This window comes from Eucalyptus grandis, chromosome 2, assembly GCF_016545825.1.
Source record: "Eucalyptus grandis isolate ANBG69807.140 chromosome 2, ASM1654582v1, whole genome shotgun sequence".
NCBI lineage: Eukaryota > Viridiplantae > Streptophyta > Magnoliopsida > Myrtales > Myrtaceae > Eucalyptus > Eucalyptus grandis.
In genome coordinates this window covers 41,098,945-41,167,313 of record NC_052613.1, presented here as the reverse complement: position 1 = coordinate 41,167,313, position 68,369 = coordinate 41,098,945, and the positions used below count along the sequence as shown (strand labels likewise).

General features: G+C 39.6%; 7 protein-coding genes across 21 annotated transcripts; 4 read left to right on the top strand and 3 right to left on the bottom strand.

Annotated features, from left to right (window-relative positions):
• The first annotated feature begins 11,447 nt into the window (after positions 1 to 11,447).
• LOC104432837 (V-type proton ATPase subunit a1) lies at positions 11,448 to 22,032 on the top strand. The gene is made up of 18 exons (XM_010045389.3): positions 11,448 to 11,774; positions 12,821 to 12,865; positions 12,993 to 13,115; positions 13,203 to 13,310; positions 14,335 to 14,448; positions 14,576 to 14,749; positions 14,910 to 15,047; positions 15,134 to 15,241; positions 15,393 to 15,500; positions 15,635 to 15,783; positions 16,530 to 16,683; positions 16,841 to 17,001; positions 18,579 to 18,785; positions 18,879 to 19,062; positions 19,147 to 19,230; positions 20,471 to 20,670; positions 20,747 to 20,806; positions 21,231 to 22,032. The coding sequence occupies exons 1-18, from the start codon at positions 11,634 to 11,636 to the stop codon at positions 21,433 to 21,435; spliced, it is 2,463 nt and encodes an 820-aa protein (XP_010043691.2). The 5' UTR covers positions 11,448 to 11,633; the 3' UTR covers positions 21,436 to 22,032.
• Positions 22,033 to 22,672: 640 nt separating this feature from the next.
• On the top strand, positions 22,673 to 25,048 carry LOC104432836. Of its 2 annotated transcripts, none has more exons than XM_010045387.3 (8): positions 22,673 to 22,942; positions 23,035 to 23,184; positions 23,285 to 23,532; positions 23,733 to 23,818; positions 23,932 to 24,092; positions 24,252 to 24,388; positions 24,569 to 24,802; positions 24,915 to 25,048. In XM_010045387.3, exons 1-8 carry the CDS (start codon positions 22,777 to 22,779, stop codon positions 24,942 to 24,944), a joined length of 1,212 nt encoding a protein of 403 aa, XP_010043689.2. In that variant the 5' UTR covers positions 22,673 to 22,776; the 3' UTR covers positions 24,945 to 25,048. The 2 variants fall into 2 exon arrangements, with proteins under 2 accessions (XP_010043689.2, XP_010043690.2); XM_010045388.3 differs by having other exon boundaries at positions 24,918 to 25,038.
• On the top strand, positions 25,029 to 29,436 carry LOC120289422. Its single transcript, XM_039304291.1, has 4 exons — positions 25,029 to 27,555; positions 27,685 to 27,793; positions 28,114 to 28,194; positions 29,114 to 29,436. The coding sequence occupies exons 1-4, from the start codon at positions 25,064 to 25,066 to the stop codon at positions 29,204 to 29,206; spliced, it is 2,775 nt and encodes a 924-aa protein (XP_039160225.1). The 5' UTR covers positions 25,029 to 25,063; the 3' UTR covers positions 29,207 to 29,436.
• Positions 29,437 to 30,864: 1,428 nt separating this feature from the next.
• LOC104432832 (L-ascorbate peroxidase, cytosolic) lies at positions 30,865 to 33,697 on the bottom strand. 2 transcript variants are annotated; one of them, XM_010045376.3, is made up of 10 exons: positions 33,458 to 33,697; positions 33,031 to 33,168; positions 32,755 to 32,929; positions 32,532 to 32,597; positions 32,011 to 32,059; positions 31,847 to 31,929; positions 31,658 to 31,737; positions 31,427 to 31,529; positions 31,269 to 31,327; positions 30,865 to 31,105 (listed from the first exon to the last, which is right to left on the bottom strand). In XM_010045376.3, exons 2-10 carry the CDS (start codon positions 33,147 to 33,149, stop codon positions 31,090 to 31,092), a joined length of 750 nt encoding a protein of 249 aa, XP_010043678.1. In that variant the 5' UTR covers positions 33,150 to 33,168; positions 33,458 to 33,697; the 3' UTR covers positions 30,865 to 31,089. The 2 variants fall into 2 exon arrangements, with proteins under 2 accessions (XP_010043678.1, XP_010043679.1); XM_010045377.3 differs by having other exon boundaries at positions 33,311 to 33,631.
• A 3,914-nt stretch (positions 33,698 to 37,611) lies between these two features.
• LOC104432833 lies at positions 37,612 to 47,581 on the top strand. Of its 5 annotated transcripts, none has more exons than XM_039307809.1 (15): positions 37,614 to 37,782; positions 38,599 to 38,698; positions 39,025 to 39,152; positions 39,229 to 39,382; positions 39,562 to 39,671; positions 40,020 to 40,103; positions 40,190 to 40,238; positions 40,351 to 40,442; positions 41,062 to 41,200; positions 41,504 to 41,583; positions 41,844 to 43,276; positions 45,816 to 45,926; positions 46,004 to 46,716; positions 47,002 to 47,076; positions 47,178 to 47,581. In XM_039307809.1, exons 1-13 carry the CDS (start codon positions 37,649 to 37,651, stop codon positions 46,552 to 46,554), a joined length of 3,165 nt encoding a protein of 1,054 aa, XP_039163743.1. In that variant the 5' UTR covers positions 37,614 to 37,648; the 3' UTR covers positions 46,555 to 46,716; positions 47,002 to 47,076; positions 47,178 to 47,581. The 5 variants fall into 5 exon arrangements, with proteins under 5 accessions (XP_039163744.1, XP_039163743.1, XP_039163742.1 ...); XM_039307808.1 differs by having other exon boundaries at positions 46,004 to 46,806; XM_039307810.1 differs by having other exon boundaries at positions 37,612 to 37,782; positions 41,068 to 41,200; positions 47,002 to 47,581.
• A 1,371-nt stretch (positions 47,582 to 48,952) lies between these two features.
• LOC104432834 (AP2-like ethylene-responsive transcription factor TOE3) lies at positions 48,953 to 52,840 on the bottom strand. 4 transcript variants are annotated; one of them, XM_039307579.1, is made up of 10 exons: positions 51,911 to 52,840; positions 51,492 to 51,517; positions 51,341 to 51,371; positions 51,157 to 51,244; positions 50,884 to 51,059; positions 50,611 to 50,655; positions 50,394 to 50,497; positions 50,176 to 50,285; positions 49,817 to 49,930; positions 48,953 to 49,416 (listed from the first exon to the last, which is right to left on the bottom strand). In XM_039307579.1, exons 1-10 carry the CDS (start codon positions 52,369 to 52,371, stop codon positions 49,165 to 49,167), a joined length of 1,407 nt encoding a protein of 468 aa, XP_039163513.1. In that variant the 5' UTR covers positions 52,372 to 52,840; the 3' UTR covers positions 48,953 to 49,164. The 4 variants fall into 4 exon arrangements, with proteins under 4 accessions (XP_039163513.1, XP_010043686.2, XP_039163514.1 ...); XM_010045384.2 differs by having other exon boundaries at positions 50,884 to 51,029; XM_039307580.1 differs by lacking the exon at positions 50,611 to 50,655.
• A 10,634-nt stretch (positions 52,841 to 63,474) lies between these two features.
• LOC104432830 (DNA repair protein RAD51 homolog 2) lies at positions 63,475 to 67,883 on the bottom strand. 6 transcript variants are annotated; one of them, XM_010045370.3, is made up of 12 exons: positions 67,767 to 67,883; positions 67,386 to 67,499; positions 67,119 to 67,271; positions 66,638 to 66,741; positions 66,475 to 66,538; positions 66,316 to 66,374; positions 65,666 to 65,746; positions 65,140 to 65,199; positions 64,962 to 65,053; positions 64,766 to 64,885; positions 64,311 to 64,454; positions 63,475 to 63,914 (listed from the first exon to the last, which is right to left on the bottom strand). In XM_010045370.3, the coding sequence occupies exons 1-12, from the start codon at positions 67,848 to 67,850 to the stop codon at positions 63,865 to 63,867; spliced, it is 1,125 nt and encodes a 374-aa protein (XP_010043672.2). In that variant the 5' UTR covers positions 67,851 to 67,883; the 3' UTR covers positions 63,475 to 63,864. The 6 variants fall into 6 exon arrangements, with proteins under 6 accessions (XP_010043672.2, XP_010043674.2, XP_010043673.2 ...); XM_010045372.3 differs by having other exon boundaries at positions 64,311 to 64,412; XM_010045371.3 differs by having other exon boundaries at positions 66,316 to 66,371.
• Between the last annotated feature and the right edge of the window lie 486 nt (positions 67,884 to 68,369).

The window sequence follows — 68,369 nt, the reverse complement described above, 5'->3', positions numbered from 1 at the left end:
ATAGGAAAGTGTCATCGAATGAAGAAGTTGTCAATGGTGAAGTGTTATAACTGTGACAAGAAAGGTTACTATGCTCGCAATTGTCGCAAGCCAAAGAAGGTAAACACCTCTTATATTTGTGAGAATTTTGCTTATGTATCATGTTTTGTATTCTTAACTGAATCTAATCTTTTGTGGGTTGTAGATTTGAGGGCAACATACCATGTAGTAAATGATAGAGAATCTTTCGTGGAATTCCAACAAGTACTAACTAAAAGGAAATGGATCTATATAAGATGTTGACTATGGTAATGTCAATATTTGTTATTCTATTTTCATGTCTTTTAATTCATATGATAAAGATGTGAATGTGTGTCATGTTAGATTTGGTCATATTGGCCAATAACGTATAAATAGACTAGTCAAATAGGGCTTGTTGGACAATATTAAAAAAGTCGATTTGCCTATATGTAGGCATTGCCTAATAAGGAAAATAATAAAGAAACCATTTAGAAAATGTAAAATAACTTAATTTCATTTGCAATTTATCCATTTTAACATTTGTGGTTCAATGAATGTGAGAGGAATGTATGTGACTATTAATTTCAATACATTTATAAATGATTATACTTGATCCAAACATGTTTATTTGATTTTTCTTAAATTCGAAGCATTAAGTTATTTAAAAAAGTTTAAAAATTTGGTAGAAAATCAACTAAATAAGAAAATAAAAGCATTAAGATCCGATCGAGATTGAGAATATCTATCTGATGAGTTTAGAAATTTATGTGATAAAAAAGAATAGAAAAACAATTGTCTATTGCAGAAAAGAGAAACATAGGGGGTGTTTGGTTGGGCATTCCCAAGGAGCTTTGGGCCCTCAAAGCCATTTGGGAGAAATTTTGAGTGTTTGGCAAAATATTTGAAAGCCCCTTTGCCCAAATATGAGCATTCCGAAGGCTAAATGCTGAAAGCTGGGGAGGGGCGGCATTCAGCATTCGGCATTCCAGAAATGCAAAACACTGTTCATTAATCTTCCACCTTCGTCTTCCTTCTTCACAGCGTCTTCTTCCTCCTAGCGTCATCTTCTTCTTCCCGGCGTCTTCTTCTTCGCTGCCCATCGGGCTTCTCTAGCAGCCGCCACCGCCGCCTGAGGGTCGCGCTTCCCTGGTGACCACCGCCTGGGGGTGGCGCGACCCGCGACCTAGGCGGCGCGTGCGTGCGCTTTGTGCGTGCGAAGCCGCGGGCGTGCAGGTGGCATTCAGCATTCGGCATTCCTGGCGTTCATTAATCTTCCAAGTCTTCTTCTCCGCGACCTCGGGCCGCCCATCGGGCCTCAAGTGCCATCGCGAGGTCGCGCCTGACCACCGCCCTGGGGGTGGCGACGGTGTCGCCCGAGGTCGCACCGCCCGGGTCCGTGCGACCTCGGCCGCCGTGGCGACATTTGGCCTTTGCGCCTCCGGCCGCCTCGAGGCCGGTCGTGCCCCAAGTCGTGGCGGCGATGGCGTCGCCTGAGGTTGCGACCTCAAGTGGCCGGACGACCAGATCTGGCCGCCGGAGTTGGCCGGCGGTTAGCCAATCGTCGGATTTGATTTTTAATTTTTTTAAAAAATAAAATAAAAGCAAAAGCCCATTTGTAATGTAAAATTTGCCAAACGGTATTTATGCTAAAGTTGCATTTCAATTTCATTTGAGACTACAAATTACCAAACGGTGTAGCATTTCGGAAAACGACTTTATCTCAAGGATATTTGCATTCTCTTAAGGGCATTTCCCCAAAGTCGAACCAAACGGGCCTATAATCCTATTAAAAATGGTTAGATCTATGATGGCGTATGCTAGTTTAATTATCACTTTTTGGGGTGATGGTTTATTAACTACTACCTATATACTTAACCGTATACATTCCAAATCAATTATTTTTACTTCATATAAGTTATTGATAGGTAGAACACATGCCTTAAGTTTTCTTAACTGTGGGGTTGTGTTGCCTATACTCTTGAACCCTCTCATAAATATGTGAAATTGGGTCTCCGAGGTAAAAATAGTATTTTCATAAAATATTCAGAACACTCAAAAAAGTCTTTGTTCATAGATGGGTAGAAAAGTGAGAGTATAACTTAATTTGAATCATGTGATATCACATGCTTAGTAGAGTTTGTCCAAGTAGGAGTAACATGAGAAGTGAGAAATTAAATTCGACTCATTTTCAATTATAACCACTTGATGAGACAATATCGTCATTATCTAATCCAAGTGGGAGCATAATGGAGAATAAAGTGCAAAGTGTACAATCTCTTAACGTGCAAAGTGTACATTCTCCGTTGACGTTTTGACATTGAAGGAAATATTTATGGTTGCTCCACAAGATGAAGATGAGCCAAGAAATGTAAATGATGCTCTAAATTGCCCAAATAAGAAAAAATGGATGCATGCAATTGAAGAGAAAATAGAGGCCATGGAATCTAATCATGTTTGGGAACTAGTTAATCTTCCAAAATGATGCAAAGCCATTAAAAATAAAATGTAAAACTGACGGCTCAATAGAGAGCCATGAGGCTCATCTTATGGTGAAATGGTATAATCAATATGAATGAATTGATTATGAAGAAAAATTTTCTCCTATAATGAGATTCACCTTAATTTGTATTATTATGGTAATAGTAGTTAGTATAGATCTCGAGTTATATTAAATGGATGTAAAGACTGATTTTCTTAATAGAGAATTAGAAAAAGAAATTTATATAAAATAACTGTTGGTTTCATTTTGAAAAGTCAATAATAAAAGATATGTCGACTTTTTAGATCAATATATGGCCTTAAGCAGTTGTCGAGACAATAGTATATATATTTTCATAATGCCATAATGGCATATGATTTTGCAATGATTGATAATGATCATTATGTATATATTAAAAGATCCAAAGATCAATTTGTGATTATATCATTATATGTTAATGATATACTAATTGCCGGAAGTGATATAGAGTTTGTTACTATCGTCAAAAGTTGATAATCTTTTAACTTTGAGATGAAATACATGGATGATGTTGCATACATTCTTGAAATTAAGATTTCAATGAATCGTTTGAAAAGATTATTGTCTCTTTCGCAAGAAATGTACATAAGTAAGGTTTTTGAACGATTTCGTATGCAAAATTGTAAACCCATATATACTCTTATTGCATAAGGTGAATGATTGAGTCATAAAATGTGTCCAAAGACTCCACAAGAGAATGAACAAATGTAACATGTTCCTTATGCTAATGTTGTTAAAAGCTTAATGTATGTTATGATATGTACAAGACCTGACATATGCTTTGTAGTTGGAATAGTAAATAGATATCAATTCAATTAAGGTCAAGTACATTGGAAAGCTGTCAAAAGTATACTGAGGTATTTGAAGGGAACTGTTAATTATACACTTAATTATTAAGGAAATGATTTGCGATTTGAAGGCTATTTAGATACTGATTGGGTAGGAGATTTATATGAAAAGAAATCTATCTCTGGATTTGTTTTCTTACTAAATAATGACATCATATCTTGGAGCAGTAAGAAACAAACATATATAGCATTTTCCATAATTGAAGCTGAGTTCGTGGCATTATTAACAGCAATACAAGGTGTTTGACTTAAGAGATTTTTGGATCATTTATGTGTTATTAAGAATGCTGCAAACTCTTTGTTGGTTAATTGTGATGGTCAAGCAGCAATAACGTATAACAAAGATCCAAAATATCATGTCAAGCCCAAACACACACACACACACACACACACACACACACACACACACACACACACACACACAGATATATATATGTATATATATATATATATATATATATCAAGTGTAAAAATATATATATATATATATATATATCAAGTATAATTTTATTAAAGATATGGTTGTACGAAAATATGTGAACTTACAGTATATATCTACGCATAAAATAGTAGATTCTATAACGAAGCTAATATCTAAAGATGTTTTTTGTGGTGATGTAAAATCTTTAGGACTACGTAGAGGCTTATATATTGAATATTGTAATTTCCCTTAAGTGTTTACATTTAATGAATTTGTGCTTCATTATTTAATGCCTATGAGTCTTTATTTGACGTTTATGCATCTTAATACTTAATGTATCATATAAAATTGAGAAAGTATGTTGAACAAATAAGAAATTAGCCCACTCATATGGATAATTGCCTCTATTTACTATGTGATAAATAGAGATGAAACGGTTTTTAAGCTTATTATCTAGGTGATAATCGAGAGCTCAAGCTTAAATTATAGATGTCGACTTAATTAAGTGTTAAGATGAATGCATAATGTTTACTATATCCGAAAGTAAAATAACCCATGTGACGCCCAAAAATTTTATTAGTAGATTAAGCGTATTAAAGACTTTATATATATATGTAAATAATAAAATAAAATAGTAATAACCTAGAAAAATAAATTAAAACTCAAGAAGGAATATTTTGTCAAAAGACTTTTCTCAGTAAAGCAAGAGTATACAAAACCCCACCACTTCTCCCCCACGTGTTAGTTAAAAAAAAAAAAGTTAAAAAAAATTAAATTGAAACGTTTGTTTTGCTCTACCCACGTCGCGTACAGATGTTGTCGAAGAGAGGGGGATTACACTCATCATTTCTCTCTCTCTCTCTCAAACGAACCCACCCCATCCGTGTTTTCTCTACCGAGACACATCGCTTTCTTTTCCTCTCGCCTCTGTTCGTCTCCACCGAGCTCAACCCATCTCAGCCCCTCACGACCGGCGCCATCATCAAGTAGCAGATCGTTGCTGCTCAGTTTTGATTAAAGATTCGACGCCGGCTGTGAAGCTTAGCCGCCCGACGCCTCCTTTCCCTTCCATTGATGAAGGATCCAGGCAAGTGGGCTGTTCTTGTAGTCTTGTGTCCCTGATTTGGCTCGTTTGGTGCTGCATGTGAGTTTAGGGTTAGGTAGCTACGATTTGGGGTGCAGGGGATGGCTAGTAAAGCCCTGTCCTTGGTCGAGATTGGTGGATGGGGAAGCTAGTTGCTGTATGATGGGTGAACCAGAGGGAGCCATTTGTGTGTGCATTCTCTATTCCTGTTTTTGTTACACGATTTCTTCAACTCCTCTTTCTGGGTTCAACCTTCCTCGAGCAGCGGGTCCCTGTACCCAAAGAGTTGTGATGTTTCTGGAGCTGTTAATTCGTTAGCGTTGAGGAGTTTTGTGTAGTGCTGTTGCTGTCTTAGAAAGTGTATTGATAGGCTGGATTGTTGGATTTTGAAGCTGAATGATGATTTATTGAGTGATTGAGACTGTTTTGAGGCTAAAGGGTTGAGGAAATGTTCGGATTTTTCATATCTGGTTTTGATTTCTTTGGACTTCATCCAAAACAGATTTTATGATTATGAAATCTTGAAGAATTCGGCCATTGATTCGATTTGAGAAAGAAAAATCTCAATCCGTATTTGAAGTTTTACTTACTAAGGCACCGGCCTCATTTGTTTTAAGAAAATGTACGGTGCTTTCATATTTGAAATTCTGTATCAATTCTTTTAAAACCATTAGAGATCGGGTTGACATTTCGGACTTGCTCTACAAGCTTTAAACTCATTTATTTTCTTTGAACAAAAAAAAAAAAAAAACTTGGCCGTAGTCCAATTTGGAAAACCTTCCGACTTTTGCTGAAATTTTACTTACCGAGGCACCCTTAACAATGATTCAAAAAGGAAAAGAAAATAGTTTTGGTACCTTCAAAATTACAAATCCTTGTACAAACCAATCTTTGAAAATCTTGAAGTCGGGAGTGTAGCTTCAAATTACCAATGCGCTGAATTCAATTTAATTAATAGGAGGAGTTTTGTGAACTAGTGAACTGTTTTTGTGAAAATCAGTGTGACCTCAGCCGACATTTCAAATTCTCTGTAATTATCTTATCACAATTTGATTTCAAACCCTTGATGAAAATTTTAGAGCACATCTTCATGAATAACATATCCAAAATTTAGAGAGAATGAACAAAGTATGACCCTCGAAATAATTTTCCTACAAAAATATGAAATCTGGAATTTTACAGAATGTTGGGTAGGAAGAAAATCGAAGTTTTACCCTTGGTTCCTATGGAATCTGACTTAGTGTTCTTCTTGAGATTTTTCCCTCTAGGTCTTATCAATAATGTGTCAAAATTTCGTAATATTCTGATAAGGATTGATGTACTTTTTATGTCTGCGAACAAAACTGCTCCTTTTTGTTCATAAATTGCTTGATCCGAGTATATGTGTTAGTTGTTGTCTTTTGTATTGGATTCTTAATTGGCTGAGATTGTTGGTGTTGCAATAAGGTGGAACTATGAAAGTATGATTGGCTAATGAGCCAATGTGAGATCCCGGGTGTCGGGATGCCTGGACAGGGATGAAAAGCAGTAGTGTTCTCTCCAGAGGTCTGAGAAGGGTTGAACAGCTTCTCAGGGGACCTCGTGATGCCAGGTTGGGTGCGAGGGGGTTCAGGGTGGAGTGTTGTCTCCCCCTGGGTGATTGTTGCAGCTAGGTTTCTGTGGATTCAATAACTTGATGATTTTGTTTACTTATTTGCACTGTTTTTGGCCAATTCAAGTTAGGACTAACCGCCTACTTGCTGAGTTTTTGTTTTAAAAACTCACACTTGTTATTATGTTGTTTCTTCAGAGTAAAAGATGTCTACTGCGCTGCCTACCCCACCTGCTCCCACGACGACCACCCTTTATGGCTCCCCCGCCGACTTTGTTTGGTGGCAAGAGGACTTCCAGGACCGCCATTTCCAGGAGTCGTATTTGTCAAATGCACCTCTTGTTTGACAATAGATACAGGGGTACCTACGGGACCGGCTTATATGATCTTCGTTGCCCTTTACGCTCGGGTGGATGGACGGCTGGTGGGACCCTTGACGCTTTATGATGATGGATCGGGGACAGGGTGGTAATCCTGCGGAGTAGGAGGTGCAGAGAGGTGCTGGACGTGTGGGAGGACTTTTTGTTTTTGGTTGTTTAACAACATGTATATAACCAATGAGAGGCGGGATAGTTAGTGTTTGTGGTTTATAGTGTTTTTTTGTAGAAATTCCCCTCTCAATTTCGTCTTCCCCACGTGTAAAGAAACCAAGTATATGATAATAGAGCCAAGTAGCTCAGTTTTCTTATGACTCAGTTTATCTTAAATTTATTTTCTTACAATTCTTGAAGTATAAACGAGTTGAGAGAAATCAATGTATATGAGATCCAGGGATGTCACAACCCACATATTTTTGCTTTATCTATCCGATGCTAGATGTAAGTTTCGATGGATTTTTTACTGGAGTAGATATGTAAACTCAAGTTAGACATTAGGTATGTTTGAATTATCATCTATACGGTATTGAAAGTGTAGATATACGCTCAATGGAAAATGAGTTAATACTGTAATACGTATTTCATACTACGTATGTATGAGATGATTAATAAGAGTGACAAAAGTTTTGATCTCAATTTTTATGCCATATGAGACTCTTGAAGAAAATAGTTCCTTAATTAATTATCCTTATGATTCTTACTTATTCTCAAGATTTCTATTTAATGTTTGTTATTTTAAAATATTGCCAATGATTATGAATTAATTTGATCTAATTGAACATCTCTAGAAAGGCAAGTTAAATTGAAATTAAGAGTTTCAAGGAAAGAGAAAGATTGAATTTGCAGAATTATATTCTAGTTTTGTATTCACGAGTCAACCGATTATAATTGTTTTGAGATAATCATAATTGTGAATACAATATATCGTCATTAAAAAGAGATTAATAGAGATATAAATGTAATTGATCGATCCAGAGTACTGCATACTATATCTACTTAAAAAATGTGATGCCCATTATGAACTGTTATATATTCTTAATATATGTATGGCAATGAGCTGTTGAAGTATGCTGATCACACGGATTATTTATTAGTATGAATGTTGTTGAGAGATGAAGAAAGAGTTATGTTCAGATTACCATATGCGAGTAAGAGATGATGTGTTTTTTATTTAATGGGCTAAGTTAAGCCTGTTACCAAAACCCAACCCGTAAATAAAGGGCGTATAAGAGAGAGTGCAGTTACTATTACATAAATATGAAAAAGGAGAACGTTGAATTAGAGACCGTGAAGAAAAAACATAACGTATTTTTTTATCTCCTTGGACACTAGTTTTTTCTCTATTGACGAACGCATTCTCAAGGCCTCGATCAATTCTTCTCAAATTGCAACAATACTTAATCTGTGGAAAATAAAGTATATCTATCTTCGTGGTATATCTTTCAACTGGTGTTACATGTTTTTTGGCACATTTCCGCATTTATTTTCGATATTCAATTGTTCGACTATCGTTTTGTTTTTTTTTTTTTTTTTCAGGAATTTGTTTCCAACAAGGCGGATGGCCCGGATTAGTCCATCTAGTCCAAGTTATTTGTAATTATTCTTTTCGGTTTTGGCTCGTAATGAACAAATTACGTTGTTTGGAATCTGGTTTAGGCCTTCACTACTGTTCACTAGACGAGCTCCAGCCTCTTCTCCGGGGAAGTGGCAATTTAGTCCTCTAATTTATGTAGCCTTAGTAGTCAAGTCCTCAAACTTCCTTTTGGTGCAAATCAAGTCCTCTAACTTGCTCGATCTTTTCATTTGTCATTTTTCTCGGTCATCACATTCAATTATGTTAACATGCTTGCTTGACTTTGATGCGCTCATAAAAAGTTCTTTTTTTTTCCCTTTTTTCCTTGATGAGACTAAAACTTTGGAATTATAGCGGTATTATTCTTAAATAGACATATCAAACGGTCACATTAACATAAGAGGATTTGATTAGAAATATTGAGTAAGAGAATTTGATTTTATTTGATTTGGATAGACAAGATCAAAACTTGGATTGCAAAAATATTTCAAGTTAGAGGATTAAATTTACACTCATCTCTTCTTCTTTTTTTTTTTTTTTTGCTGGAATCACAATTTGCACATTTTTTTTTTGGGTCGTATCACAATTTGCACGTTCATAACTTCATTACCGTGTGCTTTCATTTAACGGTATTTTTTCCTTTTTTTGCCATTTTTTTTTTTTGGTAAAGGTAATAATATTAATGAGGAGAACAAAAGTACAAAAAATCGGATCCAAACAAGCACTCTTAACAAAGGAGCAAGAGTGACGGGGATCCGATAAAAAGCCTGAGGGCGCTAGCAAGAACACAAAAGCTATGAAGCGAACAAACAAGCCGTAATAACAGGAACCCGTAGCCTCCCCATCCCTCAAGCCCTCAAAGCTGAAAGCGGAGAATGGAGGAGGAAGGAAGCTGTAACTACAAGAACAAGAGCAGATCGAATCACCAGCAACCTAAGGAGGAATAGCTACAGATGAAAAGATCATGGGGTGGAATCCCCACCCCTTTGCAGTCTTCTGTTCCTCGGAGAAGGAAGAACTTCCGTGAATGTGAGTGCTTTGTCCTTAACCACCTTTATTAGGTGATTTTTAAGGGCAGGGACCACCAAGGATTCACCCCCGAAGATAATCGCATTCCTCTTCTTCCAAATGAGATGGCACAAAGTACCGAAGGAGAATCGAACTATCCCGTGGTAAAAATCCTTCCCCATGAGGAATTTCTGGCCCAAGTGAGCGCCTCACTCCAACATCTATTCCTCCATGGCAAGTTACATCTGGCCGCCCAAAAAAAGGCCAACGAGGCGGAGATGCGACACCGGAAGAATAGGTGTTCGATTGAGTCCGGTTCTTCACTACAAAATGCACATAGATTAAAATCAATTCGACCCTGATTTAACAACATCACCTGAGTGGGAAGACGATTTCTAGATATAAGCCATAGAATAAACTGATGGCGCGGGACTATATCAATATCCCAAATCAAAGAAGCCCAATCCACCCGATCTCTCTTGGTTCTAATGACATTCCATGCGGATGCAACCGAGAAGGAGGCTGATGGATCGCCACACCAAATAAACTTATCATTATAAGCCTCCAGAGTTGGTAAAGCTACACCCCATCTGATTAATATCCGAGAGAACAAGTCACCTAACGGGTGTATAAGTCAGCAACTACTGCATTATAAGGGAGCCACATATTGTCCCTAAACAAGGGCGGAACGAATCCATCAAGAGGGCCACATGGAAGCCAGTAATCATGCCATAAGGATACCGATAGGCCATTACCATATAAACAGTTGTTTCTTTTTCAAACTAATGTTGTTTTTTTTTGCCATTTTTAATAACTCGTTTCTCGATGAAGAAATGTTTACCTAAATGAAATCACTTTAAGTCGCTTCTTTTTCCATATAAACAGTTGTTTCCTTCACTATAATAAAGGCAAGAAAGCCATGCTGTTTAAAAGGGCTGATGCCATTTAAAATCCCAAATTAAGATCCTCGCCATACATTTGCTCAAAATATATGTTTGCGACCCAAAAATTCGAACACACATTCAATTCAAACTAATGTTGTTTTATAATAATCGTAAACTTATAACCGGCGACAAATCTATTTTAAATTATGAAGTCTTACAAATTCTCCTTCATCTTATCTCCATCAACCATTTCTTGATGGCCCTAGATAACAACTCCTCTCTATTCTCTCGCCATCTTTAGCTGTTCCCCTTCAAGACAAGTCGCTCCCCTCGAATTTCAAAATCTATTGAAATCCCTAATTTTACTCTAAGTTCAATTTTGCCCGAATAATCTTAGTTCATTTTCTTTGGGACGGCTTCCCCACAACAACAGCGTTTAAAGAGCCATTCATTGCGAAGATTTCATATCGAGTCTAGGTCGGACTAGTTATTCATCACGTGTCATCCCACATCACCAAATTGACAGGTATATTGGAATGAATATAATGAATGGTAGTGCCATAGATATCTAGTTTAAAATTTTTTGCAACATGGAAATTAGCCTTGAGATTATGTGCCACAGGTGTATGAGTCTTGGGCCTTTGGTGACATGAGATTAATTCAAAATAAATACATCTTGGTGTACTAGTTTGAGACTCTTTGTGGTAGTATTTTCAATGAAAAATCCTCACAAATCTTTACCGAATCGTCTAGTCTCCTAATCACGCGTTTTACAAATCGATTCGATGGTTTCAATATATATTTGTCGACATTGTTATTTCATCATGGCGTCCGTGCAAATTTAAAGACCCTGAGACTGAAAAGGTAATTTTAGCAATTTCCAAGCTAATATCTTCACTTCAATTTAGCTGACAATGTATACATAGAACGTGCAAGTAAATGAGATAGAATTAAAATATTGCCTTCGTCAGGTTCAGGAAAAGGCGACGTTGGCAATAATCCCAGTGATTTATTAATAATATCCGATCTCTGGGAAGGAAAGTAAGTGGAAGCAAATCTGTCAAAACGGCAAAGCAAATAAATCCAAAATTGAACGAGTAAAATAAATCGTCGTCTCGGAAAAAAAGAAACAACCTAATTAGCCCCACTAAAACGCGGGCCACGGAGCTTTCGTTCTACGCCAAAGCGCATTTCACTTTCTCATTCCCGTGTCGCGAATGGCGATGTCGACGGTTCCGTTCCGTCAGATCTGAAAAGTAGCGCGGCGAGCTTCGACGCCCATCGCCGGATTCGAGCCAGCGCGGCGGAGCGAGGAGGAGGGGAGGGACAATGGAGTTCTTCGACAACTTGCCCGCCATGGATCTGATGCGTTCCGAGAGGATGACCTTCGTGCAGCTCATCATGCCCTTCGAGTCCGCCCACCGGGCCATCACTTATCTCGGCGAGCTCGGCCTCCTCCAATTCCGCGACGTAAGCATTCCGACTCCGTCGTCCCTTGATCTCGAGTCCTAGATCGAATCGCGATTCGATGAATTTGCTTTCGAGTGGAATAGGAGTTACTGATCAGCGATCCGGTCGGGGTGGAATGACTGTTTTATTCGCGTGAAGTCGCGAAGCGTCGTGGTAGGATTGGCTTTTGCCATTGGATCGCGTGGTTATTGATTTCGCTTTTCGAGCCATGGTATGGTGCAAAAAGGGAAATTCTGTAAGGCGGAGGTGAGTGAGAGCTGTTCAGATTAAATTGAGGAGGTTGATAACCTAGAAGGGCTTGGGATAATGCATGAAGAATCTCATTGGCAGGATTCGAGATATCCTGAATGGGAGATGCCCTTGTTTTAGTGCAATGCATTGGGAGGTCTCACCAAGCACGAGCTAGGGAATAGGATAGGGGGGTTAGGGACTCTCAAGCGGCATCGAACTTCTTATGTAATTTGTTGAGGATGCAGTTGCTCGCTCTTGGTCACCTAGGTGCATGGACATTTGGAAGAAACCACGGACTTAACATTAAATTGAGAAGGAACAGAAGACCATGAGATCACTAGCATTTTAGGCAATAGCTTCCGTGGGAAAGAAAATGAGAGACTAAGAGGGAAATGGTGAAATGGGGGCTCTGTAGCTTGAGAAAACTTTTGCTCGGTGAAGATCTCCGGCAAAAGTGAAGTCACTGATCGAACCGTAGTTAGTTTCCTTCCTTAGCTCATTTCTGTAGAGTGTCATGTTGTTTGATGTCAAATATATGTTTTGTTGCCAGATATAGAATCTTTTCATGTAAGAAGCAGATTAATGCGAGGCGATGCTATGATATATCATTCTTCCACAGAGTATTGTCAAATCAAACTATCAATCTAATTGTGCCTTTTCTCCCCACATATTGATTTCGTTTTTGTATATACCGTAACAGACTGATGAAGAAAAAGAAACAGAAATCAAAGTTTTGTGGCTATATAGGAGTTAAGATAATTATACTGGTAAGCAATATGAACCTGCTACTGCCCAATGATGTTTCCGTGTTGCAGCTTAATGCAGATAGAAGTCCTTTCCAAAGAACGTTTGTTAATCAGGTACTTTCTCAGCTGTAGTTGATGTACTTTTGTAATGCAGAAAGGGCTTCAGATTTTGCCAAAATATATCATTGCCATCCAGAGAACACATCTCTGATTCTTCTTTTTTTTGGAATGCCTTTGGCAGGTGAAGCGATGCGGAGAGATGTCAAGAAAATTGCGTTTTTTCAAAGATCAGATCAGTAAGGCTGGTCTAATATCTTCCCTGCACTCGGCAACACAACCAGATGTTGAGTTGGAGGAATTAGAGGTTTGTTTTTTGTACTGTTGCCTTGAGATTTTGCATTCACAATTTGGATAATTCGATTGATACGCTACATGTAATGTTTGGCCATAGATCCAACTCGCTGAACATGAACATGAGCTAAATGAGATGAATGCAAATAGCGAGAAACTTCGACAGGCCTATAATGAGCTTCTGGAGTTTAAAATGGTTTTGCAAAAGGTATTTTCCTTTCTCCTTCCTCACCCTGGCTTTGTTTCAAGGACCAACTAGCTACCATCATTTCCATATTGACTTTCTTCCTTTTGCATTGTAGAATTGATTAAAAATTTAAGTTAATCTTCTAAACCTAGCTTCCTTGATGAACTGTGGGCTTGAGATGGTAAATGGATTATGATATTAACTATGATGATGGCATGTCCTCCTTGGTACATTTCTTGCTTGCCAAGTTGTGTAGGCTGGAGTTAAGTGCTGGAATCTTCTCTTCTGGATTTCTCATATGGATGCTATATTCGAGCTTCAATGGAGTGTATTGTTTCTTTTGATGGACAGGGGCCACAGGCTGTTCCAGTTGATTGTCAAGCTATTTTTGCCTCATGATTGTTGCTTTACTGGCCAATTTCACGAGTAGGTTAGAGTTTTAGCATGGATATAAAGAGCATTTAGGACCCATTGTCAAGTGTGGTGGGACAATATTTCAACACCTTCTCTCACGTGCAAGCTAGATTATAAGCGGCACGTAGAATTTTGACTACACACATTCATGTGGAATTTTAACTGTGCACATTTGTGAAATGGATGACATTGCTCTGATACTATGTTAGAAAGTCTTGGCCAAAAGTTTTAAGCTGATAAGTGGAGGGAGACCACATGAATATATAGAGCATTTAGGACTTGTTGTCAAGTGATGTAGGACAATATTTCAACACTTTGGGTGAAAGGTTTAAACCTCTCTCCGATTAGACTATGTTTCGGAGTCTGCTGGTTACTATTGGATAGGCATTGAAAACTTTTGCTTTCTAAAATCATTATGAAAATGAAGGGATGAAGAGAGGCGGTAGATGACCCAAGTCCAGATCCAGTGGACCTTGAGCTTAAGAATCTTCTGCAGTTAATATAGCACAGTGCTGGAATGATTCTAGCTTAACAACATTGTAGGAAAAAAGGCTTAGTTTTGGTTGTCACTGTTTTAATCTCCTTGAAGGGATATTCATTGTTTCATTTTGTCCTGTGGGGCCACTGCCAGGCAGGTGGTTTTCTTGTCTCAGGAAAGAGTCCTGTGGCTGTGGAGGATAGAGAGTTGGATGAAAATATTCACTCAAATGGTGACTATGTTGAGACGGCATCCTTACTTGAGAAGGTATTCTATGCATTGTCTTGTTGAACTTTATGTGCGCTTAATTGACACTACTGTTGTCTTATTGTGGATGATACTAGCGTTTTTTCTTAACTTAAATTTTCTTATGTGGAGTACCATTGGCTTTCAGGAAATGAGACCTGAAACAATGGAGCAGTCTCGTGTAAGATTTATCAGTGGCATTATATGTAAGTCAAAAGTGCAAATATTTGAGAGGATGCTTTTCCGTGCCACAAGAGGAAACATGCTATTTAATCAGGGGCCGGCTGATGAAGATATAGTTGATCCTGTAACATCTGAAATGGTACCTACTTTTTTCATCAAAATCAAATCTACTGTTAAAACTCTTCTGATAAAAGTTTATATCGAAATTTGTCGTCAAAATTCATCTATTGTTTTGTAGTTTTCTGGAAGCTTGTTCTTGAACAGTCTCTTGACCATTTCTTTTGTATTTACTCTTGCAGGTTGAGAAGATAGTGTTTGTGGTCTTTTTCTCTGGGGAGCAGGCTAGAATGAAGATTTTAAAAATCTGTGAGGCATTTAGTGCTAACTGCTATCCTGTTCCTGAAGACATAACCAAGCAAAGACAAATAAGTCAAGAAGTATGTGGATTTCAGGAAACTTGGCAGACTTATATCCTCATTCAATTGAAGAGAGTAGTTGGATGAAGTGGTTTTCTTGGTTTCAGGTTCTGTCTCGGCTTTCTGAAATAGAAACAACCTTGGGTGCTGGTTACAATCACCGAAACAGAGCTCTTAGTTCCATTCAGTTTCACTTAAACAAATGGATGAACATGGTAAGTTGCAATTTAGTAGTGCTAAGAGATAAACATTGGTACTGCGTCTCTATTTTTGCCAGTGGAACAGACTTGAGAGTATGGCTCAAATATTTTCTGTTTCATTAAACTTTCTGGTGAAAGAAATGACTATGTTTCCCATTCTTTTCAGGTAAGGAGGGAGAAAGCTATCTATGACACATTGAATATGCTGAACTTCGACGTCACAAAAAAATGTCTTGTTGGAGAGGGTTGGTGTCCAATATTTGCAAAGGCTAAGGTTAATTGCTATGCAGTTCTCTTTAAGTCTCTTCATTTTGGTCTTATCTGGTGACCCCAGTTCATTAATTCATCATTGTATTTCAAGTGTAGTCTTATTCTGCTTTCTAAAATCAAATATTTTCCCTTTTACAGATTCAGGAGGCTCTGCAACGTGCAACATACGATAGCAACTCGCAAGTTGGAATAATATTTCATGAGATGGATGCTCCAGAATCCCCTCCCACATTTTTCAGAACAAATCGTTTTACAAGTGCATTTCAGGAAATTGTTGATGCTTATGGGTGAGCTCAAATTGCTGCTATATGTGATGCTTATTGCAACTTGCATGTCATCCTTCTTTGTTTCTTCTAGGGGAAGCTGATCTTGCAGAAGTTAGTATTTAGCTTTGGTTATGATAGACTCCTATTGACAGTAACTTGTGAGGGCTTTGGAAATGAGTTTTTCCTTTGTGGTCTGGATGTACATAACATAATGCTTCCCTCTGTGATGCAAATAAAAATGAACAGTTGGACTTATGTTATTCTGAAACAATCTTTCATTGTCTTTATTCTTTGAATAACACCCCATACGATGATAGTTTCTGGAAATGTGTTCAGTATGAAGATAGCCGCTTCTTTAAATTTTTAACTTATTCTGCTCTATGCAGTCATGGAAACTCTAAAATCAGCAGTAGTTCTGAGGCCACTCCAATTAAAGGATATTGCCAGCAAATACTTCAGGATGCTTTTTTTATTGGATACAGTTCTTATGCTTTTTGAACTGTACGATCAGTTGTTAGGCATAATTTTTTGCATGGTTCTAAAAATATTTTAACTATTGATTCTTAGGCATTGTGACTTTTCACAGTGCAATTGTTTTTTTCATTCTATGAGTGCATTTGCCTTTTGTTTTTATGTACAAGAGTTTGTCTGTCAAAGAGTGGACGTGTTTGAATTTACATGATTCTGAAACATCATCAACAAAAGAGTGGATGTTTTTGATACTTCAGTCGATCGTCATATTCTGATGTGATAATGCATTTGACCAGTGTTGCTAGGTATCAAGAAGCAAATCCTGCAGTCTACACCGTCGTTACATTTCCTTTCCTTTTTGCTGTTATGTTTGGAGATTGGGGCCATGGAATATGCTTACTGCTGGGAGCTTTAGTCCTTATTGCGCAGGAAAGGAAGCTCACTGGTCAGGTTCGTTGTTCATTGAGCAATTGATTTATATGAAGCACTTTTGCAACTGATTGAAGCAGCATAGTCAAGAGTTTATCTTTCAAAGTTTTCCTTTATGTCAACGTTATATGCTTTGATATGCGTTTCTATATTTAATGAGCATATTTACTGGTGCCAGAAACTTGGGAGCTTTATGGAGATGCTCTTTGGAGGGCGTTATGTACTCCTTTTGATGTCTCTCTTTTCAATTTACTGTGGACTGATATACAATGAATTCTTCTCTGTTCCGTTCAATATATTTGGTGAGTCGGCTTACAAATGCCGAGACACTTCTTGCAGGTTTGTCCTTTCGTTTCCCCTTTTTTGGTAGCATCCAAAGCTTCTGAGCTGATTAATATATCAATGTTTTACTCTTAATTTCAAAATATTCTTATCTGAACATGGTGCTGAGCTTTTTTCTGGAGAGAAGTGTTAGTTACGGAAGTTGGTTGTGATACCAATATGTTGAGTCGAGAAAGCTCTGACACTACTTGTTGAGTATGAAGATTGATGGGCACTCAAGCAAACAACTTAACTTAATTTCTCAACGAAACGAAGTACATGTAAATAACATAACACTTCTCATGTCACCCACAAATACATGATATCAAGCTCACACCTCTCTTGCACACACAACCCACTTAACTCATGCTTCACACAGCTCAGAAAGAGCACCTCACTCTCCAGATGCCATTCTTCTTGTGTGCTGAAACAAAACAAGAGTGAACATGCCTATTTATACTAATCGCCATATAACAATACATGAATATAAGGAGTCCACAAGAATTTGCAAATTTGTGGCTGCAAATCATCTTAAGAAGCTAACTTCTTAGGGAGGTTAAAAGGAATGGCTGAAAATGATTTCAACATTTCAAGAAAGGCCATCTTCATTGAGAGGTTAACTTCTTGGGGAGTTTAAAAGGAAAATTCTAGACTTCCTAGCTTCTTTGAGAAGCTAAATTGGTGTAGTAACTTTAGCAAAAAGTTCAGGTAAATATTTATATCTCCATGACTTTTTCAACGAGTCTACTATCAAATCCTTTTCTGTTTTCCTACCCACCATGCCTTTTAGTTGAGAATAAAAGGAGGCTTTAGTGAAAGGAAGCACTACCTGAGATCATCATCTCCTTCCACTTATATTGAAACTAATCTCTAGTAAAAAGGAAGTTCATCAAATTTATTCATGGAATCACTTAGAAGTCACTTGAGCCTGTATGATGTTGCCCTCATCGTCGACATAATCTGGTGTTCACATGTCACTGCAAAAATCACTACAGTGATTAGGAGAGCCTAATCTGACAAAATTTGTAATATGTAAAGTAACTGATGTCAAGGCTATGTAAAATGTTACTCTGACTTCTCGTGATGTTAACATTACTTCCACATAATCAATCTCTCCGACTCATGAAAATCAATCACTAGATTCAACATTCACAAAGAAGCCCATAGTCCATTTCAGATTATCAGGTGAGAGTCTCCAGTAAATGTTTGCGTAGGATATGTGGTTAGGATTATCATTGTCTTAAATAGCATTTGCTAGTAGAGATAGGCTGTTGTTTAATAGCTAGTTTCCACTTTCAAGTCAGGTTGCATTTTTTTTTTTTGGCCTAAACTCAGGTTGCAATTATTGGTATGGTCCCGTGGAAATCTGACGTTTATAGTTTCTACTTTTCTCAACTTTACTGTTCAGATTGGATCTGAAAATTTACTATTTGTTGTACTTTAGCCCTTTCGTGCTTAATTTGCAATTACTTCACTTAAAATTCTGTTATTTAAGTTTCATTGAGTAATTCCATCCTACATTATTGTGCCTTTATTATGCTTGAAATTGTTTATTCATGCAATTTTTTTATTTAATTTTTTTTTTTTTTGGTTAGTGATGCCCGTTCAGTTGGTCTGATCAAATACCAGGATCCTTACCCATTTGGGGTAGATCCTAGTTGGCGAGGAAGTCGTTCAGAGCTTCCTTTCTTGAATTCTCTCAAAATGAAGATGTCGATTCTATTGGGTGTGGTGCAGATGAATCTGGGTATCCTACTAAGTTACTTCAATGCACGCTTTTTCAAGAGCACTTTGGACATCAGGTTCTCTCTCACAATGAATAGAGTGACTGCTATTCTATATTTATTTGGTATAATGTGAGAGAAGTATCAACTTAAGCCTTTTTCATATGTTAGGTTCCAGTTTGTGCCACAAGTGATCTTTCTTAACAGCCTGTTTGGGTATCTTTCACTACTCATTATCATCAAATGGTGCACTGGTTCTCAAGCAGACCTTTACCATGTGATGATTTACATGTTTTTGAGTCCCACCGATGATCTTGGCGAAAACCAACTGTTCTGGGGTCAGAAACCACTTCAGGTGATTGTTTTAAATGTTCTCAATTGAGAAGTTGTATACATTGAATTTAAATCTCACTTTCACCGCAACTGATTGTCATTGCAGATCATTTTACTGCTTTTGGCTTTGATTGCTGTTCCATGGATGCTCTTCCCAAAACCTTTTATTTTGAAGAAGCTTCACTCTGAGGTTTGTCCAAACCTAGAATTTTTAACCCACCCAAGGCGCATAATCTATTAACTTTGTTGGATGCTTCCATTATGGTTTTCCTGTTTTCTTCGTTCTTTTCTAGTGTAAGTTTATATCGATTTGCAACATCTCTCCCTTGAGGAATATAGAGTCTTATCTAACTCATGTTGTCACATGTAAGATTCATCTACATTAATGTCCTATTTTCTTGTGTACCGGTCAGGTGGTATCCCTAACTTTGGGGGCCCAGACTGGAGTAAATCCACCTCAGTGGTCAGGTCAAAGGCAGACTGTCCATTTCATTCCTAAGGAATAAAATCCTTGTGTTCTGGCTCACTTTGTGAGGCACAATGTCTTAGCTGTTTTACCTAGTTGGCAAACCCCTTTAGTGAAATTTAATCACTACATAATTTTTATCTAGAAAGGGAGGCAGCTGAATCAATATGAAGGATTTAGATTAAGTAGGAACAGGACAAAGTGGATCGAAATTTAGTTTGAGAACAAGAAAAGGGCCTTGTAGGAAGTGCTGAATAGGAGTTAGATACCTGAATCTCTCAAATAGCTAACTTAGATCAACTGTGCAGAGAGGGAATTAGTGAATCAACTGTTCTGCATGAAATACAGGTTGACGTTGGATCCAAAATGTCGAGGGGTGATGTCTGTAGATACAGAAATGACAAATGGACGACCATATTCTCATGAATCAATTAGTCACATCGCTGTCTCAGCTATTGAGCAGCTTGGGAACACCAATTTTGAAGTCATGTTTGAGCGATCAGGATTTGAAAGACCCTGTATTGGTGCACAAAAAGCTTGTAAAGACAATGGTACACCAAAATGATAAGAATGTTTTTAACTATTTGCTAAGATAATCAGGAAATGCATTGATAGGACGAGTGATGTAGCAGTTATATGATGGAAATACAGAGAATCCAGAGAAAGGTGGATGAAAATTGTGATTTAGACTGCATATGAAGTGGCATTAGATACCCTGAAGTGCGTAGAAGTAATGCCATCTAGACCATGTGATGATGATGTTTGTACAAACTATGAAACACAGCTAAGCACGATACATTTTGCTCCCATCCCATCTCCACCCCACGCCACTCCACTCTACTCAAAGAACAATGCATATGTATTCAATTTCGCTGTAAGTTCAGCATCTTAATTCTTTATAAATGGTGAACATGAAGATTGTTAGACGTTCTATTTCAGTTATTTTTTTCCTAATTCATTGTAGAGATTTCAAGGCCGTACCTATCAGATGCTTGGCACCTCTGAGATGGATATTGATGGAGACACAGAACCTGATTCTGCACGGCAGCATCATGAGGAATTTAATTTTAGTGAGGTATTTGTGCACCAAATGATACATTCCATAGAGTTTGTCCTTGGTGCAGTTTCAAATACAGCTTCGTATCTTCGTCTTTGGGCACTGAGGTACAGCCTTGACCTTTATCATTCAGCATTCTTCATTATATGCCACCGTTCCCTAGTGATGAATGTGCTTTTACAGCTTGGCGCATTCGGAGTTGTCAACTGTTTTTTATGAGAAAGTTCTATTACTTGCCTGGGGGTAAGTTCTTATTCATTGACTGTGTCTCTAGTTCTGAATTTTTGTCTCATTTTTCACCAGCACGACCTCTGCATGCTTCCATTTTTATATCAAGTAGATTGGGACGTGATCTTTTTTTCTTCGTCAATCACTTTGCTCGTCTTACCTAAAACTGATATCTTGTAGTTACTCATGCTGGCTCGTATACACAGATAGTTTGGTTCAATCATATTCTTTTTCCCAGCAATTCCTAAGTAGACCTATTCATCTGAATAGATTTTCAATAATTTCATCAAATCGAATTAAATTGGCCATCAATGTTCCAACACTTTGTGAGATGCACAAGCTAGTTCTCTGTCTATCTTTTCAGTTTGCATTTGCTTGACGCTGTGCTTTTTTTCCTGTTTTCTTTTTAAATCAATCAGTTTCTGTTAATTGGTTACAGGTACGACAACCTTATTATCCGTTTAGTGGGACTAGCAGTTTTTGCTTTTGCAACTGCGTTCATATTGCTGATGATGGAGACCCTCAGTGCTTTCCTTCACGCCTTGCGTCTTCACTGGGTAGAGTTTCAAAATAAATTCTACCATGGCGATGGCTACAAATTCAGACCATTTTCTTTTTCCTTGTTAACGGAGGAGGAAGATTAGTTATAATTCATCAACCTGAGAGTTTTATAATTCATCAATCTGAGAGTTTGGTTCCAAAAGATGCGTTGTACAAAGAAAGGTCCGACATCTCTAACCATCGAAGCAAGGTTGAACACCGACAGACTCCACTTCTGCGGGCGGATGACATGCTTTTCCTCTTTTCCCTCCGGTGATCCACATCTGAAGGGAGGCTCTCTCTCTCAGATTCTCTGAACTTGTCGTGCGAGGATGCCTTTGCTTGGCAGTTCAGCTTGAGATAACTCTTCACATTTTCTCCCATGAAGTTTAGATTTTTTGTGAAGCAAAAGGATAAAAAAAAATGAGGTGGGTAATCATTATACATGTAACTTTTGGGGTTATCAGAGTTGTAAAATAATACCACATCCAGAGAGGGATTTTGCAGAATGTCAGGCCACCCTGTCTGTATGTTCCGATTTTTTTCTCTTTTTGGGGGTAAGGATAGAGTGTGTATAGATTCTTTCTGTCAAAATAAATTTTGTAATACTCAAATTGATAGGGAATTCTAGTCGAAAGAACCTTTTGTCTACATCTCCAAACAAGAAATGCTTTCTAAGCCATGCGCGGTTTGGTTGTGTTGGTCTCGGTATTCTTCGTGCTCTTGAATTTCATTCTATGGTTGGACGAGTTGAGGTGCATTTCAGTTTGTGTGTTTGCATGAAATGGATCCTCACGCTTTAGAGACCTTCTTGGAAGAAGTTGGAGGGCAAAATCTGGCTATTTTATCTATGATTTTACTGAATGTAGCAAAGCTTAACATAGATTCTTCAACCCTCTATTCTCTTAAGGACCTTTGATGAGTTTTGGCGATGTATCGCATCTCCCCAAAAAAACCCTCCAAAAAATGAACGAAATGCTTTTGGCATTTGGCCAAAATCCTTCAAGGCCTCAGAACCCTTCTAAATGCTGAAACAGAGCCATAGCTTCTCCAGATTTAGCATGACAAAGTGCTCGATTCATTAAACGAAAAAAGAGAACAGTTGCAGGATATATATATAAGAATAAAAAATGAAAACCAGACGGGTGGAAAAGGAAGAATTCTTTCCATGTAAACTGGCTTTGTTATTGCTTTTCTCGCACTCTACGAACCCCCTAAATAGTGGGCCCACGGCGCACGGCCCATTTGAATTTGGTTCCGCGCAGACTCCGAAAACAGAATACGAAGCCACGTGATCACCCATCTCCGAGCTCGACCGTTTCCCGCTCGTGCGCTTTTCAAAATTGAGCCCACAGACAGAACAGTGACAGAATACCCGATCGCGTAACGGTAACGAGCCAGCATCTGACGAAGCTGCGACCGAGAGAGAGCGAGGGAGATCGAAAATGGCGTCCGATCCCTCTTTGATCGAGATCTCCGGGGAGGACGATTCGTTGCTGCTGCAGCAGATTCCGACCGACGGCGCCACGGCCGCGGCCGCCTCCGCCAGGAACCTCTTCTCTTGCTCGCCTCTTCAAATCCACGGATCCAGGCCCCGCCTCCCTCCTGCTGGTTAGGGTTTCTGATTCCCCTTCCGCGTCGACCGATTCTTTTCATTAGCGCCGCTCGCATGCTGAGACTACCTTTCTTCCCTTCGTCGACAGAGACCGTGAACAAAGAGAATGTGAATCTGAACAAGTACGAGATGGTGAAACTCAGCCTGGAGCCACAGCAGATGAAGAGGAAGAAGAAAGGTGGAGGCTACAATTTGCGGAAAAGCTTAGCGTGGGACAGGGCCTTCTTTACTGAAGAAGGTGCACTTGTTTTCACTTGTTTATATTAGACTAATGTAATTGTGAGTAGATATTTTAGAGATGATGTCTTGGGATGACTCCTTTTTGAACTGTTATTTAGGTATCTTGGATCCCGCCGAATTATCCATGATAAGCGGAAACATTGGCAGTTCCGTTGGGGAGAAGTTGCCCATGATCTGCGAAGAAGGGGGGGAATCATTGTCTGAGTTTTCAGACTCCCAAAGCGATTCGGGAGATTTGCTCGCACTCAAGGAGAAACCATCTACAAATGAGGGCCGAACAAAACATAGCAGTTCACCACATCAGCGAAATGCATTAACTAGACGTGACAGGCCCCTGGTTTCTTCGGTTAGTTTCCATAATAAGCAGATTGATTTCCTTCTTCTCCTGGAAACAAATAACATTGTCAATTGGGGCAATTCAAGAAACTGTGACGACGAAAGTAGTCTTAGGTGTTTCTTTGCCTGTGTATGTACTGCTAAATTTAATTGCCAGGTCAGTCAAAAATGGGTCATCTTCATTAATCTGTTAGGGAAAATTTTTGACAGACCAAGCGGAAGGTGCTGTCGAACAATGACGTCAATGGTAACAAGTCCAAGCGCAGCGGCGGCTCACAATCCACTGCCCTATCTTCATATCCTTTTGATTGAGCTTTTAGCGTAACATACAAATGTTAAAATCTTGTTTTTTCTGATTTCACCTCTGTGATACAAATGGAAACTTTAGTTTAGCTTAACTTCCAAGAACACTGATAAGGCCTGTGAATGGGAATTCGACAAAGATGGCCAGTAAAGAAGCTAAGGTTTCTAAAAAGCCAGCTACCAAGCCAGATTCCACTTTGCGCACTCCGACAGCTAGGACTGCTTTGCAAGTCAGTCAACCTAAGCATGGTCAACTTGCTCGATCAGGTAACATCTGTACACTTTGGGGCACTGTAGAGATTTTCCATATTATTAAAAGTTTGCACTTTGATAAACTGTTGCCTAACCACTTATTTTGCATATGAAAAACTTACATGGGTTTATTTTGAAGCATACTCTTTGCTCAAAATTTTCACTCTTCTTCAGGGGCTAGTGACAAAAATAATGCTGGACCGAAAGTCTCTTCAAGCAATAAAACGCATTCTCGACCTAGTACTCTAGCTGGTCCTTGCAGCAAGCCTCCAACAGCTAAATACATTGCTCCCCAAGCCAAAAGAAATTTGGTAAGAATCCAATGCTATTTGCGGTGTATCTCTAGTAGGTCAACCAAGTAAAGAACTGATAACAAATTTCATAAGTATTCCTTTTGCGAATGTCATCTTTCCTTTTCGTGGATGACGACCTTAATCAGCTAGACCAAGAGAACTTAGTAATCTACTTAATTTTCTTTGAAATATGAGCAGGGAAAATCAACTTCCAGGCCAACTCCATTAACTCGCAGGAATGACAGTTTGGAGGAGATAGAAGGTCAAAAAAACCCTCCAGCACGAGATAATGGTGCTGGTTCTATCAAGATAGAAGCCGCCTATCCTGTAAATGCTCTTCTTAAAGGAGGGTCCACTCAGCATGTGCAACTCAAGGCAGCAAAACCTACTGGCTTGCGTACGCCTTCACCATCTCTGGGATTTTTTCGTCAGGTATAATGCCTTCGGTTAGTTTTCAGAGGTTAATTAGATCCAACTAAAAGGAAGCATTTTAAAACGTCTGACATTATCATCTTCTCTTTTAATGCCTACTGGTATTGCTCAGCAGCCAAAAGCTTCTACCAAGGGCTGTTGAACAGTTATACTCAACCAAGTTATGATCCTCAGTCTGCTATAGGTAGTTCAAAGAGCCATACAGCGTTAAACCCTCTGAGTAAGCTGAAGCCCCCACATGTGCATGAAAAAGCACAAAAGATGACCATTGATGACACAAAGCTGAACATCGGGTTAAGCACGGAAGTCTCTGCTAAATCTCTCAGCCAGGAACATCAAAAGCAAAATGCAGATCCAGAACCTCAAGCTCAATCAAATATGAAAGTGAAAATGCAACACGAAATTTTGGATAACCATCAAAAGATACATGGGTTTCTCAAGGATGGTAGTGAAGGACTTCATAGGCATATGGAACTGCAAAAAATCGAGATAAAACCTCTAGTAGATGATGGAAATGTGCCAGTTGATGATGATACACCATTCTTACATACAGGACCTTGTGGGAAAGAGGAAGAAAGTAATTTTGAGAAGAATGATATGATTGGTAGCCAATGCATTGAAGGATTATCAAAAGTTTTAGCTGGTGATGCCACTGTTTTCTCCCATTCCCCTTGTGCTGATTCCAGTGCCTGCAGAATCCAGAGTAGTTTTGGACTGCCAGATCATCAGCTACCCTGTGCTGAAGGTGTCTCTGAATCTTCAGAAAAAGTCAAAGTAGTGGAATCTCATATCTACGATAATAGTCAAACTTCCGTCACAAACTTAGAGAGTCAAGCCAGGTTTATGGGGGTTGGATTGTCTGAAGAATTCCAGAAAAATTGTGAAGAGAACGTGGACAGTACAAATGATCAAAATGATAATGCGAATGAAGAACAAGGATCTTTTGTACTTCCCTTGAAACTTGCAGAGCAGGTTGATAATGGCTTTCACAGACTGCATGACAGCAGCACAGAATCATCTATTGAAGATCCGGAGAATTTAGTTTTCTATGGTAGTCTCACAGCTAGTCATGGTGGCACTTCTCTGGCAGGTGATCATGCTGCAGAGGAAGATTCTTGCAAAAAAAAAGGAGCAAATGAAAATGATGAGTTATTGGTGGGTGCTGAGCACACGATGAGTATTAATGAACAGCCAGAAGTTCATGCTGTAGAGCAAGTTGCTCATGAAAAGGAAGGAGCAATTGAAAATGATGACTTACTGCTAACTGAACTTTGCAGTTCTGGAGGTGAACACCAGGATAATGCTCTGATGATTAAATATTCTCCCCTCATATGCCAGCATGCTTGTGGAGTCCAGTTGAACAGCTCTACTGTTCTTTGCCCTGTACTTCCATCAGAGAATGTTCACCAATCTGTCGAAGCTAAAAGAGTAGAAGTTCTATATGCAGAGGAAATAGTTGAAAATTCTGCCTTCTTTAGTGATCAACAGTCAACTGACAACATGTACCTCCCTGGTCAAGTTGATGGTTTTAATCTGGGATCTTCTTTGATTGTGAACAGAGATCAAAAACTGCTTGCAGCAACTGATGTTACTTCTGCTTCCTTTGTTGGTCTAGGAAATGATCCTTGCAGTGGGATCAAAGAGGAAGATAGATATGTTTCAATTCCACTAGTATCCGCGGTTCAAGATGGAGATGATGATACACTAATGGAGATGGAGTGTGATGATGAGGAAGAAAATCAAATACTTTTGTCAGTGAAGAATGCTTCTGTCAGTTTAATGACAGGAAGGCCACTTCCTGATACACTGACAGGAATAGAGTTATCGTCAAGGGAAGTGGATACCTCATCTCATGAAGATAGCCGTAGTGGTTCCTTTGGACAACACCAGAAATTGAAGGACTGTAACCTGCCTGATGTCTCTGTACACGTTGAAGATCCATCTTGGCAAGATGATGTAGATCAAACAAATGAAGAATTTCATAGTTTTGATAATGCTATGAAGAATTCTTCCGCTGTGGTTGGACAACAGCAGCTGTTGGATGGCAATTCATCCATTGATTGCTCACTCAAGATGAAGGGGTTGGCTGGGGATGATAACTTATCCTTGGCTTCTAATCAAAATGCACAGTCTGGTTATCAGCCTGAGCTTCACAGTCCCTGCTTCATATTGGAACCTGATTCACAGGCTCATCAAGTATTGTCTTCAAATATTGAGATATCCACTGTGGACAACTGTCTTAAAGAACCAAAGAGATGTTTTATGAGTAGTGGTAGTCTGTACGAAGATGATGTCCCTAGAAGCGAATGTTTAAAGGCTGATGTTTGTTCCCAAGTAGAACCTGTCCAGAAAGATAATTTTGGCAATGTAGGAATAAGTTCTGAAGATGCTAATGTGGAGGGCGTGTTGTCAGTCTCAGTTGAAAAACATCAGTCAAATATTTACAATGCATCACTGGAAGATGATGGTGCTGTGGATGTCAACAGAGATGAATTTTCTATAGCAGAAAGAGTTGATGTTATGGTTTCATCTTGGCAGTCAAGTGAAGAAGTGGGTTTGGATGTCAAAAACAATCGAGCAGAACTGCCTGTAAAAAACCAATGCATAGAAGCTAGTCAGTTGAAAAGTAGCATTTTGCCTGAAAAGGCTGATTCTAGTATTCCAACAGAAAGTTTTACTTGTGATGTCCAGAGGCAGCACCAACTTGGTAGTACCTTAAATTCCAGCAAGGATACAACCACATCAGTCCAAGGGTTAGAATCACAATCTCAATTGATATGTGTGCTTATAGTTTGCACTTAAACTTTCCTATATTTGATTCCAGTTTGAGAAGCCTCCTCATTCACATTCAGAATCTTTACTAGGGAAGTAATTTGGTGCAGGGAAATCTGCAAGAAAGATGGGAAACAAGAATCTGCCATAGTGAAACCTCCACCAGATGCTGCTCCGTTCTCTGAGGAATGGTTAGCAGCATTCGAAGCTGCTGGGGAGGTAATTTAACAGGCTAAACATAAACCTCTTGTGTAGAAAATAGACAACTCTATGTAATGAATCCACATCTGCAATCTAAACATCTGAACCCAAGTTTTATGCCATGATAACTCCAGTCATGTACTTGCCTGAAGACCATTTGCGGATGTTATAGAAAAATAGAAGAATCTCACACACTGTCTTCCACTTTGCTCAATTTTAATGCTCAACGATGATTTTGCGGTTCGCAAGTCAAGGCTTGATAGTTGATACAGTATCTGTTATATGTAAACTGATTCTTTAAGCTTTAAATTTTGACATTTGATTCATCATGACTTAAGGAAATTCTTACAATGAAACACGGTGCCGTCCAACATTCCCCTCCTGACAAGACTCTACCTGAACCCAGTCCATGGTCACCGGTATGATCTTTTCTTACTTGAGCAAAAGTTTGATTTTTTCTTTTCTTTTCTTTTCTTTTTTTTTTTTTGGGATACAGCTTGTGTAAAGGTTGTTGCTCATGTGAGAGAGACTACAGAGTCGGTTGGTGAGTGAAATTACTTTGACATTTAAATCTAGAATATTTAAGCCTTAGATTACTGTGAAAAATAAAGAAGGAAAAGTTAGTTATCCAAAATCCAAGCCTAACTGGTTTTATTTATATATATATAACTAACTCTGACTTCAGTGGAAAACGATTCATGCGTTGTCTTCTCATAGAAGTGAATGAAGTCCATTTGGATTTTCTTAGCTGATTAACATCAAGTCGTGTCCAATGCAAGAGAGACTATAGAATTAGTTGTGAATGAAATTACTTTTGACACTTACATTTAGTAATTTTTATCCCTTAGATAACTATGAAAGATAAAGAAGGAAAAGATAGCTGTCCAATTTCCAAGCCCAATCAGTTTTCAGTTGTTTATATAGACGGGGACAGTCGGAGTGGCAAATGAATGTTGTTGTCTAAGCATAGAATTGAATAAAGTACCTTTGGAATTTCATAGCTGATAAACATCAAGCAGTCAGTTAAGCAAGTGATTAGTAACTAATCTAAAGAAGGATAAGTACGATTTCCAGGACTAAGAGATATTCAGACTTCCATTTAGTTTAGTTCCTGTTATGTGAAATCTCAGTGGCTGATATTTTGCCGATTGCATCTAGCTGAGCTGCAATATTGTTGCTTATTTCCACTGGCAATGACGTTTCTCTGTGTGTGCTTTCGTGCTGCTGCTGATGCAAGACTTGTTGACTGTTTCGAGTGCAAGTTGAAGCATGCCATTAGGATGATTTTATAAAAAGTCCACTCTTTTTACCATTATTGAAGTTTTCTTGTTTGTGCAGGTGAAGCGAAAAAATAATCAGGCAATTGGACCATTTGACTGTACAAAGTTCAGTAATATCTGCAACAGCATTCCTGAATCCAGTTCTGAATAGTCAACCCATAACTCCTCTAGTCATTCTTCTGTCTCTAACCATTGCCATTTCCTACCACGTGAGGGAGGAAAAATACATCTACTAATTCATTCATTTTCTATCTTCTTGTTCATCTCTACCTGTAGTGAGGAATAATTGCTCGGAGTTCATGTACTCGTGTTCTCAATGAGAAATTGTTCTGCTTCTTGCAGCCAGGAGGAGAATACAAGGCTATGTCATTGCAATTTTAATTTTGACCAAATCACATTCTCTCCACTGAAATTGATAGAAGCGGCATGAATCTCAATGGTTATTTGCTGAACCGAGTTAGATATGCATGCACATGGTTTCAGTCCGTTAGAGATAACTTGAGAATGTTACAAAGCTATATACAGGAGAGAAATAATATTAGTTGAGGTCATCCGTGTTGTGTCATTGTGAATTGTCAACAATCTTTTTATTTATGTCTCGCCCTTCCTAAAGATATATTAGATTTCTTGTCTCAATAGAGTGCTCATATCTTATATACACCAGACAAATGTGAATTTACTTACTTTTCGTGGTCAAATAATGTAGGCTCCGTGGGTTCCTGTGATTTAAATCTTTTGCTTAGGCCTAGGTTGCCTTTCCTTGAATCTATAGCCGCACGGCGAAGGGAGAGTAGGCTCGTTTAGCGAGAGTGTAAGCTGCACAGCAAGGGAGGATTTGGAGGATGCGGCACAGTGAACTCCTCGAAACCGTGAGTTGAGTTTCTTTTGCTTGATCGCAGAGGTTAGATACCCGATAGTTTGTGCCGTGGGTACAAACCCTTTACATTTGGGTATAATTTAAGTGCGAAAAACATTTAAATGTGTAAGTAATTATATTTATAATTTTTCGATTATAATATATTATTTGCTAATGGTTTTTCCCCGTGAGTACATTTTAGTGCCCCTTATTTTTTTCAACGATTTGACATTGACTTAATTGCAAAATCATGGTATGCTTATGGGGAAGTGGAAATGGTACAGTAAGGGAGAACTCTGACGAGGGCCTGCAACCCCTGGCACTGGCAACCCCGTGGGCCTTCACTCACACACCGCCCGTGTTTTCCTTTATTTTAATTTTTTCCTTTTCGAAAAGAAAAAATAGAAAAAGGAAATAAATTAAAAGATAAAATTGCCCTCACAATCAATGAATATATTTGAATAAATATTTATTTGAGATTGATATGAATATATCAAACTATTATTTGAATAAATATTTATTAAAATAATCTTCATTTAAACCCTTATATAAAAAAAATGATGACATTTCAAATTTTATTTAGTATTTTTCAAAAATATCAATGATATATATCCGATGTGAAGTAGTGCATTAACTGTGTAATATTCCGCGGCCTAAGAAAGGAAATGGTTTTTTCGTACTACAGCCTTTTCTCTCACAACCACTCATAGCAAAAGGGATTGGCCCCAAAATTGCGCGTGCTCTGAGTTTGCTCGTTCTGGCCAAAGAGGAGCAGGACGATTTGACTAATTGCTCTTCCATGCTCTCTCCACTCATCCCGACAGGTTCATTGGGCCAATGCACTTTAACCTCAAATCGAGCTACATTTCACCAAACACAACATGCATGTTTTCGGTTCTCCATAATAGCATGGGACGGAAGACACATGAGCGACAGAACATCGAGGAAGGGGGGGAAGAAGCAAAAGATCCAGATTCGGAAAGCTTGAGTTATGCAAATCAAAAGCACGCTTACATCATTTCACCTTTGTTCTTCCATTAATAGACATCTCAAAAGAAAGATCACACCAAGGAACAAACACATCAAATTTCCATCCGCATCCCGACTATTACATCTGACAAACACAGCGGATGAATCAAGCACCATCAACCTTCATACCGCAATCCATCACCAGGGGCTTAGGCATCCGCAAATCTGCAAGAAAGTTCAGCAAACCAGAACTCGGTAAATGAATTTGCTCTTACTTCAACACGCAGCGCATCTATATATTTTTGGGGTCAAAAACATGCCGTAGTATTGTCAAAAGCACAGTTTTTGTATCATGTTGCAAGGGACTGAATAGAGATATAATCGTTACCCAAGTTCAGAGAGTTTTAGGTGAGCTTCCGCATAGTCAGCGAAGAAGGCATCTTCATCCTGGAAGAGCAAAACAATGTTCAAACAGAGTGCATATGTAGATGCAGTTGCCGATTGAAAGGAACTGTGTCAAAGCAGCCAAAAAGAGAAAGTACGCACCGCAGCATATTTTTCAACAAGTGGACGGAAAACGGGATCAGTGAGAAGAGCCTTGTCGGATGGCAGCTGAAGGAGATCTTCCTTATCACCGGTCAATAGCTCCCTAAGAAAAAAAAAAGCCACTTTTTACTCGGAGTGCTATCCAGGTCCTACCGTGTCGTAGTACAATAAAATACTTCCACATCAGGCATACAAATCCATTCGCGGCACAAATAAATCCAGGAAACTCACGTGAAATAGGTGTTATCAAAAATGAGAGGATTGGTAGTCCAAGGTCCCTCAAATCCAGATCTTTCTTTGTGGCATCTTCCCTGGATGGAAGCGAAAGGAAAAATGAGTAGATGAAGTCAGAATTCACTACGCTGATTTAATTTGTGGAAAGCACCGGAAGTCCAAGTTCCAGAGAATTGAAATACAAACCAGGGTATGGCCACCAGAGAGAGCAACAATATCCTGATCGCTCAAACCCATGTGACCAAACACATCTCTCAAATGATCAGAGCCTGCGGAGATCAGGCATTTGTCATGCAAAATGCAGCACTCACATGGAGATTTGCTCTTTAAAGCAGGGAAGACGAACTAACCCTTGGTGGCATCAGGCAGACGACCCTCAGGAGGCGGTTCCGGCTTATCCTGTGGTTTAAGATGACAACACCATCATCACAACATGAACTAGGATTCAATCATCAATCATTGGCAAAACATTTTACAGGGAAAACTGGTGGGATAAAAGGCAGAGCACGAGAGTACTGACACAGAAAAGGCACAGGGGAGGCAGGTGAGATAAAGGACAAGATAATGTGTCACGACATTGCCTAGCATCACAAGGAAAAGTGCATGACATTCAAACTCCAAAGCTTATATTAACCTATCTTCGATACATCAGTCCACACAGACATAATTTGTTCTTAGAAAACAAGCAAGCCCTCAAAAAGAAGACTTAAATCTTAGACTTCTAAAACCCTAGTAAGCCTCCAAGCCGCCTAACAATTTAATTGTGAAAAAGACAGTCAATTGGAATCAAGAACTTCACAGCGCCAGCATCCCCAGGACATCAAGCTAATCAAGACAGCACCAAAAAAAAAAAAAAAAAAATTCCACTGACCTCTCTTCCCGGGTGGAACGGAATTTCAGGTCCGCCGGTGACTTCCACGGCAACAACACCAGCCAACTGCGACGCATCAGGACATAATCAGTCCAACCAAAACAATCATTAGTATGTACATGATTCCGAGCCGGCACAGCATCGGACTTTGAAAAACCCAACACGGAAGTATCATGTCCAGATCTAGGCAGCGCCTTCAGCTGCGGGCCGCAAGTAGTCTCACCTGATAGAAGTCGGCGTAAGAGAGGACAGGAAACTGCTCCTTGATGGGCTCCAACAGCCTCACGGCTATGTCGAGTCCGTTATTGGCGCCATGAGCGAGCTCAGCGGCATGCTTCATGGTCCCAAACGGACCCCCTGTCTTCGTCTTCACGTCGTAGGTACCGGCAGAGTGCCATCTGCAGGGACAGCACACGGCAAGGTCGATTCACATGACCGGAACTTCAGTCGATCGCAAATAAACTTTGGGTCTAAGAGAGAGAGAGAGAGAGAGAGGTACGCGAGACGAAGCATGAGCGGAGCGCAGTTCTTCTCGGCGATGAGGCCTCGGAGCTTCTTCTTGCATTTCTCGACGGCCTTGCTGTACTCCTCGCTCACGGTCGGGTAACACTTCCCCATGAGATCAGGCGTTCCGCGACTGCATCGAAACACAAAGACTCGTCAGTCAATCAAACGATCCACCGGAAAATCACGCGATACGGACTCGATTCGAGCGCACGATCCAAAACCGCCCGGAGATCGCGCGCGTCGAGCTACTGCTACTAGCTCGACTAACTCACGTAGAAACCCGAAAGCACGGCGAAACAGAGCGAGCACGCGCGCGAGCACGCACGAGCCGCCGGCCACGGAGCTCGACGGACGATCGGACGGCAAAAGCAGGGCGCGAGAGAGCGAGCGAGCTTCGATATCTCTCGCTCCGGACGTACCAGGAAAAGAAGAAGAAGAAGAAGAGAAGCTGAAAAGTGAGAGAGCGAGCGGCGCGAGGCGAGCACGAGCTTTTTCGGTTCTCAGAGACGCGTCGTCGAGGAGGAGATATAGGCGGGCCTGCGAGGGTGGGAAACGGAAGATTCTAGAGATTATTCGCGGTCGGACGACGGCATTGGCCCCTCGCCACCGCCTTGGGACCGTTGATCTTCCGGATGGACGGCCGAGATTTTTCCTTTGTGGGGGCGGGGGTGGTATGGGGCGGCGAGTGTTTGGGAGTAGGTCTATCTCTTTTTTTTTTTTTTTTTTTTTTTGGTCTGAAGGTCTATCTCTTGGTTGGGTTGTTGGCGGAGGAGTAAATGACGAGAAAAAATAGGAAAGAGGAGGAAAAAATGGGAGCGACTGCGTGTCTATTATTGGTTTGGAGAAAACTGCTTTGAAATTTGTCGTTGCGCTTCGCCCGGTGTGGAGAAAGAAAAGATGCCCGACACACACCCCGAAATGGACTTTAATAATGATGACGTGGACCTGGAATTAAGAAATGGTGTCTAATAACCGATTGACTGAATTGCCCTCGTTTGGTTTTATCTGGAATTTGCAGGAGAAGAGACGTGGGGGGAATTATAGTCATAGAAAATGGAATGAAACTGAAATAAATGGGAATAAAATTGGAAGTCATGCGGATGATTTTTGTGAGCCGTTGCGGCCCCATGTAGGCTGATTTTTACTTTCCAAATCTTTCTTTAAAAGGTCATTGTTGCGGACATTTAAAATCATTTGTTGTCTCGATAAAATAAATAAAATTAATTTTGAACTACGTTAAGTTTTAGAGTACAAATCGCATCCTATCATTTAGATTTGAAACATCGTATTTCGTAATACTTTATATTAATGTATTTAATGAGTATTGCTTGAATTTTCTTTCCAATTGTTGATTATATGTTTTATAATATTACTTTTAACACTCTACTCTCATATTTGTTTCCAATGAGGGTCCCCCCTTTTAGGTAGTTACCTCATGCAGTTTCCATTGGTTTTAATGCTTTAAATTAACATGCCAATAACATCATTTCTCTCACTGTTCTTCTTAAGCATCATTTCTTGGAAGTTTTTCGTTAGTATTAATATTATAATTTGTTCGGCTACTTTTCTTTAACAAAAAATCATTTAATCCAAATTTCAAAAAATCTGAAAAGTACAGCTTATTTTGTATAATAAGCATTGTCGGTTGCCTATTTTAATATAATATCACAATAGTTGTTATCCATTTACAATGTTTCTCTCATCAAAACTTTTCACATTAAGTCTATATTTCAAAGACTCCAAATATTAAGATTTTATTATTTTCTCTTATAGTTACAATAAGGCCGTGAATTTAAACTTCTCTCATCTAAATTTCCCACATTTAATCTAAATTTCAGATAGTTTCTTCTGACAAAATATGATATGAGTAATACTGGTGATCTTATACTCACAATTGTGAATATCTCCACCTTGTGAGGGCATTTGCGTCATTTAGGGGGCCGAAAAATCGTCTGCACAACTTTTTGTCTGAGCGAGACAATACGTGCGGAGTCTCTGGACATATCGCTCGTAGTGTGAACGCGGTTCTCTCTCAGGAGATTCCCTCTAAAAATCCATTTAATTATAAACGTTCCGGCTTGAAATGGTATTAGTTTGCAACCCTGCTTCTTCTTCTTCGTTTTAAATTTTCCTTTTCTATCAACAAACCTTCTATTAATAAAAGAAATTAAATAATTACATGAGGTCTAATTGAAAGTCTATTAAGCAATGGAATGGTGGTTTAAAAAATGTAAAAGTGAAACAAAAATAAAATCTAGAAGCCAGGCAATTGAGTGTTTTGATACATGATGGTTTTTTTTTTTTGTTAAAACGTGTTTAGCCTTATAATTCTAGGATTAAAATGAGAATTGTCATAATGGTAAAATGATTTGTTAAAAATTTATAAAGTTATGAGTTATGCTAGTGACAATGTTTTTGAACAATTGTAAACAATAAAATGAAGGGTAGTTGATGGTTATGTATACATAGAAAGAAAGCGAATGATTACTCAGTGAATAATATATGGCAATGATAATTTCATAAACAAACAGCGAGTTAATGGTGATTTTAGCTTGCATATTTAGATAGGTAGATATAGACACGGATGCTTTAAAATAGTAAAGTCTTGCAATATTTATTAAGTTACCAACAAAAGTGGCAGCGTAATTGTAACAAGTAAAAGTTGCTTTGCACGAAGTTTTAGAATGTTAATTGCCAAATGCTTATTGCTTTTGACGAAGACACTTTAGCGCGAGGCCGCTTGCATGCAAAATCATAAAGTCGAAATATTCCTCAATCCATTTTTATATATTGTTTAAAGAGTAATGTCCATTGGGTTGATGTTGATTGCAAGACAGATATTCAACAATTTATATCCGATAAGAATTTATTCACGCAAGCGTCTTACTCACTTTACATAATCAAAGTACTTTTTTTTATGGTGAAAGTCAAACCCTCGATGCATAGAATCGATATGAATTCCCTGTCGCATTTCACTTAAAACTCGTTCTAAACACGACATTCTCGTCGGATTGGGCCATCGACGTGACGACGCGGGTTTCCTGTACGGCCCTGAAGTTTCTCTTGGGCCTCGTTCTTGGGCGAAGTATTTGCTGAAACCGGTCAATGGGCAAGGTTAGGCCCGGCCCAAGTGAATCGGCTTGCACCGTCGCGAGTCGCTCCTTGAGTCATGACCCCTGTGAGCCGCGAGTGAGCTTTTTCGAAGTGAAAAAAGTTCCGAGCAGTCCCGATAAGGCAGTTCATAATTTCATGAAGTCGATCCCCTTATTCCACAATAATTTAAAGAGAAATATTTAAATTGTCAGCGACATGTAAAAGAAAAGCCAAAACTCACTCATCTCAACGAATTCTCGTATTTCTTTAATGAAAAAAAGTAACAACAAAAATCATAAATTATACTCACTGTAATGCTTTTACTCCAAATCTTTATGCAAAACCCAAAACTTTAAAATTGTGCATGTGTGATACATTTCCTCCAAATTTTTAATGACAAAAGATACCTCAAACTTGCACTTGTGTGATATATATTTACAAAAAAAAAATTATTAAACAAAAAGTCCAAAACTTATATCCGTAGGACACTTTTACCTCCGTATAGATTTTATCAATGGGCATTGTTAAAAATCTTATATTATTGCTTACGTGGATGGTGAAAGACAGATTGTGCTAAAGTGGCACTCACGCAAAAAAAAAACATGAGTTAACATGCCAACTCATTGTATGTTTTTATTTTCTTAATTCTTTTCTCTTTTTCCTTTTCTTTTTCCTGTGGCAAACTCACTAGCGATGGCAATGGGGGTGGCAACGGCACATACCTCATCAGGTACAAACTAAGGAAGAAGACAAAAGGGGATAGGAAAAAAAGAAAAGAAAAAAAAACATATACAATAAATTGACATGTTTTTGCTACGACTGATATGTTAGTATCGCTTGACTTCCATTGTCTATGTAGACAACCACATGACTTTTTTAACATTGTTTAACAAAGTGAGAATATGTATTAGAAAAGAAAGGAAGTATAATTGACTAATGGAACCACTTATCCTTAGTTGTGGTCAATTTGTCATGAGGTATTTGATTAAATCCTGTAATGATTCTAACTTTGAAATGCTCAATAGTCCGTCACTAATAAGCGAAATGAAAGTGAAGATGATATCAAGTCATCACGCATTTTCTATAAATTATTATGCTATAATAATTTGACGTTACATTTAAAAGTACTTTCTTTTTATCATTTTCATAATTTAATCTAACGACCGGCAGAAGTTTGACAACGACAAATCACTAATCAAACGCTAATCGGTCCAATATAATTCGATCGTGCCATGTGTCTTATCACACGACAATCATAGCGGCAGTGTTCAGTGCCGCACGACGAGCGAATCCACACATGGCAAAGTGGAGTGGCATTTGGCAGATCTGGAATCAGATAGGACCGGCCGGATTGGTGGGATTGGAGTCCAGGCAATCTGGCCGCGGTCTAAATTAATCAGGAAAAATGAAGCTAATTGGAGGGGCACGACACGGAAGTCAACCAGTCCACCCCAATTATTTTCTAGCGACAGCGACGCGCATAGGAAAAGACCGGCGGCCAAATCCGCCATCATCACATGCACGCACAACAAGAGGCTTCGCTTCGTGGTTTCGCTCTCTCGCTCTCGCTCTCGTTCTCGCCGGGTCGCGCGTCTTCTCCGCCATCCCGTCCCTCGCCGAATCCTCTCCCCGCCGTCTCCTTCCCGCATCCGTAAGTTCCTCAGGCCCTCATCTCGAACCCTAGCCTTCCCTCTCTCTCGTCGTCTCGTCGTTTTTCGTCGGCGTCGTCGCGATCTCGCATCTCCCGCGGCGCGCCGGCTACGGTCCAGCTCGATCCGCGCGTTCCGTGCGATTGCACTTGACTGAGTCGGGAGGCGTGCGGTCCGGTCCGTCCGCCCATTCGAGGTCGCTGGCGATGGCGGCGCTCTCGTGATTTATCTGATCCGCGAGGTCACGGTCCGCGGGGCGGATTGAGATCGACCGATGTTTTTTGCGTTGATCGAGTAGGGATCGAGGGTTTTGGTTTGCGATATATGGAGGGAGGGTGGACTGTGCGTTTGATGATATCGACTTCATTGGGATTTTTTTGGGGTTGACTCGTCACTGTGGATGTCCGTTTATCGAAAGCTGGATTATCAAGTGATGGCAGTCGAAAAGTATGGACGTAGAATTTTTAAAGGAAGGACGATACTGGAATTGATGCATCATTTGACTGAATGTACTCCTGGACAGTGGTTTAACATGTCTTTCCTTCTGACCCCGAGCCTGAGCCATTCTTGGTTTTCTTTGTCTTTAATCGGTCTAGTCAAGGCAAAAGACGGAGGAAGCTGAAATTGTGAAATTGTTTCGAAAGTGGACGTTTTCCAATTATTAGGCTGAGTTTGATGTGTTAACACCTTGTTTGTTTTCGTTTCAATTACTCCCATGCAACCTCGATGAGTTAATAACAGTGAGATTGGACTCAAACGTTTCTCTGAAATTTCTGCCGGCTCATCCTGCTTCATGAATTCATTCCATTTAAATTCAGGGATACCATGTGCGACGAGGGAGAAAAGACCTGTCCTCTTTGTGCTGAGGAGATGGATTTGACGGATCAGCAATTGAAACCTTGCAAATGTGGATATGAGGTCTGAAAGTTAAATATAATCTTCTCTTAGTTCCTCACTTTCATTCTGCGTTGGTTGTGCCGTGGGGAGTCTCATTTCTCATTTCATTTCTTACTATTCATTCATGTTCTTTGTTCTGTGCAAAGCAGTGAATTTAGATAAACAAGGCTCATGGTATCCTTTGAAATTATCATCATTCTAAAACCCATGTTTAGCAAGATTGTTACAAAATCAAGAAACTTGGTCCTTAGAATATCAAGCTTGCACCTGATATTTGGATCATGCTTGCCAACTATTGCCGATTATGTATGCCTCTGTCTCTCATTCAATTTCTGTGTCTATCTTAGATATGTGTTTGGTGTTGGCATCACATAATGGACATGGCAGAGAAGGATGAAACAGAGGGGCGTTGCCCAGCATGTCGAGCCCCTTATGACAAGGAGAAGATTGTAGGGACGGCTGCAAACTGTGAGAGGTGTTATTCTGATGTGCGCGATTCTGATTTGACTTCCATATCAGCTTTCTTTTGGTGATCGTATCTTTTCTATCAGATTGGTGGCTGAAATTAATACAGAGAAAAAAATGAAGTGTCAAAGGGCAAAGACAAAATCTTCAGAGGGGAGAAAGCAATTGGGTAGTGTTCGGGTGATACAACGGAACCTTGTGTACATAGTCGGCTTGCCTCTTAACTTAGCAGATGAAGATGTGTGTGTCTCTCTCTCTGTTCTCCTTCCCTCTCTCATGCAACATGGAAACTATTTCCTACTCATGCTTACCCTAAGTATAATCGGGCATTTGTTCACTCACATATACTGACTTACTGGTCCAGCTATTGATTTTTGCTGATTCAGACCGGTGATATTATCTGTATGATATACATGCAGATTCTTCAGCGGAGAGAATACTTCAGTCAGTATGGGAAGGTTCTTAAAGTATCTATGTCCCAGACAGCTACTGGTGCCATTCAGCAGTTTCCAAACAACACCTGCAGTGTGTGAGTTGACAAATTTCCAAGAGTCTGGTCTGAAGAAATGTCATCATTCTTAATCTGTTTTTAGCTGAACAGAGTGTTGTTCTTGGAACTGTGCTGTCTTAAATTGTTCTTTCCTGATTCGCATGAGTTTTAAGGGGAGAGTTTTTTTCCCCCTAGATAGCTTTTTGGTCATGCACCTTCAGCTTTTGGTTATGTGGCTGATTGGCCTCTTCCGTCTTCCAATTTTTAGACTCATTGCCTGGAATTTCTTTCAGGTCTGTGATTTCTTTTGCACTTTATATTTCCTCACAAAAACATATGGTCTTAAGTAGATAGTTGCTTACAAATGTACTGTATGCTTTCCCTTAGATATATTACTTTCTCAAAAGAGGAGGAAGCAGTCCGTTGTATTCAGTCTGTTCATGGGTATGTGTTGGATGGTAGACCATTAAGGTATTTCTCATTTCCGGATATGTATTTTCTCCCTATGTTTGCTGCATAAGGCAGATCAATTTGATGATTTTGGATGGCGCGTTCAGGGCATGTTTTGGAACCACTAAGTACTGTCATGCATGGCTTAGAAATGCGGTATGAACCACAAATAAGATATCATCAGTCTGTTCCATTTTATCTTATGGGAAAGATAGCTTTATTAAGGTTCTTTGAACTTAATTAAGCTAACGAGTTTTTTCTAATCCAGCCCTGCACCAACCCAGATTGTCTCTATCTGCATGAGACTGGGTCTCAGGAGGATAGCTTCACCAAGGATGAAATAATTTCAGCATACACAAGGTCCGGTTTTTTTTTTAGTGCCAGCATTGTCTTACCCTTCTTTTTTTTTTTTCTTCTTTTGAGGGGAATAACACAAAGGTGCTGAGATCAAAGTTTCTTTTGTGGAGCTGGCCTCTTCTTATGTCAGAAGAAGATGATTATCTTATTTCGCACTACCTTCGTTCTTTCTAGTTACTAGGATCAGTTCTATAATCATGTAAAACAGGCAATAGGAATTATTATAAATGCATGAACTCATATTTTACTGGTCTACAAATTATAGTGTTGATCAGCACTTGCTGAACTAGTTTGAAACACCTCCAAGTTGTTGATTTGCCGTTCCTGCTATCTCTTAGATGTATTGTCAATCTTTTGATTTTTTTCTACCGGTAATATCTTTATTTTGTCTATATATTTGTAAACATTTGTCGTGTGTAGGTATGGAAGCATAGTTGTGGTTTACTTACGGCAATAAACTACATGTATCTATACAGCACATTTATGTGTATTTATAGGATTTAATATTTTGTGAGATAGAGTTCAGAAATTGATGCATTTCGGTCCCTTTCTGCTAACGTTTAGCTGATTTAATAGAATGTGATGACATATTATTGTGCTAAACTATCTTGTTGCTTTAAAGGACTAGGGTCCAGCAAATGACAGGCAATGGCTACTGTATGCAAAGGCGCACTGGAAGTGTATTGCCACCTCCATTTGATTATAACTGTAACAGCACCTTGCCTTCTGCCACAAAACCAAATATCAATAATGCTTCAAATGTAAGATTTTAGTATTCCGGTTGTATGTTGAGCTTCTCACTGTTGAGGATTAGTTATGGCTTCCTTTCAAGTATACCATGGTAAACATTCCAGAGGCATTTCATTGAATGCGCATTCTATTATTTATGTTTAATTGATTAATTTGCTGGTGCATTTTAATCTTGCTCAATCACGTTGTCTTTACATGGATGTTGTTCAGTATGCTTGACTTTTATAGATGTTTCTTGATTTCCCTTATTAATTTATATATATATATATATATATATATATATATATATATTTTTTTTTTTTTTTTTTTTGTAGAATGCAGCAAACGTGATTAAAGTTTCTCTACCAAATGGAACCACTACTAGGTCGGCTACTCTTCCTGCTGCAGCTTCATGGTAATGCGGTCATTAGAAGTTTAAAAAACCAGAAAAACGTTGTCTGTTTCTCAATGGAACTTATCTTGACTGGTTAATCACCTGAGATGTCACAGTTTCCTATCAGCCTTTTATTTTTGAGATAATCAAAACAAACAGCGCCATTAGTTCTTTGAAATGCTTGGTACAGGGGCTGAAGGGAACATTATGCATTGATAACTATTTACTGCTATTTAGTTGTGCTACCTTTTATTTGCAACTCTCTTTGACATGTAAATTAGGGGACAGCGTGCTCAAGCTGCAACTTCAGAATGTTCTGATAGACCATACAAAGAGAAGTCTGCGATGGCTAGTGGAGTATCCATAACTGTAGTAGGTGCAGATACAGCTCAACATTCTCCACCGCATGGTGATGGGGTGAAAAAGCCACCCTTGAATGATCAAAATTGTATAGCAGCTAAAATTATGTTGGGCTCATCAAGTTGTTCAAAGCAGCACAATTGTATAGAGTCCGACCTCTCTTTGTCAGTTAAACCTGCTGCAGCAGATGGGACTACGGCTACTGATATTACAGGTGGCAGGTTATCCGATTTAATAAGTAGCAAGGAAGGTAGAAACATTAGTAGCATGCCCCAGAACACTGTAAAATCTGCCAGGAGCACTTGTGAATCAGCTAGTACTTATGCAGAGAAAGAAGAACATGCTCAAATTAATGGTAAGAATAAGAAATTGTGCTCTGACGTATCATCATTAAGTGTGCATGGAAAACTCCAGGGTGAATCATCAGGCAGTCCAGTGCCTACCTTTTGCATCTCTGATCCAGGATGGATTGTATCAATGGGGAATCAGAGTATACTGCAACAATCATGCGTGGATAACTATAAAGAGTCTTTGCCTTTGGCAGTGGTCAGCAATGTTCCATCCAACAGGGACAGGGAGGTCTTTTTTCCGACTGATCGATTGCCAACTATGCATTCTCAAGTTGAAGAAGATGTATTATGTTTCAATAATCGAAGACTTGAAGATCCAGAAGTCTTTGATTATTCAACTTCTTTCTCTACTTCTGGAAATCTGTCTCATGTGTCAAATTGTTCCACATCTCATTCTTCACAGCATAGTGAGGTGGTCAATATCAATAATTTAAGTGCCAGTTTAATACCTGTAGATAGTAATATGGAAGGAAGAAGTTCAGCAATATCTAGTCGAAACCTTGAAAAGATGGTAAATGATCGTGCGGATTTGGATAGAACTTCTGAAGTTAGAGAGAGGCAATTTGGAATGTTGCAAGGCAATGGATCTAAAGTTGAGATGCACAATTCTTTAAAAGCAGGTGAAAGCAGTATGATCTCCAATATCTTGTCTCTGGATCTTGATTTGTGGAGTGACTCATTGTCCTCACCTCAGCATTTGGCTAATCTTTTGGGTGAGTCAGACAAGCACGAAGGTTCTGTTAGATCTTCGAGTTACCGAAAAGTTCAAAACAGCAACCAGTCCAGGTTCTCTTTTGCCAGACAAGAAGAATCAATTACTCATGCATTTGATGTCAACCCACCTTTTACTATCACTGAGCAGATGCCTAGAAACAGATCTCTTGATGAAGATTTTGGTAAAAATTGTCGGTCATACTCACATAATCCTGTGGTTGTTAATGGGTCTCTTTCGAGATTTGAGGAGGTAGGCAATCGTGCTGCCTCTCAATCAGTTCTCTCATCTGGTAAGACCCCTGGTAGAGTTCTGATTGCTTCTTTTCTATTTAAAAGTTTAGTCTTTTTCAGTAAATTTCATTTCTATATCATGAAAGTTTGCCATATCTAGTTTGCTATGCGTATTTACTGATCTGTTTGCAATACTTGTGATCTTGCCTGAAGTTTGGAGTTTATTGTCTGTCTTGATGGGTCCATCGTCACCCCTTATTTGGATGCATATTTTTCTGTGACATGACGATAGAATGTAAATTAATGTGAGGAGATGATAATGAAAGATGTGGAGTATTTAGAGCTTATGAGGATCCAATTTATAGAATTGAGAACAGTGGTGTAATAGGATTCATATTGCCAAGCCCATTTAGTGGGCTTGCATATGTCATTGTTGTCATTTTTGTCGTCATTATATGCTGATAGTCCATTAATCATGAAATTTTTCTTGGAGCTTGTTTGCGCTTCTTATATCTTGTACTTATGATTTTCCCACTTCAAATAGTATCCCCAACTGGAAAGACCTATTCCGATACATGAAACTACTATGTCATCTCAAGATTGTTCCCACAGTGGTAGATGTTCACATTCTATAGATGCAGATAGCTTATGATCTCAAGAATGTCCTAGGGAGGATATAGCTGGAAATACCCGCATGAATATGGAGAAATGAAATGTAAGATGCTAAATTCTGGGATTGTTTGGGAGTTAGATTAATTTGGTGGTTTTTCCAGAGAGGCTTTGGTTGGGTTCCTTTCCATGGGGGTACTTAATTGATTCTCCTTTGCATTAAAGGGTACTTTTGTAAGCATTATTTTTTTAGAAACATATTTCTTTATTCATAAAAAGTGGTCGGATTTTATTTTTCCTTTTGGTTTGGTCCTGTTCATGTCACTGTCACTTTCACTGCTTAGGTTGGTCCTCCTTTTTTTCCTGTCAGGCAGGTCCTCTTTCTATCTAAATTCATTGCACATGCTTGCTTAGGGTCTGTTGGTTAACTGGCCAAATAATAACTGATTATATTCTTTTGTTCTCTGCAACGAAAAAAGAACAGAAATCTGTTTGGTAACTTTTTTATTTCCGGGAGTAAATTTGGGATAGAATTAAGAAGTAGAAAAAAGTTATTTCTTTGTTGTTGGAATAATTCTAAAATCAAGCCAATATTCTTTTTCTTTTCTTTTCTTCTTTTCCTGTTCTTTCCATTTCTCTTCTTCCTCATTGTTGGTTGCCAGCCATGGCGATGGCCAGCAACTGGCTGGGCAAGGTCCGGCAAGTGCACTGGAGCTCTCTAGATGTGGGTGAGGCTGAGCCTTACTGGTGGCTGGGCGAGCTCGCTTGGCCAATAGGGAGGCTTGACCAGCCATCGGCGAGGCTCGGCCTTGCCAGGCCTTGCTGCTAGCTGCCGCAAGACTGTGGCCAGCGACCGGCTAGAGAAGAAGAAGAGGGATAGAAAAAGATAAAGAAAAAAAGGAGAGAGAAGAAAACAAAAAAGAGAAAAATATAGTAAAAGTTTTAAAAAATTGAAAGAAATTTTAATTCATAAAAGAATTTGAGATTTTACTAAACGCATATTTTTATCTTGGGAATAGAAATTTTAGACAATTACCAAACGCCTTCAAATGCTTAGAAACTTGTCCAGGGAACAAAATAAAAAGGAATTATTTCTAAGCATAAATTGTTCTCAAGAAGAGAATAGTTACCAAATGCACTGTTAGTTTCTCCTTATTTTATGTTGGCTCTTTGTGGTCACAAAAGCAATAATTTTATTGCATTGTGACAGCAAAATCACGAGTTGTGGTCCAAGACTCAAGTTTAATTGCTTAAAGCATGCATGCACTAATCATTGCTTCCGTTACTCCATGGCTTTAATCTGTTTGTGTTCCCTTGCATGTGCATGGCTGTAAAAATATCAAGTTGTCTGTTACCTGTTATTAGGTTTTCATATAGTTAGTGTAACTTTCTTTTGTTGTGATTAACCAATCAGTCCAATTCTCACTTCTTGAATCTCATGCTTTTGACTTTAAGTTCATCATGTGTCAGACATTTTCCATGCTGCATGATATATGGTCTTAGCTCTCTGATTATATCTACTGCCGTCATTTCCCTGGACAAATTTTTGCTACATGCAAGCTAAGGTTTATTGTTGTACAAAAACCTTTATTTAGAACTTTTTGAAGATGGCTTGAATTGTACAATTACTTTCTGTCAACCACTGAAGAGTTATGGCCAGTTTCCCTGATTGTCGGTTTACTTGGATTGTATGAGTCCTAATCTTACTGTGATTTCTGTTGTTATCTGGTTGATGATGCTTAAGAAAGATAAATTTGGTAATTTTATGCGCCACACTATGCATAAAATGCCTTCATAAACATAGCACTTTGGCTGGTGTTGAGCTTGCAACTTTAGTGGAACTATGCATCTCAATTTTATTTTGACTGTTCATTTCCTGAATTCAAAAGGCTCCACTTATTTATGTCTTCTGCTATAAATATGTTTTGTTGCTGTAGTGCTTTTTGGGTGCCTAGTAGCTTCCTGACTTTCTTGTTTAACTACTGGTAGGTTCAAGATCTCAAATTTCTGCTCCACCTGGTTTCTCTGTTCCCAATAAAGCACCTCCACCAGGGTTTTCTTCTCATGAGAGAACTGATAGGAATTTTGACACTTATTTGGGTGAGATATTATGTGATTCAGCAAGTTCTTTTTAGTACTTTTGTGCTTGAAATAATTGCTATAATTTTCTATCTCAGGGAACCATTTGCCTGACATCAACTTGTTGAGAAATTCATATCAGACACAACCAAATGCGAGTGTCAACAGTACAGGAGACATTGAATTCATGGATCCTGCTATTTTAGCTGTTGGCAGAGGGACGATTCAAGGTGGTTTCAATAGCCCATCATTCGATCTTGGGTCATTATCTCAACAACTGAATACTTTGGACAGTGATGCTGGACATAATTTATTAATGAAAAGATCTTTTCCTGCACACTCGAATTTAAGATATGAGACAAGTGCAGGTTATGCTTCTCTTAATAATTCCTTTGACATTGCTTCGAGGATTTTTGATCAGTCACAAATGGGAAATGTATCATCTTACACGCAGCTTTCTCTCCAAAGGAGTATGTCCAATGGCCGCTGGAGTGGTCGGAACACCATTCCTGGTGGAGATGGTGTGGTTATGGCTGAGTTGCTTAGAAATGAGAGGCTTGGAATTAATAAGATCTGCGACAGTCTTGAGAATCAGAAGTATTGCATGCCTAGTTCAGGGGATCTGTGTAACAGATCATTTGGGATGTGATTTCCATGAAGTGCAATGTTTGCTGATTGTTTGTGAGGGCTGTTGTTTATCCATTTTGTGCAAGATATTACCTTACTTGAGATGGGACAGAATCTTGACAGCTCTCACTGGGCCTATTGAGGGATAGAACTTTAGACATTTGGCGGTCTTCATGCTCGGCAGGTAAATGTACGGCATTTGCATCAGAATTATTCTTTGAACCCAATACTGTTGGAGTGTTGGGACTTAAAGCATGCGGGCTTCTGAGGACTCGTAAGTTGCAAAAGAAGTTTTTCCTTGCATCCAAATGTATTTTTTGTTAGCATATATGTAATCTTTTCTTCCTTGTTATGAAGAACATGTGCATATATCTTCTTCCTCAAGTCCAAATGCATTTTCTATTGGTATGTTGTTTTTTCCAACCCCAATAACCTTTTCTTTCTTTTTAATTTTGGGGTGTGATTGCAGGTGATTTCTGCCATAGTTTATGTGCCAAACACGAAAGATTAGCAGTGCAGTGCGCTGTGTAATCAAACCTGGCTGGTTAGTTCACGTGTGCCCTTTGCTGATCGCTGTTGATATATGCAGACATTGATCTCAACCCTCTTGTCCCGGGTAACAATTTATGTGGGGCAACAATGCAGCAGGAGATATCGAGTAGGAAATGGACTGTGAGAATGAATGTTCTCTTTGGTGTTGGATTGTTTGCTTCAGTCGGCCTCTTGAGCACTTCCCCTTGGCCTTCTTATCACCAACATCAGGAGGTAGTCTGGATTTCTGATGGTAGCTCATGCCCAAGCTACGGTTTCTGTCTGCAGTCCTAGGGAGCGATGCGTTGCTTTTCACTTATTTGCATTAGCTCCTTGTTATACTAGTGGAACGGATGGAAATTCTTGTCAGTTTGTCCATGTTTATGTTAAATTGATTACCCCTGAAATGGTGCAAGACCGATTCAGTACCGGTTGAGTTCACTATGTCATGTTGCTGGCATCACATCGTTAAGACGTTTTCTTTGCTGAAATATATCATGGAATCATGTTTAAGACGATCTTTTTCCGTGGCAGTTGGAAATTCGTATTTTAGTAAAAGCAAAAATGTAGAGGGGTGAGAGTAAGAGGTTCTTGTGAGAGTTCACCTCCCAATGGGTTCTACAGCCGAGGCTTCGGAGGCCTGGAGTTTATGATCTTAAACCTAGTGGTGTCAGACCTTTATTAGCTTTTGTTTTAGGGTGAACGTTCGTGCTTTGAGTCGTGCATCTGGACTATCGATGTCAAACAAGCCGGCCCGTGCCTGGAACGACCCGTTTTGTTAAGGGGCTTTGATGGGCAGGCGCATTTGATTTCATGCCCTTTGGGGCCATTTTCTACAATTTGTTGGGCCCATCAACAATAGCCCGCCGCTACTTATCAGTTATCATCTGCCGAGGCCTGTTTAGAACAAAAAAAAAAGAATAGATATCCGTTTGGTAAAGCGTGGCCGGCTCCCGGTGAGGTTGAGCTCGCCTTGCCATTGGCAGGCTCGAACTTGCCCAACCACCAGTGAGGCTGAGCTTCACCAAACCCCAGTGAGGTTAATGTCACCTAGCCATGGTGAGGCCGATCTCGTGGTGGCTGAGCGAGGTTAAGCCTCTCAATTGGTGGCCAAGTGAGGACGAGTCTTGTCGATGGCTTCGCGAGTTCGATCTTGCTGAGGGTTGCCAACGCTCCGAGGTTAAGCCTCTCAATTGGTGGCCAAGTGAGGACGAGTCTTGTCGATGGCTTCGCGAGTTGGTCTTTAAGGAAGCTCCAACGAGAAAAATTGGCTTAAGGAAAAAAAAAAAAAAGGAAGGAAAAAAAAAAGTAATAAAATTATTTTAAAAATTAAAGGAAAATTTGAGTCGCAAAAGAATTTATGAGTCATACCAAATGCGTATTTTTATTCAGGAAATAAATATGAATTTTGAGCAATTATCAAACGTTTTTAAATGCTTAGAAGCTCATCTATGAAATAGAATTAGAAAAATCATTTATGAGCAGAAATTATGCTTGAAAAGTTACTAAACTAATTCTAAACCACAAATAGCTGGGATGGTCGGGTTGTTGCATGGCCTCTGTCCGGACAACCGTCTCAAATGTTGTGCCGAACCGAGAGTGACCTTGCTAATTTTTACATACACACTACCTCTTTCGTTAGACCCGATTATCAATCAAATCCGGCTGACCTATTGGCCTCGACAAAAAAACTCTTTAAGAGGGTAGGTACGAGTACGCATTCTTTTTCGATCCCGCGTAATAAGTATGTCCTAGTAATGAGGACCAATAGAATTGCCAGAATGAAACTTGCACTCTGGTTTTGTAGGCGTCCACTCCTAGGATTAAATCGTATCGTGATAGGGACTATTAGAGCGAAATTAAATTGGTCAACATCGGGAGCAAATAAGTACGTCTAACGTACGAATGATACTACGAGGGGAATCAAAATGACCTTTGCCTTTCGTGTCGCTATCTGCACAAAACAATTGCATGTTAAGGAGTCAGAATAAAAATTCTATGAGTGCGATGTCGACCCAAACGATACAGGAAACTATGAAGACCAAGCTATTAGTTGTTTTTGCCGTTGGTTCATCATAGAGAAAACAACTTATATTGGCGGTCATGGAGATGTCATCTGATCGTTGCATCGAGAGGAATTGGAGGCTACTGTATAGGGAGGAGGGAAGCGAGACGGTGGTGATGCAACCATGGCAGCGGAGTAAGGAGGGACTGAATATGGGAATCCTGATGATGCTGCAGTCGAGGACGGTGGCACTGAAGCAGCACTGGTACTGACTTGGTCACGCATTGGCCAGACCCAGTGCAATCCTTGCGAGGAAGGGACTTCATTTCTCTGCTCAGTATCTTTTTCCTGCATAACCAGTGCAGATTCCATCATGATTAGGACTCACAGAGATTTCGAGAAGCCTTTTTATCATCATTGTCTTTGACTCTGCAATTAGTTATCTAATGCCATCATTCCAGGTATTCAGATATCCAGATTTACCACCAGAAGATCTGAGCTAATAGCCAGTCATGCAGATCGACAAGCATTGGGAAATAGTCTCTTGTAAGCAGTTCAATTAAATCAATGGCCAAATGTAAAAAACCTGAAATTTCCAACCCGACAAGTATTGCAAGGTCCTATAGCTATCTGCACAACTTTGTTCATGACAATTGTGTTGGTATTTCGGAGAATGAAACATGCAGCTGGATCTTTTCAGAGAGTCAATTCTTATATATTCTCTAGAGAAATCAAATGGAATCTTTACCTCATTTGAGAAGAAACGAGGGTATACACAGTTCTGTGAAGAATGATGGTGGGATGTCATTGATAAACCTCTGAGTGCTGAGTCACCTAGTACTGCCGAAGCAAAATTAGGTATCTGCAAAATAGTATACAAAGAATATGAGCAGCTATTAATACTGGCAACTGTATAATTTCCACCATCCAGCAGAAGTATGGCAAACAAGTTTGCACGCTACATAAAAGCTGTCACACCACAAGATAATCCCTCTGTCTACATCCACCATGGCTTGCAGAGCCAAGGGATTAATTTTCAATAGGGACATGGGATCGATTATGGCAAAGTGCAAAAAGGAATAAAAATCATGTTGCTTATAAGATTACCCCTGAAAATGTCTCAGCATGGCATGGTAGGTGCTCATCAGCATCCTTCACTGAACTTCCAAAGGAAGGGGCTGACATGCCCAAGTTCAGTTCCAGATTGTGGTCGCTACCTGCATTAAATGTTTTAAGATAAACCGGTCCATCACTTGGAAAGACAGGATCTCAGATACTTTCTATTCAAAGCGAGCTATAAAGGAATTGATAGTATCGCATAATACCTTCATTCATAGCCACAGGAATCATCTGCCCTTCATAAGAACTTGGTTCAAAGTTGGTGACAGCTTCTCTTCCATTATATCTGATTGCTGCCTTGTCATAAGCCCTGACGTCCAGAATATTAGACCACAGACATGTTGGATAGAATTAGGAATCGTAATGAAGTTGAGAGTTTTCTATTAACAAATTTTGGATCAGGTAATTCATAATCTTTAAGACCTTGCAGCTTCTACTTCACCGTCGAAGAGCCCAAGGTATATATACCTGCATGCAAGCATTGCAATCTCCAAAATGAAAATGCCATGTCTTTTTTCTAGATAAGCATAAAAAGAACCCCATCCAATCATTTTTCTTCAATATAGGATTTTACTATTTCTCAAGTAGAGGGACAAGCAAAAGCCCTCTGAGAACTAGCAGCAAGAAGATAATAGTGCGAGCAGAAGCTTAGACGAAAGGAAGGGCAAGGTAAAACAGCATGAGCCAGCATCTTACTTCTTGCCAAGAAATTGTCCCATTCTAGCCTCCCACCGACCACACTTGTGCAATGTCACTCCTCGATATTTGGAGCTCCCTCTTGAAAAGCCAGTGCTCTGTCTACGAAGAATGTGGACAAAGTCTTCCTTGGACAGACTCTTCATCTGTGCCGGTACAACAATCAAGGAAAGACCCTAAGCAAACACATAATATCTTTGAAGAAAGGAAGAAGGCAAACAGAGAACAAGAATAAGGAGAATTGTCAAATGGAACGGATAAAACTATGAATACCTGCTTCAGATCCTCCTCATAGTCACTCATATGGAAGTTGATGTCTGCATCTACTCCTCTGAATTTAATGGCAGCCCGATCATAGGCTCTGAATGCATGAAATCCAGATAAAGAGAATCATTAATTTGAGTTGAATAAACAAATTGAAAGGGCAATAGCTTCAGTACACAACACACTAAATTACCTAGCTGCAGCCTGAGCCGTGTCAAATCCACCTAAAGAAAAACCATCTCGGATCACTAAATCATTCGACAACGTAAAGTAGACGCAAAGTACATCGATAACAGGAAAAAAGTCAAAACACATACATATCTGATAATATGTCATGTACTCACCTAAATATACCTGTTTTCCACAGTCCCTGTACCGAAAGAAACAGGCAAAAACCCATAGTCAACACTAAAATCAAAATGAAGATTTGATACTGAAGCAACTAAAAGGCCATATTCGTTCTTTTTCATAAATTCCGGGGAAGAAAAATTTCAGGACAACGAAATGTAGGGAAACTTCCGAGAGTTCAGGAAGGGTAATAAGTAATAAATGCATCAAAGGCCTCTCTCCAACCCGTCACACACGAAAGCCACGTAGCACAGAGAATTCCCCCAATTAGAAAATCCATCCATCCCTTCGGTGATTTAAGAACAATTAGGAGGCTCCAGTTACGGAAGCCCATGGTTTTCCGGATTCAACGTTGATTAAGTTCAAAATTAGCAGCATCAATTTACTGAAACAGAATACGAGTTAATCGACCAACCAAATATGCGATTCCCATCGTCCAGTCCTCCGGTAAAACGTGACTCCTCTGAACTCCGAGCTCTTCGACTTCGGACCTCTCCTGCTCTTCTTCGCTTGCTGCGATTGCTGTTGCGGCATTACACGCGCGTGACTCCCTCCTCCGCTTCCGCTGCCGCCATTCCCGAAGGAAAGCTCCATCGGCATCTCCCCAGGGGAACACTCCTCTTCTTTCAGAGGGAACAGCTCCTTCGTCTCGACGGCGTCGTTCCCCCCGCCGTCGGCCTTCACGATGCCGAACTGGAAGGTGTGCACGTCGCCGGCGGCGCGTGCGGAGGACGAATCGTCGTCGCCGGCGTCGGCATTGACGATCGACGAGTTCGATGTCCCCGATTCGTCCATTTGGTTTCCCGAGACGTCGGAAAGCTTCTCCTCCTGATAAGAGCTCTCCGCGGAGAGGACATTGAGGTTGAGATCCAGCATCGCCGCTCCAAATCGATCGTCCGCAACCCGCAGAGGCAGTCTCCTCCCGTGCGCTCCCCGAACTGGCTTTTGCTTCAACAGCTCGCGCTCATCATCCGACAGTCGATCGATTCAGTGGCGAACGAGTAAGGATCACCTCCACCTAAATACACCGGAGCTCCAAAACGAAAACTCACCGAGAGAGAGAGAGAGAGAGAGAAAGAGGTGACCGGAGAAAGGAGGAGAGGTCGCCGATTCCGTCGCCGCTTCTTCCGGTCAGTCGAGCAGCCGGAGATACTATCCGGCGGCTGCCGGAGGACAGGGCGAATTGCTGCGGAAGAAGGATCGACGACTTCCGACCAATCGCATTCCCCGATCACTCCGCGACGGCAATGATCGCCGGCGATAGAGAGAGGGAGAGAGAGAGGGATGGACGCGACGTGATGAAGGAACAGCTCGGACTCTGATTTTACAGAGAAGGAGAGAGAGAGAGGGAGGAGGGGAAGGAATATATAAGCATTTTCTCTCTCTATCTCTCTCGCGCGCGGAACCGGCTCGGGCGGTGGCCGGTCGCCTCCCTTCGCGATCCCAACGGCCCCCCGCGCACCGTTCCATGGTTTGTTTCCGCTTTTGTACAAGCACTAGTGGCTTCCCGCTGACAGCCCCAGCGTACCGAATTCCGGGGGGAAAAATACGGGCCGTCCGTTCGCGGGAAATCGGAGGGCTCACGCGCGGCGGCCGTACGATATTCCAAAAGGGCAAAGCCCCGGTCAATGCCAATCATGGCGAGCTTTCACGTTGGTTTTGTGAGTTCGGAATCGTACGTCCCGGGTATTTTGGGACGACCCTTGGAAGAGGAAAGTTCCCCAATTGCTATCCGCTTGGAGTTCAATCACGGGGTAATGACACGTATGGCTTCTACACTTTAAGTTAACCTGCAATATAATCGTTGAATTTTTAATTTTTGTAGTATGATTCTTAAATATTTAATTTATTTGATACAATTCTTAAACTTTTAGTTTATATTTAAATAATCCCCACAATTATATGATAATATTTAGTATTATCCATGAACTTAAATTAATAAAAATGTAATATTGGAGGATAACATGTACATTTTCATTTAAAATGTGTACCGATATTTTAGGAATTATATTGAATAAATTTAAAATTTATGGACGGCATTATAAATTAGGCCAAAGTTCAGTAAATATATTGAGCAAATTAAAAGTTCAAACACTACATTGCATATTGAATTAAAATTCAAGAATTATTTATCTCATTTTCCCTTTAATTATTACGTGTGTTTCAATGACTATTTGGGCTTTTATACTCAACGCAACAAACTTGTAAAAATTCTTCATGTTTATCATCTATAGTACATCAATTTTCTTTAAAGAATTCGATCATTAATTTATTTCCGGTTGTTGATTTTTTAGTTTCTCACATCTTTTAGGTTTAGTTTTACGCATTACTATTCAATAGAACAAGAGGCAAAGTAAACTATGATTATACATGAGTGAATGATGGGAGTGATCGATTTAAGGTAAGTAAGTTCCGAAGTTGCAATTTAGAGTTCTCTAATCTTCTTTTGAAAAATTGAAATCCAAATTAATACATAAAAGCATGATATATGTTGCAAAGAGCTGTGAGGGTGCACAAATTAATGAACCTAATTCTCTGACAGGCACACTTTTCTCACGTAGCCACAAATTTGACAAATGCTGCCCATAGATAGAGTTGCCATTTAGTTATTTCCTTCTCTTTTTGTGTTGGACGTGCAATTTTCATAACCAAAATGCATCGAGGTGTATAGTTTCATTGTGAACGAATATTGTTCCTCGTCATTCGATGCTATATGATAATACAATGCTTAAACTAGGGAATTGATCTGGTCATAATTTGATGTAAAAATTTCATCTTCATCGAACTAACCCTAATTACTCAAACGGAAATGCATATAGACGACAAAATAAGATGAAAAAAGGAAAGAAAACAGTACCGTACCACAGATTTGCCGCTGATATTTATGTACTACGTAGGGAGGCAAGTGCAGAGAACGAAACAAAAAAAGGAAAAGGTTAAAATGCCCACTGTTGATCCATGGATTGGTCCCCACCAACACAGGAGGCATCATGTTTTGCATGTTTTCCGACTTCTCAACCTCCTTTCTTTTTCTGACAAAAAAAAAAAAAAAACCTCCTTTCTTTTCTTTTTTTTTTCTTTTTTTTACGGAGCGATCATTGTTGTTGATGTTCTTTTCATTTTAAGGGGTCCAATTAGCAGCCGATTGGCCCAAAAATATTTATCTTTTTGCCCCGTATAAAAAGCAGAATTGCAATGTAGCGTCCCTTCGACGGTTTTTCTTTTAATTTTTCTATGGTGCTTAGTGAGTCACCCCCACCCTATATTACTGCTGTCTAGAACTAGACTGCTACTAGCTAGCCTTTCTTTTTTTTTTGGTCATAATAATATATTAAAGTATCCCACCTTGTTTGTTGGGTGGGTAGGATTTTCTGGTATGGTCTTAGAGTTGGGTTTTGCCCAAATTTTTCTAAGTGCATAGTTCCTCATTTATCAAATTTCATTTATTATTCCTTGACTTTATTATGAGAGAGAGCATCAAAAGTATATTGCATAACTATTTATGAGATTTCTATGCTTTTTATATATATGTGATGATTTTCTATCTATTGGTTTACACTTTTCAATTGGGTTTTTAAAAAAAAAATAAATAAGAATTGGAGGCTAAAACATGTATCCAAGTCAAGCAACTTGGCTAAGGAAAAAGCAAAAGAGAAACCCCATTGGTGTGGAGGTTAAACCCAAGCAAATGAGTTATCCTTGGGAGAAGTCAAATGTCAACTTTTAGAAGAGAGTGGAACGGATGAATTTTTTTTTTTTTTTTTTGAACTTTTTTTGGTTGGGTGTCGTTGGCGTGAGAACAATGAAAGAAAGTAAGTTTCATGTTCTTGATTTCTTGTCCCACCATTGAGACTTTCAAAGTAGGGCGGTCCTAAGTTTGCTAGAAAAACAGAAAAAAAAAAAGATTGTAAAGTCCAAAGTTTTCATGGCCACCTACTATTTGCTAGCCCTATTTGTTTGACCAGATGCACCACCGTATGAATAGATTAAGTGAATGCATAGACCCCAACTGCTTTTATTTCAGTGGCACCTCAAGTAAGGTGAACCACTTTCTTTTGGAAAAACCTATCCCTCTATGTAGAACAAATTTCATTATATGTTAATTCGGTAACACCCTCGAGATCTTCTATCTTCTTATTGCATTTGAATAAATATCTTTTATAAATTACATGGATTGAGACATTAAGGAATCTCCATCCCGACTGATGATGCCAATCCGTAAGCAAAGTGTAGAACACTTAAAGCAATTTGAGTATATAACACCTTTAAGCAACTTCAAACTCACTCTTTGGCTTGATTGTGTCCCACAAATAGCTACAAAAGAAATAGACTCCCAACATTCAACACGAACGACGAGGGAGATTTATAATGAGATAGCGTCAATATCGCACCCCTTAGTTCTATCTTCCTCGTTAAAAAAAGTATGTGATTTTTTTCAAAAAAAATGAATTATTTGAAAAGTATTTTTCTAAAAATGGAGCCTAAATTTCATTACTAGGTCACTGCCAATAAATTACATCATCAAACCTGAGTTCATACGGTTCTATCATTGAATCCATAATCAAGCTTTGCTACCCTTTATGTATTTCTTCCCTCAAATTGGCGCTGGCATTACGTCCAGAACGTTCTTCACGTGTCCTGAAACTAATCTATTTATGAATTATTTTCTCGGACGGTCCAACAGAAACAACAAAAAAGCTGAGGGAGAAGCAAATAATTAAAAATCAAACCTTGTACAGACAAATTAGGTGGAGACAACGTTGCTATCCATGGCCGGTACCGAACTAACCACGAGCTAAACAAGGGCGAACGAGGCACCGTAGAAAACACTGTGGCTGTCCTAGGATGGACGGAGTCGCAACACGTTGCTTTGGGAACATAGTCGTCGCAAATGTTGACCATCGTGGGATTTTCTCGACCGGTAGAATCTATCTAAGGGGGACATTTTGCAACCCCCTTTTCAGAAAAAAAGGTGGTGGGGTTTATTCTTTTTTGACCCGAGGTCGAAATTCTTAATTATTTAATGAAGATAATTCTTCGGATAAATCCTTTAATTAGTTGGCTGCCATAACTGAGAGATTCCTGCTTCTTCCCCTTTCGGCCTTGTCCGAGATTTGGAACTGTCTCATCAATGTCGTGCCTGTGAAAACAGGAGATTCTCGTGAAACGCAGCATCTTGCGAAAGAAGAAGCGATCGCAATCAGCCATTCCAGAGAGTTCATTTCATTTCCTCGGTCGTGTGTAAACCCTGAATGCCAAGCAAAGAATTCAACTTGATTGGGAAAACCCTCTTTACCTTCGCTCCTACATACAAAGTCTCATCTAAAAAGCCCGATCAATCGATGATCGGTGAGTAAGTACATTTCACTATCTAGAAATAAAAAAATAATTGGGCGAAAAACGACTCGCATGTTTTAATTATCGTTTGGTACGGTGATACGTGTCTGTGATGACTTGCATGTTTTAAATGAATGAAGAAAATGATTAGGAAAATAACAGAGTCTTAGGCAAATCTTTTCACTGTTTTTTTTTTGGTAAGGAAATCTTTTCACTGTTTTATTAAACATGTGAAGAACAACGCTGGCCCCATGCACAACCAACATACCATGATATTCACGGTCCTGCCGACCAGAAAATCATGCAACAAAAGGTGATCATTCAGCTGCCGACTTCGATATAATATGACTCGATAAAGATAAAGATGCCCTTCGTTGCTTATTCGCAGCTTTGTGTCGAGCAATTTGTTATTCCTTTCGAATCGCATTAGCCTCGAACTGCTCGGCCAAAAGTGGCAAGGAAGCTCCAATACTTCTATGGCATGATTATTATGAGTTTCCAAAGTTGGATTATACGAATGACGGAATTCGATCTTGCTCAGACATAATCATCATCATCATCATCATCATCTCTCTCTCTCTCTCTCTCTCGTATACGTTCCTTAATTATAACGCTTCTACTAATGAATGGTTTCATCATCTTATGTGCATGCATCTTCTCATCGCTGTGGGTGGAGTAATGGGAAGCATGTGAAAAAGAGGGCACAACATCCCACCATTCCCAGGTTCCAAACCCAACTGGCTTTTTGCTTCTCTCGCTCTCCATTCTTTCCCTTTTGTTTTCCTAAGCATGCTTTATCTTTTTGTCAACCAATGAGAATATAACACTAAATACCGTATGATGCCGAAAGCGCGCCGTACATATTTATATCTCGTGTCGTGTTCAATGCTAGATCTGTTGATTATTGAGATATCCTGAGCACATACGGTTGACTAGCATCCGATCCACAATACACAAGAATCCGATACCCTGAAATGGGCTATGTTTTAGAACAAGAGTTTTAGCAAATACAGATATTCAGGCCCTTTGCGGTACCTAATACAATATTTTTTGGCATCAGTTTCTAATGCACAAGATCTATATGAAGGTGAATGTAGAGTATACTATCAGGATAATATGTTATTTTACCATTCTAAGATCTCTAATACTGAATAGAAATTTAAAGAGGAATGAGGAGAATTATCTTTGCATGATCCAAGCACACAAACACACGATTTTATTGGTGAAGACTAGTCTTGCCTCGACATATTACCTAACAAGCCATTGGCTATATTTTGCATAAAATAGTAAAGTGCATGGAGAGTGAGATTAAGAGAGATGATAATACAGTTAGTAGTTTTAAATCTATATAGTTACTAGCGTCCAATCCGCGATAACGAGAATCTGTGTTATAGATCGTACCGTAATAGAAATATAAGGAATTACCTATAAGTGATTGGCTACGTAGAAAAAGTTGAGAGAGAGAAAGATTTGAATTGATTTAGTACATTCCTATTTAGGCAAACCTCCTAACCTTAAAAAGCTATCACTAAACCCATAATATTTCCGCTTATGGTAACATCAGACCAAGCCACTTCTCTCCCTAGCCCCACCACCAATCCCATGATTTAAGGTCGGGACGCCCGGGCAACCGGCTGTAGCCGGTCGCACCAGCTACCCCACTCCTCCAGGGCGCTTCCTCCCAGTTAATCAATTTTTTCCTGCCAATTCCCACCTGCCACGTGCTTGCTTCGTCCACTTTCTGCGAACTCCCCATCCGGACCGTCCACCTACTCCACCACGGTCAACGTCGCTGATGTCGTTATTCTGATCCGACGCTTGTCGTTGCTTCGGGCTATCCCGAGAAGAAACGCTAACCATATTCTATTTCGGACTACTTTCCCGAAGCAGGAGTCCCGTCCACCGCGAATAGAAAAATCATTTTATCAAATGGGGAAAAGAAACGATCAATCGACCAATATCATGTGGCCCTCGCTAGGCATATTTTATTAATACTTAGTATCCTTATTTTAGAAGCATTTGATTCGATGCATAACTTGTAATGTGTCGAGAAGTGGAAACTTAATTTATCCTTATTGCTTAAAACGTATCTTGATATATTCGTCCAAAAAGTTTATAATTGAAGGAGTTCATCTATCATGCCGTGTTCTTTTCTCATGAGTACAGTGTTGTCAGGTCCTATCGAATGCAAAAAAGATTTTGTACAATTAAAACTAGAGACGTATATAATGATTTTATAAATAGATTGATCGGACCCATGTTTCACATCCCAAATGCCTACTAATATTCATGGACATTATTTTTCACTAGAAATTATAGACGATAAGAATCAAAGACAATATGAGGAAAGCTGGCAAGAGCGTCATTGATTAATATGTTTGATAATTCACATATATAAAGTTCATCCAACCGAATCATACGCGAGAGTGGGAATTTTATTAATGAAGAGTCACTATCTTGCTCACATAAAAATTCAACGATGTGAAACCCGACCATTAAACACGTTTTGATTGAAAATGATTGGAAGCGGAATTAAGCAAGAAAAAATGAATCATGGGATTGTGATTATCATAATTAATAAATATAGCCTTGACTGAGTATATGGAGAGAGGACATGATTGATGAATATCATGCTAACCAATTGGAGGCCATAATAGCAGGCATTCTATGTGAGAAAATCACACTTGTATTTTTTTTCTTTGCAAATTGTCAATCCCTTCACTTTTTGGCCTTCTTTCATCTGTTCTTTGAGCAGTCGGTACACGAGATTATTGCCTTTTGAATTTTTGGTTTCCCAGACATCTAAGGTGACCATATGTAATGAGTCAAGTTCGCAAAACAATAGGATCTGATTTGCTTTTGTTTTTTACCATCCTGGTAAAACAAAGTATAATGATCCTCGTCGGCATATGGCCTTGCACCACACAGACAATTTTTCGAATAAAGCGACGACCTTTTTGCTTGCAAAACCAGCAAAAAAACTAAAATCTCAGCGCGCATCAAGAAATGGACGAAATTCGTCCTTTTTTAAAATTGTAAGTTATACTTGATTGAATAACAACTACACGTCCATTTTGAAAAAAGTTGTGTAGTTCTTTCATTTGGTGTTGATTCATACGATTTTTAGAGGTTTTCATGTGAAAAAATACCGGCAGTAAAAAATCATCCCAATAAAAATTGAAGTTCCAAATTGTATTAATATTTCAAAAACGAATGAAAAACATAATGAATATACAGTTACACGACATGAATTTCGTTCGCAACAGTACCGTACGACATCACCTAAAAGTCATGATTTGAGTATCGAAAGATAATTTTGTTAAAGAGAACTCGCGGATAAATGATCGGAAAATCTCCGAGTGGAAGTCCTCACATCATGTCAAATTCACTCAATTTCCCTTTTGACAGACAAAGATATCAAGGGGGAAGAAAGCAAAGGCGAGAGGAACCAATGGGCGAGGTTTGGTGTCTAAATGCGGGTGCTTTTGGGCTGGCAAGTCAAACCAAGGAAGGGGCACGACCACCTTGTCCTATGATTCAACTCATTCAACATGCGACATGATTAATCTCTCCCGCAAATCATACCAAATCATGATTCGTGTTCCTACGTGGATCCCACGAGGCGTATTATTATAGTAGGATAAATCCCATGCAAGTTGGTATAATTAAAAACGGGCCATTTTTTTGTTCATTAAATTATTAAAAGGAGAAGCCCATATTTCTTTCTACCATTGTCTGGTGCATCCACTGTCGGCAACTGTGTACGAGGTTTTTCCATTGCCTAGGGGGACGTGGACGATCCACCTCCATTCATAGAAAGTCTTCACCTTAATAAACTTAACGCTGTCTTTTCGTCCAATTCTCCATTTTTAGGACCATATTATATTTGTCATTATTAAGGTAGTTGGAGTTTCTTTTTGAAGGGGATTTGCCCCTTCCTTCAACCGCAATTATTGCCTTTTTGGAGTAATGCCGTGCGAAGACGGTTTACGGAGCGGTCCATTTGATCGGTTGTACTCCACTGCACTCGACACCTATTATACATTAAAAAAAAAGAAAAAAGATATTATATTCTATCGCCCTTAAAAATCTGCTGATTCTTTGCTTTAGGAAATATACAAAATTTTATATCCTCGTCACACGATTTTCTCGCACGAAAAACGTTGTCGCGAACTTTTCTTTGGAACTAGTTTTCACGCAAACGAATTCCATTTCTTAGGTCCAATCTAGGATTATAAGAGATTACTTCCTTACAAACTTGAATGGTTGCATCTAGTTGGTCTCGAAAGCCAGAGAAACCTTACACTTCTTGAGATGCAAGATTTTTTTCGTCGGTATTTTTTTTTTCAACCAACCCATTTGAATTAATGCATTCGTAAGTTCACATGAAAAGTGTGGTTCCCAAACTTGAGGCTCCATACTGTCTCAAAGATGCCCGTTTTAAACGAGACTAATTATATTATCAAAGATAAAATGAATAAGAACATTAAAATATGTTATATCGGGCATCGTTGTCTCACTAGAAGTTAAATTAGACACTTTGTTGAAAGAAAACAAAGTAGATTTTTAGCCGTTGTCTTGTGCGATGCGTTTCCAATTGAAACCAAACGAGATCTCCTCTCTCTTTTTTCACTGTCCTCGTATACCCTACCTAGGAATGCGTTTCAAGAAACCTTTGTAAAGTCGGAATTCACGAAGATCACTCCGAACACGTTACATCAAAACCACTGACCAAAGGAGTGACGTTGCTTGGGAGAAAGACATGCTCTCGAAAGAACTAAAATAATTGGAGTAATTAAAGTGGAAAAAGAAATGGGCCAAAAAGAAGTGGGAGGGGGCCAAAAAATTAAAAGAAAGAGACTTGTCCAATGGCATGGAAAAGAATAATGGCAGGCTGGGTCCCGAGCACTTTGTTTATCAACCGTTGGCAATAGAGGCTACTAGAACGGTAAATCATTGCGTGGCCATGACTTCGAGTTGTCTTTAGATTGATCTTACAGCATGGTATTAATTTTCGCAGCGACTAAGGGAAATAAGGAATTCTGTATGAGATTTTTTTAGAAATTTTGCATGATCATATGTAGCGTACGTTCGTTTCTCCATCATTTTGATGCGATTCTCATGTGCAAAATCGGATCTACACCACTAAAATCAATTGGAAGAATGGGGATCCAGAGGAAAAGAGGGTGTAAAAATCGATGAAACATTGATTCTGCTTGCCATCGCAACAAAGTCGCATTAAGGGAAAAAGGCAACAACATAATAATGTCGTGGTTTACCACGAAAAGGGTCTATAAAAAACATCGTATCATGCGACTTGACGAGGTGCAGAGCACACAAGTTGATATTGTACAAATGGCACAAGTGGCGCAAGTGCCCAACTTTTTTTTTATCTTTTAGTATAAAAAAAGCACGGGTAGTTCGAGGAGATTGAGATGCCGACACTAGATGATGAACAGAACGAAGCCGATCTGCTCGTGGTTCAATTACTTTAATCCTAGAACGTCTTGACCGTATGTAAGGACACGTCAGACGCATCGACAAGTTGATGGCTCTGCGAAGACAATACACGGTTCCAAGTTACTTAATGTGGAGAGAACCTGGTGATTCACGTCCACAAATGCTGACTAAAAAACCTCAAAAAAACCGGTCATTGCTGGCTGATCTCTTTGCTCGTTTAAAGAAACCATAAGATAAGGTTGACTATTTCCCTCGCTTCTTCAGTAGAAAACAAGCAATACGATGTGAAGCTCACATTCCTCGGTGTCCACAAACAATAATATTAGAGAGCTGGCTGGCTCATCTCTAGGTGGAGAACATGCCAAGGTAGCGTTGCTAATTGATCAAGAGGTGTACAGCCTTAATAAAATTCAAACGCTTGGGACGCACAACAGGCCTCGGTTTTGTCAACAGTTTAATTGCTGGTACTTGGGGCCACAACACCTCAACAGGCTGAAGCCGAGAACTGCTAAAGGGTCAATGGACTTGGCCTCGATGCTTCTATGTCCGCAATGCTTGGCTAGTAAACAAGACAAATAGGAGATAACAGCACCCGGATACAGCACTATGAAGTGCCAAACGGTCGATGCTGAACAGGATAAAATGGAACCTAGGTTTCCCAACTCTCACATAGAACAAAAACCGTCTAATTGTTTTTATTTGCACAAGAGATCTCAAATTTCAAGCTAAAACGGAACTAAAAAAGACCACATTCTGTCCTTGCCCCGAAACAGCATGACGACAACAATGGGCATAAAAGTCCTCAATCTTTGCCCAGATGAACATGACAAACAGACAACTGTGTCTTGCAACCAATGTTAGGTCTACCATTACAGCAACAGAACAAATACACAATAACAAAGTGATATCTGATGAATTATGTAGCATTCAGATCTCGGGAAAGCAATAAATCTGTAGGATTGTTGTCCAACAGACAACCACATATTGATGAAGAATGATAAGATTCTTCTGCACCATCAGGCATATGCATTTCTGTCTGCACTGCCACATCCATTATGGATGGTGAACTGCAGACTGACATGACATGCCATAAATCTCCAAACACTTCAATAGACATGCTCCTAGAGCATGGTGTCGCAAATGATCAAATATGAGTAGGAGTGAGACTGCAAAGGATGGAAGTTAAGGATAACAAGTTTCCAGTTACTACCAAAGACGTACATATTATAAATCGAAACATGATAATGCTTCATAGCTAGGAAAACCAGAGTCCTTTCCAAGCTAATCTATAGCTTGTTTGTCAGGAACACAATTTACCAGAGTTAGCAAATATGCCTCTGCATGAGAGGTGATTTTCTTTGTCATGCTGTTCCCTTAAACTTAGATTCAGGTAAATAGGGATAGTAAGGAGATGGGAAAAAATGCTGCTTGCAGATATAATTGGTTTTATACAGCTGTTAAGTCTACATGGATGGCAAATCACGCCAACACTATGGCAGAGAGTACAGACATCTTTTTGTTAGACATGCCTGCAGACTGCAGACTGATCATCAGCTTCCAATTGTACATCCATCACTGTCTGTGAAACTGCAGAGTATCGGAATGGATAATCTCACTGTGGCCTGCAGAAGTTTTCATACAGTCGTATTAGTGTGGCCTGCAGAATGGTTCAAATGCGCATTCAACTGTCAAGAAGATGACAACTTTTTTTTTACTTTTTGCTTTAACATGTTCTTGTAACATGTGAGGATCAAGTTTTATTATCAAGTAACTTCAAGTTCTTAAAAAATAAACACCTTTATATGGAATCATTTTTTCACAAGGTTTTTGAAATTGAATGGAGTTAATTTCACGAGGAGAGAGAAAAGTTACTTTTTCAATCCTAAGTTTTAATAAGTGAAAAAAATAAAGATGAATGATAGACACTGGGATCAGAGCTGCCCAAGCTCAAAGCCATGAACATAGAGCCTCTTACAGAGGATGGTTTTGAAAGGTAGAAATAAGTCATGGTGACTCACCATCGCAATGTATTGTGCTTATCTCTTGCCCCACCACTTCTATTCCATCATCATTCAGCAATGAGATCCCAGATGAAGTTATGCTAAAAGGGAAAGCCAACGCTGGGGACATAGGAGATTTAGCCACCTTTATAAACCTTTCACCTCCATGACAAAACAAGGATAAAATTTTTAGCAATAGATGGGTGGAACCAACTGACTTTCAAGCAATTCAAACACCCAAGAGGTGTCTGCTCCTCACAGTTGGTAGAAGGACCTCAACAAAGTTATTGTCCACAAAAAATTTATCAGCTGAAGACAACAAGGTTTTCAAACCTAATTCTCACATTATTAGCATATCAACATAGTCCTCCAGGAAATGCAGCTACTGCAGCAACTTTTACTGCAGCAAAAGAGTGGGACCAGAGACTCCTGACACCCTAGGCTAGCACTAGTATATCAAGTGTTGGGCAAACCTGATATTGTTTCAAGTATGAGACGTATAGTCACAGCATGTGCCCAATGAATACCCAAAGCAGCAATTAATTGGGAATCATACTTGGAAGTGTCCTCTAAATCTCGGTGTCTTGTCCCCACTGCACATAATACAACCCGCAGGTTTAGTTATAAAAAGAAGATGTGGTATTTTCATGTACTAAATTATCATTATACCTTGGAAATTATAGCGCCATGTGTCATCACTGCTTTGAGATCTGACTTGGTTTGTAACTACAATTGGAATTCTTGACAATTCACCAACTGACCTATAAAGATCACATGAAGGACAGCTAGAAACCAAGCAGAATTTTGACCAGAATTTATGAAATGAAACCGAGGCAGAAAAACTCACTTAAGAAAAGATATATGCCATCCCAATGGGTTTATCTTGGAAGCTCCATGCTCGAATTCCCTGAATGAATTAACAGCGCTTGCCTTAATTGAACACCAATAAATAAGAAACTATAAAGTGACAGAGAGGCGCCCTAATAATGCTGGACAATTAACATCAAGCCGTTAACGCTTGGTTATTCTGCATTTTGGCGATTCTGAGACGGCTATAGTACTTAATCAACATTAAGCTCCACAAAGTTCTTCACCTCTAAAATCACATTTTGGAAATATGAATCAGAGACTAAAATCTTCTTCCATCCTCTTCCACTATCCCTGACAACTCGTTTCTGAAGGCTTAACAAATTTGCACCAACTTAGAATATTTCTTAAAGCAAAGGGCTGCAACAAGTTCAGGACACCTGAGCATTGAAACTCAGAAACTTCATATGATACTGAAACCCAAAATTTGGGGATGCATGACAAAAGAAAGACAATTGCCTTGGATGAACTTCCATAGCCAATCTGGCCAAAGGGAAAACAATTACCCTGAAGTGAGAGCTGCCATGCTGTCAATTACTAGCAGCTTCACACGGCGCTCCAGCAGCAAAAGTTTAATTTGCTGAAGACTGGCAAAGGAAAACATAATATTGATTATTAGGAGTCTTCAGAGATTTTCAGAGAAAAGCAAATGAAAACGTAATGACGACATTCAAAATAGCTCATTCCTTGAAAATGAAAAGGACACAAAAGAAATGGAATGAAAAGAAAAAGATATTGGTTGAAGAAATATGAGAAGCTAGATACTCGATCAAATGTGAATTCTCACAGTGACTATACAGGAATTTTTCAAAATTGGTGGACAAAATTGAGAATCATTATGGAGATTCCCACAGGGAAGTAGTCCAATATCCAGGAACATCCAAATAACTCATTTCCATGTAAAAGAGAGTACTCAAGTTATGAAAAATCAGAAATTCTTTGGCCATTTTTTAATTGATAAGATCTGCAGGAACATCATTCGCTAACAGCTCATGATATGATATATCTTTCTTGTTTTTTACATTTGTACGTGCGTATTTTCATCTGTCTGTGATTCGCTGCATATTACCACTCACTGCATTGTGATACACTTTATAGCTATTGCAAGAAAAACAACTACTCTTCCATCTCATTCCCATGCTGCTTAAGTTCACACCTTTCAGTAAATTCGGCAAGGGATGCTGGCCGCAAGACAAGAATCCGACCAGCCATCTGCTAAATTTTTTTAAGAACATTACGTTCCGAACACCTACAATAGTTACATCAAGCAACTAATCAAAAGGGGAGGAGAAATTCAATGCATGATGAGACATACCTCCTGTGCCATTCCTCTCGTATAAAAAATCTCAGGAAAACTTTGTGCACCAATTTCTATCAGCCTGAGATACGTGAGTTTCACAAACTGATCATATCCCGTATTCTCGAAAAGACACAGGTCATATAAATCCCTAAGTCAAACAAAGAAATCACTAAATTACCTTTTTGAACTAAATTTGGACTCCACGTCAATGTATATAACTTGGGCATCTAAACCTCCATGACGCGTTGGCAGAGATGCCAATAATGAGAGCTTCAGGCAAAACTAAGAGAGAAAAATATAGACAAAAGGGGAAGTCAACTTAAGCAAGTCATACCAATCGGCACTAGCTAGACACTTCCTATTCTCCCTACCAACGTTTATAAGTCAATTTAGAACACAAGTTTAGCAGGTTTCCCATTAATTGTGAATAGGTACAAGATTCTCTACGTGTTAAAATAGCAGATAATATCAACATGAGTTATAAAAACATTCTCGCTGGATGAAAGTACTTCTGCTCCAAAGAGAAGATAGCAAGTTCTGACTAGATTGCTGGTTTAGCAATCACATGTAGACAGGATATACCACAGCTTCGAAAGGAGTGACTGAAAAGGAAAAAAGAAAAGACGAATGAAGTTCCACATCCATTCAAGCTACCCTACTTGAGTTTTGCCAATTCCAGCAGGACCGACCAACTCCGTTATAACTCCAAAGGGAATCCCACCGAATAAGGCTTCATCCAAACCTTTGAGCCCTGTTGGGAGATGACCTGCCAATTGCTCATTTTGAATACGTTGTTCTAAAAGCGACAGCGCCTGCAATCACAGGAGCGACGCTCATACAGTAACCGAAACGAAAAGTGGAATGACGTCACAAAGCCGAGACACGAGGTTTCATCATTTAACAATGCTAAACGCTTATAGCCATACGGTTTGATACGGGGGAGACACCCTCTCGCTAATGTGCGCCAGTGCCGATGTCACTTCTGCCAACCCCATGTCCGCCAACTCCATCAGATCGAATTCCGTTAAAGACAATGCATCCTGAAAAACACACCAACTAATCTCTTTGTGATTTCTACAATGCAGATGCTGGATGGCATGCGACGCCAAAATCGCAGCCCTTTGGTACTGAACCAACAGCTACGCGAACGGAATAATCCTCGGCACTATCCGAAACACGACATCGGCGAGCGGATCAAGTTAGGATTTAGCTCTCCCCACACGCTTCGATCTCCGGCTCGAAACTCCAACGCAGCGGTCAGGAAACGAAACGCAGAGGATGAAAAGCGTCCGGAGCCGGAATCTGACCTTGGCGGTCTTGATGCTGCGAGCAGCGAAGACGTTGGCGATCGATTTAGGCAGTCCCATCTCGCTGATCGGCCGGCTCGCCATCCTCGCGCACGTCCGGCGTCCCCCCCGCCCTTTCCCGCCAAATCGGAAAAGCCCTAAACCTCCCTCGCGCCGGATTTGTGGAGAACCGGAGATGCGACCCGAGCCCACCTCGGAAACCCATTTCTGCTGCGAGGCCCAAATCTACGAGGGCCGGAACAAAAATCCGCGCGCAAAAAGCCCATTAGCTTTAAAGATCGTAAATATTGAGCCCATGTGTATGATGACCATGTCGGACTGAAGAGAAAAACTTCACCTACCGTTCAAACCGTACCGTGTTAAGTGATCTCTCTTTTAGGAACAGCTCTGGGGCTTTCCTTCTAGAAATTCGAAAGCCTCCAGCTCATATCGGGTTGGATAAAGTATAGCTTTAGGAGGAGGAGGGGGAGATATGAACTCAGCCTGGTGAGCTTGCGTATGTCGCTGCGATGTCGTCACACCTCTATGATTGCTGTTGAAATTTGAAACTTGGGGATCGGGCAAAAAAAGAAAAGGGGTCAAGACTTGGCCAGATTAATGTTA

Coding starts and splice junctions, on each gene's coding strand:
- LOC104432837 (XM_010045389.3), top strand. CDS start 11,634: ATGGAGTTCTTCGACAACTTGCCCGCCATGGATCTGATGCGTTCCGAG. Junction 14,750..14,909: donor ATCCTGTAACATCTGAAATG/GTACCTACTTTT, acceptor TTACTCTTGCAG/GTTGAGAAGATAGTGTTTGT. Junction 15,048..15,133: donor AAAGACAAATAAGTCAAGAA/GTATGTGGATTT, acceptor TCTTGGTTTCAG/GTTCTGTCTCGGCTTTCTGA.
- LOC104432836 (XM_010045387.3), top strand. CDS start 22,777: ATGGCGTCCGATCCCTCTTTGATCGAGATCTCCGGGGAGGACGATTCG. Junction 23,533..23,732: donor ACAGGCCCCTGGTTTCTTCG/GTTAGTTTCCAT, acceptor AATTTTTGACAG/ACCAAGCGGAAGGTGCTGTC. Junction 24,803..24,914: donor CTCTGGGATTTTTTCGTCAG/GTATAATGCCTT, acceptor GGTATTGCTCAG/CAGCCAAAAGCTTCTACCAA.
- LOC120289422 (XM_039304291.1), top strand. CDS start 25,064: ATGACCATTGATGACACAAAGCTGAACATCGGGTTAAGCACGGAAGTC. Junction 27,794..28,113: donor CATTCGAAGCTGCTGGGGAG/GTAATTTAACAG, acceptor TCATGACTTAAG/GAAATTCTTACAATGAAACA. Junction 28,195..29,113: donor AACCCAGTCCATGGTCACCG/GTATGATCTTTT, acceptor TTGTTTGTGCAG/GTGAAGCGAAAAAATAATCA.
- LOC104432832 (XM_010045376.3), bottom strand. CDS start 33,149: ATGGGGAAGTGTTACCCGACCGTGAGCGAGGAGTACAGCAAGGCCGTC. Junction 32,930..33,030: donor CCGCTCATGCTTCGTCTCGC/GTACCTCTCTCT, acceptor CTGTCCCTGCAG/ATGGCACTCTGCCGGTACCT. Junction 31,328..31,426: donor TTGTTGAAAAATATGCTGCG/GTGCGTACTTTC, acceptor TTGCTCTTCCAG/GATGAAGATGCCTTCTTCGC.
- LOC104432833 (XM_039307809.1), top strand. CDS start 37,649: ATGCACGCACAACAAGAGGCTTCGCTTCGTGGTTTCGCTCTCTCGCTC. Junction 38,699..39,024: donor CTTGCAAATGTGGATATGAG/GTCTGAAAGTTA, acceptor TGTCTATCTTAG/ATATGTGTTTGGTGTTGGCA. Junction 41,201..41,503: donor ATATCAATAATGCTTCAAAT/GTAAGATTTTAG, acceptor TTTTTTTTGTAG/AATGCAGCAAACGTGATTAA.
- LOC104432834 (XM_039307579.1), bottom strand. CDS start 52,371: ATGCTGGATCTCAACCTCAATGTCCTCTCCGCGGAGAGCTCTTATCAG. Junction 51,518..51,910: donor CGATGGGAATCGCATATTTG/GTTGGTCGATTA, acceptor CTTTCGGTACAG/GGACTGTGGAAAACAGGTAT. Junction 51,245..51,340: donor ACGGCTCAGGCTGCAGCTAG/GTAATTTAGTGT, acceptor TCATGCATTCAG/AGCCTATGATCGGGCTGCCA.
- LOC104432830 (XM_010045370.3), bottom strand. CDS start 67,850: ATGGCGAGCCGGCCGATCAGCGAGATGGGACTGCCTAAATCGATCGCC. Junction 66,375..66,474: donor CGAGAGGAATGGCACAGGAG/GTATGTCTCATC, acceptor AAAAAAATTTAG/CAGATGGCTGGTCGGATTCT. Junction 65,200..65,665: donor ATGGCAGCTCTCACTTCAGG/GTAATTGTTTTC, acceptor TAATTCATTCAG/GGAATTCGAGCATGGAGCTT.